Source organism: Ornithodoros turicata, chromosome 6 (assembly GCF_037126465.1).
Source record: "Ornithodoros turicata isolate Travis chromosome 6, ASM3712646v1, whole genome shotgun sequence".
Lineage (NCBI taxonomy): Eukaryota > Metazoa > Arthropoda > Arachnida > Ixodida > Argasidae > Ornithodoros > Ornithodoros turicata.
Genome location: NC_088206.1, coordinates 51,747,188 through 51,819,276, shown reverse-complemented (window position 1 = coordinate 51,819,276; position 72,089 = coordinate 51,747,188). Strand labels below are relative to the sequence as shown.

Below are 72,089 nucleotides of genomic sequence, written 5' to 3'. Positions count from 1 at the left end.
ATTTTTCAAAGGCCTTCGACCGTGTTCCCCACAACCGTCTGTTACTAAAACTCCGCCGTTTTAACATCGATGACCTCACCTTATCGTGGATCCGCCAATTCCTTGCTTCACGTTCTCAGTTTGTCCAGGTCAGTGACTGTTGTTCCGCACTTACCCCCATAGTCTCTGGCATCCCGCAAGGTTCCGTCCTCGGACCTCTCCTATTTATGATATACATCAACGACCTACATGACCGCCTTTCCTCCAACATAAGACTGTTCGCCGACGACTGCGTCTTGTACAGAAAAATCACAACCGCGGCAGACACAGTTATACTCCAAGATGATCTCAACCTGGTAGACCAGTGGTGCAAGGAATGGCTCATGCCTGTTAACATCGACAAGTGTTGTCACATCACGTTTTGTCGTCGCATTCCTAAGTTTTCATGTTCGTACAGCATCAATAATACTAGCATCCCGTCAAGCTCTTCATACAAATATCTTGGTGTCGTACTTCAATCTAATCTTTCTTGGAACACGCACGTCTCCACCATTGCCGCAAAGGCGAACCGTACGCTTGGCTATCTACGACGGAATCTTCGCCTTGCCTCCCCCCAAGTAAAACGCCTTTCCTATCTTACCCTCGTTCGACCACAGTTGGAATATGCTGCTGCTATCTGGGACCCCTCTGTCGCGTACTTATCTAATGAATTGGAAAAGGTCCAAAACCGTGCCGCGCGGTTTATCCCTAACAATTACTCCACTACCGCTAGCATTTCCCAGCTAAAGCTTCGCCTTGACCTACCACCTTTATCAACCCGTCGATACATTTCGAGGCTTTGCCTTTTCCACAAGCTCTATCATTCTGACATTCCTTCGTTTCCCTACATCACACCAGCTGACTCCATCTCTCCACGCATTGACCAACATTTCAAGGTATCATGTTTCCGCTGCAGAACGACGGCGTTTTCTAACTCATTCTTTCCCAAGACATGCGTTGATTGGAATAACCTCCCCACCCATGTCATCTCTCATCTTCCCCCCGATCGCTTCCGCAGTTCATTGTCCACATTTGTTTCGTTATAATGTTCATTCTTTACGTCACATATCGATTACTGCATTAATTCGCACATTTTTCGTTCGTTTATTCTGTTATGTTTGTTCGCTTGTTCAGTTATGTTCTGATATGTTGCAGTCTATGTACTTTTTATTACCTATTTTCTATTGTATTAATATGCTTTTTCCGTTGCCACCTCTGCCACTCTCCCATGTAATGCCCTCTGGGCCCTTGGGATTAATAAATGAAATGAAATGAAATGAAAAATAATAAGTGAGACCACTCAACATCATCAGGCTTATGTAATACATGACCCTTTCTATGCTCGCATACTCGTTGTCTGAGGCTACACCTGCGAGCACAAAGGCGCGAAAGCCTGGGGGCAAAGTTCCATTCGCGCACGACAAAGCACAAGACAGAACGCCTTTGCGGAAACAGATATATGATGTGATTGCATTCCCACTATATTAATGAATAAGACAGTAATTAATAATAAGAAAAAGACACTCATGTGTGGTATCAGATAATTCTTTCATAATGCTACATACACAGCCGCATTATCCCTTCGTAAAGAAAGCACAGGACGAGGGCACACAAATTCCTTTAAGCGAGAAGGGAAAAGGCTTTAGACGGAGCGCTCAGGAATAATAGCAGAATCACCTGACATCGCTACGAAACACAACGGCTAACACAAGATACCAACAAGATAATAGCGGCGTGCAAAATTGCAACACTGCTAAACAAGTTCAGACATGCCATGATGACGTCACAAATCAAGAAAAAAAGCACGCACGCACACACAGCAGCTAGGAGAGGTGCTTTATTGGAATTTCTGCACAAATACTTATAACTGCATACAGCTTACTCCATCAATATATCGAGCAAAGTGAATACTGACACTCAACAACATATAACAAAAAGCAAACAAATTAAATTCTCATGAACTCTCTCCTGCCGAGCGGCTTTCTTCTGCTGTACCTGGATGCTGATTTTTTCCCCTCACCTACATTCTGAGTAAAAGCAGTGAAAGAAGAAAAGAACTGCGAAAAATTACACGCATTTGTGCCCCAATAGCTGTAACGGCAAGAAACCATAGCGCACGCTAATAAACTGAGAAAAAGACACCCATTTCTGCCACCAGATAATTCTTGCATAATGCCACGTACACAGACGCATTGCCCTTGCGTAAAGAAAGCACAGGACAGGGATACACAAATTTCCTTAAGTGAGCAGGGAAAAGGCTTAAGTCGAACCGCTCAGGAATAATCGGAGAATCACCGCTTATCGCTACGAAACTCAACGGCTAGCACAACATGACAGCAACAAGATATTGGCGAATGATAAAAATTGCAGCAAGAAAGACACTACTGAACAAGTCCAGACATGCGACATCGCATACAAAATACTGCTCATCGGGGAAAAGGCCTAAGCCTGCGACAGAAAATCATAGAGCATACACAACTTCATTTTTCTATTTAGCGTAAACTAAACGCAGTCTTCTTGGAAAGCGACGGACAAATTTTCTTAGGGAGCAGAGAAATATAGGAATTTCTACTCCGTGCTCAGATACCAGCATTTCTGCTCAAAACCCCATGACTGCAAAATTAAGCACTGCTTACTTCATCAAGATATCGAACACCCAACAAAATCAAACAAACAACCCCACTTCCACTGATAGAACACTATTCAGCTTTTACCAGGGGGCTTTCTTCTGCGTAAAAGTAGAGAAAATAAGAAAAAAGCAGCGAAAAATTACGCGCACTTTTGTTCGCATAGCTTAAGAGAAATAAAATAAAATAACGAGACACACGCTAATAAACTGAGACAAAGATACCCATTTCTGCTATCAGATAATTATTGCATAATGCTACATGCTCAGTCGCGTTATCCGTGCGTAAAGAAAGCACAGAACCAGGGTACACATCCCGTAAGCGAGAAGGGAAAGTCACTTCTTCTCGGACAGCTTAATACGGTAAAGTCGGAATTCTTACCAAGAAAACTTGGCTTGAACACAGCTACAAGCGTGACAGACACATACTAACGAACAAACAAAACAGTCCTATTCACTTCTACTGATAGAATTGGAGTGAACCACACGGTAAGAACAAAGCACACCGCTTCAGGAAGGCACCGCAACAGGATCCGCGTGCACGACTCCTAAAATATCCCGCAAAAAACAAGGACTTCACCAGGGTCGCGTGGTAATTCCATTAAAAACGTTCGTCCAATCCAACAGATTACAATGCAAACGCGATAACAATTATTTTTTAAACTAATATTTCACGCAATAGTACATAAATATATAACTTGTGTCACACGAAAATGCAAACACAGAGCACCTACTTGTCAAGTGGGGTCCCTGGTTCAGAAAAGCGCGCGCGCACACACACACACTCACATTTTCACACTCACAAACACAAAGTCTATTTTCACAACCACATAAATCCATATTATTCCTCAGGTCAATAATTATCCTACCATCGTCAAAAGAAGGCACACACATGTATGCGAACGCAAAACAATAGGTCTTCCTTCCGGATGTAATGGGATATCATCACTCGGCCGGCGCGAACCAAAAAAAAAAAAAGAAAGGAGTGCATGTTCGCTATACATCCACGAAGAAAACGGAGCCGTGCCTCTGCGCGGCGATCCTTATACAGGAGTGAATTCACTTCGTTTTCCTTTTATTTCCTTGCACCCATATATTTTGCAAGAGTACTATAGAGCAGAACGGGTAAATGTGAACATCATTCGCTACACACTGTAGCTCTCATCATTTTTAAACCAAACCACTTAAGATGCGTTCATAGGTCTTCATTAAATAAGTGAGCCGATAATGACTCAAAATAAAATAATGATTCCAGCATCGCTGGCTGCAAGCTTGCGTACCCAACAGAGCAGTGCGCTCCCATCAACACGCCTTGGGCTTACCTTACACACCCGAAGCCTTTTCTGTATACATTCTGCTGTTGCCGGAATAAAATATTTATCGCGAGGGTACTACAATGTCAGCTCTGTTGCTGTTGCTTTGTTGCTGTTTTGTTGCTTTGTTGTATTTGATATGCCTTCCTGAAGCGGTGTGCTTTGTTCTTACCGTGTGGTTCACTCCAATTCTATCAGTAGAAATGAATAGGAGCGTTTTGTTTGTTCGTTAGTATGTGTCTGTCACGCTCGTAGCTGTGTTGAAGCCTAATTTTCTTGGTAAGAATTCTGACTTTACCGTATTAAGCTGTCCGAGAAGTAGTGACTTTCCCTTCTCGCTTACGGGATGTGTACCCTGGTTCTGTGCTTTCTTTACGCACGGATAACGCAACTGAGCATGTAACATTATGCAATAATTATCTGATAGCAGAAATGGGTATCTTTGTCTCAGTTTATTAGCGTGTGTCTCGTTATTTTATTTTATTTCTCTTATAGCTATGCGAACAAAAGTGCGTGTAATTTTTCGCTGCTCTTTTCTTATTTTCTCTACTTTTACGCAGAAGAAAGCCTCCTGGTAAAAGCTGAATAGTGTTCTATCAGTGGAAGTAGGGTTGTCTGTTTGATTTTGTTGGATGTTCGATATCTTGATGAAGTAAGCAGTGCTTAATTTTGCAGTCATGGGTTTTCGAGCAGAAATGCTGGTATCTGAGCACGTAGTAGAAATTCCTATATTTCTCTGCTCCCTTAGAAAATTTGTGCGTCGTTTTCCAAGCAGACTGCGTTTAGTTTACGCGAAATAGAAAAATGAAGTTGTGTATGCTCTATGATTTTCTGTCGCAGGCTTAGGTCTTTTCCCCGATGAGCAGTATTTTGTATGCGATGTCGCATGTCTGGACTTGTTCAGTAGTGTCTTTCTTGCTGCAATTTTTACCCTTCGCTAATATCTTTGTTGTGCTAGTTGTTGAGTTTCGTAGCAGTTCGACTTAAGCCTTTTCCCTGCTCCCTTAAGGAAATTTGTGTATCCCTGTCCTGTGCTTTCTTTACGCAAGGGCAATGCGACTGTGTATGTGGCATTATGCAAGAATTATCTGGTGGCAGAAATGGGTGACTTTTTCTCAGTGTATTAGCGTGCGCTATGGTTTCTTGCAGTTACAGCTATTGGGGCACAAATGCATGTAATTTTTCGCGGTTCTGCTTTGACTGCTTTTATACTCAGAATGTAGGTGAGGGGAAAAAGTCAGCATCCATAGAGCAGCAGAAAGCCGCTCGGCAGAGGAGAGTTCATGAGAATTGAATTTGTTTGTTTTTTGTTATTGAGTGTCAGTATTCACTTTGCTTGATATGTTGGTGGAGTAAGCTGTATGCAGTTATAAGTATCTGTGCAGAAATGCTGGTATGTGAGCGTGGGGGAGAAATTCAAATAAAGCACCTCTCCTTGTGCATTCCTTAGCTGCTGTGTGCGCGCTCGCACGTGTGCTTTTTTCCTGGTTTGCGACGTCATCATTGCATGTTGGGGCTTGTTTAGCAGTTTTGCAATTTTATTCGCCGCTATTATCTTGTTGTTATCTTGTGTTAGCCGTTGTGTTTCGTAGCGATGTCCGGTGATTGTGCTATTATTCCTGAGCGCTCCGTCTTAAGCCTTTTCCCTTCTCGCTTAAAGGAATTTGTGTGTCCTCGTCCTGTGCTTTCTTTACGAAGGGATAATGCGGCTGTGTATGTAGCATTATGCAAGAATTATCTGATACCACACATGAGTGTCTTTTTCTTAGTTTATTAGCATATGCTTCAGTTTTTGAAGCCATAGCAATTCCAGCAGAAGTGTGCGCAATTGTTTCTGCTCTTTCCTCAAATCACTGCTTTTGCGCAGAAGAAAGTCGCATGGTAAAGCTGAATTCATGAGAAGTGGGTTTCTCTGCTTGTTTGTTAGATGTTGTTAGGAGCTCGGTATGTCGAAGAAGTTAGCTGTTATAGGTATTGGTGCAGAAACGCGTGCATCTGAGCGCAGGATAGGAATTCCTGAAGCACGGCACCCTCAGTGTAAATTAATTATTTTGGATGTGAGTCTGCTTCACTGCATGACAAGACCCGGTAGGCTGAAATGGGAAGAGAGAAACAAATTGGAGCGCTTGATTAATAGCGATCCAAGTTACAAGGCAATTATAGTTTCCATAGAAAGTAGAATTTTAATAGGCTCCTAAAATTATAGTTTTGTAATAGTTTTTCTAAACTGCAATGCAAGATAGAAAATCATTAATATAGTGGGAATGCAATCACATCATATATCTGTTTCCGTAAAGGCGTTCTGTCGTGTGCTTTGTCGTGCGCGAATGGAACTTTGACCCCAGGGTTTCGCGCCTTTTTGCTCGCAGGTGTAGCCTCAGACAACGAGTATACGAGCATAGAAAGGGTCATGTATTACATAAGCCTGGTGATGATGTTGAGTGGTCTCACTTATTATTTTAAAAGAGCACTGGTAGTTTACTGGTGTTGTGATTCTAATGACCATGATGAGTCTTTGGGGTGAAAATCGCTAAGATCAAGATTCATGCACGGTGCTTTTTTTGTTGAATGTTATTGTAAAAGTGAACGTCATTAAGAGTCGGACAAAGGAAATAACCTTGCGATTCAACAAATAATAGGAGTGTTTGTCTTTGCCGCTGTGTTCTTCAGACAGGATGTGATGACGTCACGCAGTGTTTCAGGTGTCTGTAGCAATGCATTGACCGTTACTAAAAAAAGTGTAGCAATAGAAAAACGGTGTGTATTGTCCTTGACGGATTTATGATGAGCACTGTTTTTGAATAAGAGGAGTGCGTGTGCTTAGAAATAGTTTAGTGCTGGTTTTCTGCTTTGTTCTAGTGTTTCTTTTCGCTTTTTTCCCCCTTGTTGCCTGACAAACATGCGCTGACATGCCCAGACCTGTTCTGACATGCTTCCCTTCTACATGTAGTTTTTCTTTTGAAAAGAAACATTCTTAACGATGTCGATAGTGCTGCCTTGAATGGGAGTAGAGCTAGAACGATTCTTAATAATTTTGCGATTCATTTAGTTCAGAGAGGAACCGCAAGGGGAACAAGTGTATGACTTTATTCAGGAGGAACAAAGCATCATTATTCAGTTAGCTGCCTGGCTCTCGGATGGGATGGACATGTCCTGCTGAACCGTTATTTTGTTTTTCCTGTACTCATAAGTCTCATTTAGTAAGACTTTGGGAATGAAATGCTTAATTCCTACAATCACCTCTCATGTATGGTATTTTTCTGTAATATTTCCCTATGCAATCATTATAGTAGAATAAAGGAAATAATCTTGGGATAGTGATTCAATAAATAACAGGTCCCCTGTCTAGAGCGCACGCGTCCTTGAGCCACGTAGCTGCATGATGACGTCATACCGCGACTCTATTGTTTCAGGTGGACCTTGTCCAGAGGCGATGGGTTGGACACTAGTGGAAGAAAACAGTGTAGCCCTGAGGCAATAGGATGATGTCACGACCAAGCAAAGCCTGCAGGGGGCGCAAGGATTCACTTCTATCTTTGACACTGGCGGGTGTGGACGCGTTAATTCTGTTCCTAGCAATTCCGTTGGTCGTTAGTGGAAGAGCGTAGCTTCGGAGGGGTTCCGTCTGCCTCTGATGGAGTGCGGGTGTGTGGTTCATCACTGGTGAATGGTGTTCGACGATGCAGGTGGATTTTGTGATGAGCGGATTTACAATGAGGGAATGTAGTGTACGTGTCCGATGATGGTGAGTGTCTTTTCACTCTGTTCAAGTGTCTCTGTGTTTGCTTTCCTCTGTTGCCCAGTAGTCGTGCGATTTCTCCTCGTGTAATAGCGCACCTGACATGCCCCGACATGCATGCTTTCCTCTGGTGACGCATCTAGCTTTGTATTCTTTATTTTTTTTGACAAGGAACATTCTTGTCTTGACGATGACGCTAGTGCTGCCCTGAATGGGAATAGTGCTAGAACAATTCTTAATAATTTTGCGATAAAATTAGTTCACAAATCAACCGCAAGAGGGACAGATGCATGACTTTATAGAGGAGTAAAAAGCATTACGATTCAGTTCTGTGCCTGGCTGTCGGACGGAATGGACGTATCGTTCTGCGCTCCTCATGACTGATGTGTTTTGTAACTAATTCTTTCGCCAACTTTATCCCCGCTTTGTTTGTGATTTTCATGCCAGTGCATGTCGGGCGCTGGTTGCTGTTGTCCAGGCATCCCTGCCATTTTCTATCTTCTTCTGCCTTGGGAACGAGAGTAGCGCTGGCGTGATTCTTAATAATTTTGTCATGAAATTAGTTGAGAAAGTAATCGCTAGGGCGGTGCAGATGCGTGACTTTATAGAAGAAAAAAAGCATGAGTCAGTTCTGTGCCTGGTTGTCTGATGGAGCAGTCGCATCGTTCTGCGCTCCTGTGACTGCTGTTGTGGTGGGCTGATTTGTTGTGTAACTAATGCTTTCGCTCGTGATAACTTTGCCCACGCTTTTTTATGATTTTCATGTCGGGGGCTGGTTGCTGTTGTCCAGGCATCCCCGCCATTTTCTATCTTCTTCTGCCTTGGAAACGAGAGTAACGCTGGCGTGATTCTTAATGATTTTGTCATGAGATTAGTTGAGAAAGTAACCGCTAGGGGGTGCAGCTGTGGGAATTTATACCGTAGAAAAAACAATTATGAGTCAGTTCTCTGCCTGAGTGTCGGATGGAGCAGTTGCATCGTTCTGTGCTCCCCGTGACTGCTGTTGTGGTGGGCTCATTTGTTGTGTATCTAATTCTTTTTGTTGATAGCTATTGATGTTTAGCATATTTACTCTTGCTTTCCCAGCCTCTGTATTATGAGTGTTTTTCTCCTTGCATGTCCAGAGCTGTCCTAACTTGCCCAGACATGCCATGATGACGTCACAACTGACGTCACAGGATGTCCGGAACTGGTGGTCATAGCTGCGATGCTTTGCAACCTGCCTCTGTGCTCCGTCGTCCAGCGATGGTCAGCAGCCGTTCCGGACCGCTTTCTTCAAGGTGGTGTCGTTGATCTTCAACTAAACTCCTTCTCTCTACTCTGTCTCTATCTATTTTTTGTTCTTTTTGATGACCACGATTGTCCGGAAACGCACAACTGGTCTGGACACGAGTTAGACGCTCCCGAATCAGTGTGGTGACTCCCTGGAGGGTGCTGATTACTGTGGGGGGTCCCAATTAGCTCTAATTGATTAATTAATCGTGTTTAGACGAAGATGTGCGTTTCCGGATAAACGGGGTCAGTACTTACTACTTGTGCATGGCCAAGGAAACGAGCAGAGATGACTTACAATTTGTTTTGTTCCATGTTATCTGCCCAGTGCAGCTGTCACTCGTATTTAATATATGCAGGTTGTGTTGCTCTACCACATCCCTAAAATTGTCTGCTCGCTGATCTTCTGCGTCCAGCTCCATCAGGTGGCAGTTAAAGTCTCCCACTATGACCACTGTGCCCTGTTTTTCCCTGACCAAGATGTCTCTGTGGAGACATCCGTAGATCTCCTCGTCCCACTCTTTGATTTCATTGCCTGTGGCCATGTGTACTAATGCTATATAGATTCGTTGTCCACCTACGTCGGTGATGGTGAGCCATAGGTGTTCTGCGCTGGCTGACGGACAATGTTCTGTGTGTACGCGTTCGCACATGTCCCTGTTTACACGGAAGCTAACTCCCCCGCCTCTCTTGTTGCCTGTTTGCCTGTTGGCTCCAAACCATGCCCACTCGCGTTCCAGCAGCGGTGACTCCACATTTCGCAGGTGAGTCTCGGTGACTGCGTACACTTTAATGCCCTCTCTAGCCACATTTTCCTGGAGCTCCTTCCACTTCAGCTTGCTTCCCCCTTGTCGGATGCATGTTTAGGAGGCCTAGGTTCAATTCCGATCATTTTATGGGCTTTCTCCGCCTTCTTTTTCTAGTCCGCTTGCTTCTATTCCAGTCGTGGCTTTTTTCTTCCAAAGGCTCATTTGGGTCCTCCTGGGGTGACTGGACATCGTCATCGTGATTGCCTCCATCTCGTCTTAGTGTCGCCCTATCCTGGGCATTCTCTTTGTGCTGTCCAACCTGTTGTGTACTAGCACTTCTAGGATGTTCCAGAGCTGGTCTTCTGCTGCAGGGCCTCTGTCCCCCCCACTGTCGTCTTGCCCTTCCGGAGCGCTTTCGGAGTTCGTTGCTTTGATAATCCCCAGGGTTTTCGGTGGTCCACCTGATGTCTCGACCACTCCTCGCTAGGTTTTTGGCTAAAAAACGGCATAGTGCGCGGGCAAGGCGATACGCTGTTCGCGCAGCTGAAGCCCCTTCATAGCCCAGTAAACCAGAAATATGCTAGGTACGTCCCACAAAGGTCGCACACGTCGCACATATCCACCACGTCTATGCGATGTTACCTGTACGTCCACAATGTGACTTCGAAAAGTGTCTTACTTTGTATATCCCTGGGACATCTGGTAGATGTAAAAAGAAGAGAGCAATCGCGCGTTATTTTTCGGAGACATCTACGACACGTGACCGTTAGTGGCATGACGTAAGCAAACGGGGAAAATTTTGGGGTTTACTACGTTATTTACCAAGTAATCACACTATAGGCGGTAGCTTGAATTAAAAACACGATAGCTGCCAGGATGGGGTGTCAGGAACGTTCGCAGGTATAAGCTGACATGGTATGCAGACCCACAAATTAACTGTAAAGACGTTGTCACCGTTGCAAATGTGATACGCCACGCTACACTTGCCGAACGTACTCAACAATTTGTATTTCAGTATATGCTCGCACTGGTATCTCTTGAAATCCGCGTACGCAGTGCAGTGGTCAAAAAGGGAGCCTGCGTCTGATATGGTGAAAGGCGGGAGCACATTTATTAACCTTTGGTCTGCATTGGTCTTGGATTATGGCCGAAAGGTCGCTGTGCACCCCTCCACAAGTGGGGTGTGCTCCCAAAAGTAGAAGCCTTTTTGTATAATTACTGTGTGCAGCATTTATTTGCTACAGCAATCAATCAATCAACTATCAATTTCAAATTGATTCAATGCGAAAATAGCATGAATTTTAAAATATCCCCTATCCAAATATCCAAAGTAGATGTCTATGCGACGGTTCTGGGATGTGAAAACAGTAGGAATCTGGCAGTCGCATGGATGTACTTTCTACGTAAACGGGCTCTCTGTGAAGCTCCCATGGATATCCTAACATCCAATCTGCGATATCGCCAGGATGTACCTGGGATATATATGGTTTACTGGGCTAGTGTATGCCGTCCCGCGTCCACCCTGGCTCTCTCGTAATGTAACTCAGATGTATAAATTCCAATTTCATTTCCCTGCACAGTGAGCGCAGTCGTTCACTAACTACTTTGGTTTCGGCCGCCTTAAGTCTTCCTTTAGTCGTTACCCCAGGTATAGAACATATGGCCACCGGGTCTTCAAAGTCTTGCAGTTTTCGTCTTAACGAGGTCCACCACGTCGTCTCTGCTGTTCCTTAATATGTCATTGAGGCCAGCGTGGATTACGAATTTTCTGCGTCTAGGCTGTTGGTTCTTCACTTACTGTTCTATACTCTCCAGGGCGTCCAGCATGATGCCGCCAGGTTTATATAGGAACTCAAGTTGTTGTTCCGCACCCACAAAGTTGTGCAGTTCGTGGGCTATTCTGCCAACGTTGATGTTGCAAACTATCAGTACTTCGACCTCTATTGCTCTGGGCGATGGCACTGGGAGCGTTGCGCTGACTACTTTCGAGTCGCAAGGGCTCCCATCGCGCATCGTCTCTTCCGTCCGTACCGCTGATGCTAGGGTGTCTGCTTCTGGGTTTGGCGGGGCTTCAGCCAGCCTGCGCTGCGAGTCTGAGGCTGTGGTCACAGCGTGTGTTTCGGCTGGAAAGTCGTCCTGGATTTCATTGCCCGAGATGATATTCGTGGCACACGGGACTTGGTTCCCCGGTGTCTTGTTGGGCTCCCCTGGGTTTCCAACAGTCGCGCTAGTTCCCCCTTCAGTTCTTCCCCTTCGCGCTGTGCCGTCTCCAGACAACCCGATAGCACCTCGTCTTCAACAATTCGTGCCCCGTCTCTCTTCCTTCAGCTTCAGCCTATTGGCCAGTTGCATCTACGCCGTGATGATCCGAGTCGCTCAGGAAAGGCTGTGGCAGTCTCTACGGGACCCTCGTGGCAGCCGGCACGAGCACTGACTTTCTAGTTAGCCAGCCGCCTGCGCTGTCTTTCAAAATTCCCGCTGAAAAGATACCGCCCGCAAATGGCCGTTGCACACTTCAAACACTCCAAAAAACCTCCTTCTATTCTTAGCGAGAGATGGTGCCACACGTATCGCGGCGGCGGTTGTATCCCTTCGGTTCCCGAAAACTCTGTTTGGCGAGACTCCAGTCGGTTCCTTGCAACTGGACCACTCACCGACCCACCGATCGACCGTATGCACCGCGCCGGTTCCCAAAAACTACCTTATATCGCACGATCCTCCGTGTGTCCGGGTGATCTACACTTATACATGAGCTGCTTTGCAATGCGTGATAAACACATAAAATGGATTCGTATGGGTCGTTAGCCCAAGTCGTAGTTAGACACTCTTCACCAAGTTCAGCGTCTACATGGCGAAGGTTATCATGTATCCTTGCAGTGGATTCTGGGTCACTGCTGTTTAAAAGGCAATCATGAGGCCGACAGAGTGGCAACTGCTGCCTACAAGTCCCAGGCAACCGGGCCCATTGTGCTGTCGAGAGGTGACAGCAAAATGCTATTATCTGCGCTGTTTCAGCCGTTGGCTCTGCAGCAGAGGCGCCCAAGACATCAAGAACCATTCTTTCCTGGTTCAGTAGACCCACGTTTGGCATTTTGCCTCCCTCCTGTGTCGATCGTCCGTCGACCGTCAGTCGGGAAATGATCAGGCCAGCGTCGGGAGATGATCTTATGGTAGATCCTTGGTTTCCTAATTATTGTATTTTTAATTTTGCGGAAAAGCGAGCTGACATACCGGTTGACTGACCTTTCCTCCTTTTTTTCCTCCGTTCTAACCCCCCCCCCCCCCAGTCGACCCAACGCTGCCAACCCGAACAGGGTCGTGTCTACTTTTCGCCCCTCGGGATACATATGAAAAAGTTGCGTCCTCTGTGTTCATTGTTGCGATTTATCGATATTAGCCGCGTAATAACACTAATAGGTTTTTATGTTCGAAGCGAATACGAATCTTCCAGTGAAGTACCGGAGAAAAATATAGCTGCACGAAAAAGCTGCCGACCATATAATAATTAGCTGAGATAACTGAGAGGATGGCTGCTAGCTGAAGATTCATAGTGCCAGAAAATCTTGAGCTTGAGGAACGTAAAAGATGACACAACAGGAAGGCTCAAAACCAGCAATTTAGTTCAGTACTCGGTTTCCTCATTGGGATTCTCTCAACTTCAATTGTGCACAACTGAGAAAGTAAATGAACCGCAAGCAACTGATGGGAAAATAATAAACAAGCTAGTTGTTAAGGGGTTATCATTGATGCAAGTATTGGAAGAAGCACACAACATCCCCCTACGTCGTGTTCCTGAATTTGACTCCTGCGATACGCGTTGCGTGAACATGAAGAAAGAAGCCCCGCTTCCAGGGATGAGAAAATAAATTTTAGGCACGAAGAAACCTCGTTTTAGGCGCCTATAAAAAAGGCCATAAAAATCTCAATTGAGGCACTAAAAATGCCATTATAGACACTATATATTTTTTGTTTTTTTTTCATTCGTAGCTCAGAAAGTCAAACACAAAATGAATAAATCAGTTTCATCTGCAAACACAATACCGTAAATGGGAGTTGTGACAGTTTTCCAACCTAATCTCTTTGCTGCACAAAATGCAAACCTTATCCATCGAACTACGGTCACAAGGATACTATGCCATTGCCACCGGTTCCACGACACTTCTCAGAAGGATTTGTGGCAGGAAGCATACCGGCGTTTTTCGAGATAGACTTTGAGCATCGCAGGCTTTAGTTTCACGCTCAAATATCTTAGTCCTCAAATCTTTTAAGCTTCCTCTTCTAGGTTTTGTTTTCGGCATTACCGCAATTAAGGCTCGCAATAGCAGGCAAATATGGGGGATCACGTATCCTCACGCTGGACGCGGCGTCACTTTCGCTCGTGTACAGTCTCAGAAAAAATGTTGGCGTAGTTTTACTTTTTAGGAGGTAATAGTTGTCGCATATGTTGTGCCCAAAAGGTTGCAAAGTTCTACATGCCACCTCACTCTCTGCCACGAATGATAGGGTTACCGCTTCTGATTCGGTGAGCAAAGGAGGGGGAGGGGGCGTACGGCTTTTTGTAGCAATTTGGATATGTGATAATTGCTTTTACCACTCTTTTACACCCTTTATCAGACGTTATGTTGACCTAGGTGGTAACTATAGAAGTTACCACCTTTTCACACCCTTTTTTCTTAGAGTGTACCTTGCTGGCACTGACTGCTTGTGAGGAGGGCAGCTTCCTCAGATTGCCAAACTAGGGATTGTACCGGACATGATCCCACCTTCGTACGTCGCACCCCCTCCGCAGCATCTTACCGTATGTCAAATTGGTTGTACGAAAAACAAGAACATTAAAAAACAGAAACGAAAAGCTTCGGGGACTCTTACATGTAAACCGCAATAGCGCTGTGAGTTCTAGATTGCGACAAAACCGTTACGATTTTTTATAATAACGACCAACGAAACAACGACACAATGCTGGAAGGGAGAGAAAGAACGAGAAACTTCTCAGCTTACATTCCAGCACCTTTGAGATGCTGGCTTCCTTCAAGCGATCGATGATTTCAAAAGGGCGTGCTACGTGATCGATGTTAATTTCGCCTGGACAACGGAGCTTCGTCACCGCTTAAGAGCCATTACAGGCATTTTTTCATGTTTAATCGGAGATCTAGGATTCAATATGCGCCAGAATAGGCAACAACGCCGCCATAAGCATATAGGCACTATCAAGTCGATTCAGGATCCAGGACTCAATTCGCGCTCCTGTATTGAAAAGGCGCTATTAGAACCACACTTGAAAAGGAAAAGAAAAGGAAGCCTTGCCTAGGAATCCGGGGTCTACGAGTCCTCTCTTTATTTCTGAAATTCTTTTATTTTCGGAGGTTGCAGAACGCCACTGCACCAAAGCCCATCAGCACCAGCCACCCAACACACCCGGGTCCCTCAAGGCAGATTACACGCACTTACGCCGGTCTAACAGACCCATCAGTCATGAGACGACAGTTAGCACCACCAACCACCGAAGCTGTCCCCCCTCTGACTCTCTTCTCAGCTGTACTCACGGCAGTCAACGCAATTGTCTCTGCCTTTCCTGGTGCGTCGCAACTGCCCGAGGTTCAAGCGCCTTTCTCATTGGAGGCATTATCGTTCTCTCCGCATGAGGAACTGTATAGAAAGGCCCTCGCGATGCAATGGAATCCTCGCAGCCTACTTCCCTAGTAAAAAAAAAGAAAAAAAAGAAAAAGAAACAGCCTGGACTCACTGTGGAACCAGCCTGAAAAAGCCATCCCAGGCTGGAGCTGGGCTGGCCAAGGCTGTTTCCATGCTGGGAATAGTGCTGTTTGAATTTCCATTCTGACACCATCTAACTTCCATTCGGAAACAAGGATGGTTCCCTGCTGGAGCCGAGCTGGAAATGGATGTTCCAGCGAGTATGCTGAATTGTGCGAGATTCTTCGCTGTGAACGCTGTGAAGATAATGTTGGCTTCTATACGGCAAAAAAAAAAAAAAAAAGCCGAAATTAATTTCACAAATGTGTGCAATTTATGCCCAAATGTAATAAAACAATAAAATAAAATAATGAAACTGTTAGGCAGAAATAAATAAAAGAAACAAATAAATAAGTAAATACCCAAAAGTATGCAGGTTATGCACAGAACTCCACGTACATGAGTAGATTGCAAAAAATTATTGTTGATTGGCTTTACGCTGCGAGACGTGAGCGTTCCCAGTCTGTCAAACCGAAACTATAGCCATAATGCTCTCATCGTAAAATGTGACCAACCGCCACCGGCATCAACTCAGAATCTGCTTTGAACTGGGAAACGTCAGTTGTTGTGTTGGCGTCTAAGGTGCAGCCTGGTAATTTAGGTGTTTCCTCCTGCATTTCACCGACCGTATAAAAGTGTGAACGTCTTTGCATTTGTGTAGTCGTGTGCTCTGTTATGCATTTTGTTTCTGAATCCGTGCACGAGCTCCTATTACGACAAAGGGTAAGCGGCGTGTGTAGTACGGTTGATCCTCAAGTCCTAAATCTGAACCAAGAAAGGTGCAGTAGTGACCCGCTACTTATCTGTAGTTATTTGAACTGCCCTCATGATGTGTTATTGTTCCGCTTGTACGGGACGTACTTACTTTGTCGGACAGTTAAATGAGAACGAGCGACTGAGAAGTGACCTTTGTGATATCGCACATGCATGTATCAAACTTTGCATCAAATTGTGTGGTATCACATTATTGTCTCATAGTGTTGCCACTGGTGCTACACTATTTGTAGTATATCTATTATCATACCTGTTATGGGGTGTTAGTTATTCTTGTTAAAATAAATTTGTCACTTTATTCATTTGTGAGCGTGTTTCCAATTTCTGCTTTGTGCAGCAATTTATCTTGTATAAGTTGCTTCTACTTGAGCGGAACCTCCTGCCTTGGAACATGGGTTCCAGCAGAAGGTAGGCTGAAGTGGAAGCACTCCTACATCCAGCCTGCGTCCACTACGGAACCAGTACTAGACCAGTCTTTCTTCGGCTGGATGCAGACTGTTTCTAGCCTGGTACAAGCCCGTTTACAGGCTAGATTCAGTCAAATTCCAGGCCGGAACCAGCCTGTTTCTAGGTTAGATCCAATCATATTCCAGGCTGGAACCAGTCCAATAATCCAGCTGGAATTGCCACTGCATTTCCAGCTGGAATTTTTACTAGGGGTAACAAGCTCCCAGATTTTAAATCTCATCTTTACCAGTACAAGTTTCCTTTCATAGCTGTATGCGAACATGGTATTGATGCAGCACATCGCGTTACTGGTTATACAATCTATCAATCTCATCAATCCTCTGAGAGCAGAACAGCGTTATACATTCGTAATGACCTCGTTGCTGCTCCCATAGGGTCAGTTTGTCATCGATCTTATGAATATGTATCCTGTAAGATCCGCCTTGGGCACATGCTGTTAACCGTTGTCAGTATCTATCTACGTCCCGCGGTACAGGTTTCGTGGACTGACCTCCACCGCTTATTCAGTTCACTGGAATCCCCAGCTCTTGTACTGGGTGACTTCAATGCTCACATACGGCCTGGGGAAGCCGTAGAACGGACGGACGGGGGAGGAGATTGTTAGAAGCAATGGAGACTGCTCACATCTGCCTCCTAAACAACCGTCAGCCAACTTATATGCGATCACCAACGTCACTCGATGTCCTGGATCTTTCCTGGTGCTCAGCAGACATAATTCGCTACCGATGTCGACACCCGAGGTAATGACCACTTTCCCATCTATATTTCGCACGAAAGACTGCTTGTGTCACCCACTACTGAACTGATCCCTTTCGCGAACTGGGCACTCTTTCGTGCTGGCCTCCGAACATCCGTGCACACCGGCGTGTCCTTAGAGGCCCTGCAAGACATTCGTTCCGCCATGCAGGACGCGGTAGTCATGTCTAAACGGGTCCAGGTCACGTCGGTCGTTCTCCAGCAATTAACCACCTCAGTGTATTACGTCGCCGAGCCGAGAGAACGGCTCGCCGAACTGGGCAACTTCCTGACATTGTGGCGTACCGCCGGATGAAAGCTAAAATAACACGGGAACTTAAGAAAGAGGACCGGAAGCGTTGGCGTACGTTTTGTCAACACCTTTCACTATTTGACCCCGCCACAAAGATCTGGAGGACAATTGGAGCTCTGAAGGATGCGCCCCACAAAAGAATCTGTAGTACCTTCGCCGCCTAAAGACGACGAGCGCCCAGCTCGCTGGAGCGAGCGACGACGAGCGCTCAGCTGACCCGAGCGCGAGCACCTGGAATAGGTGGATGTCGTTTTCGCCGGCAGTGACGTAGCGAGTCAGTTCATCCCACGTGACTCAGTACTTCCGGTTCGAGATTTGGCAATACGCATGTATCGCGCCTGTGTTCATCTCGTACCATTGTCTCACTATGGTCGGATGTTCTGCATAAGGATGCTCTAACTCGTTTGTCAAGGGACATAAAATGTTTCGGGTACCATGGGAGAAAGCAAGACGAATGCTCTGGGCTGTAGCCATAAACCGAAAAAAAGCCGGCGGCCGTCTGTGGATGCCTGGTGTAGGCGCGCGTATCTGTGAGATGCACTTCGTGACAAGTAGGTTTTTCTCAATTTTTGAAGCACTTTAAATCGGAGCGCATTGGGTGTGATGCACGCAAGTAAAGCGTGAAATCTTCCGTTATTATGCAGGGATGCGAAGCGATGATCCGTCGCATGTGGATTACGTGCCATCAGTGTTCCGACACGATAGAGAGTCCGAGACCCGGGCTGAACGAAAAGCTAAGCGGTAAGCTTAATGGTAACTTTTTCACCTGTTCTGTGTAGTCCACTTTATGAAGTGTCATGTCTTGTTGTACAGTTATGAACGCCACATGCGCATAATGCATAAGCGAGAAGCTGCAGCTGCTCAGCAGCATCCCAGGCTCGATGGGGAAGCCGAAGTAGAGATTCTGCGCACTGATTATGGCAATACTGCATGTACCGACGATACCAGTATCGACGATCACATGGGCGACATCGCATTGACTCAGGCTAAAGGTTTGGGCCTTCAACTTGTTTAACGACAGCGAAGTTTCCACCTGTTTGATCGCGACAGTTTTTTTCTCTTTCTTCTTTTGTCATCAGCTGCCCAGACAGACGCACTCGCCTTGTGTGCAAGTTGTTCCTGCATGCAAGAAGAGAACGAGGTACTGCGGGGGACAGTCAGTACTCTACAGGAGAGAGTTGCAACTCTAACTAGGAAATTGAATGTACAGTTTGATGTAGAGCACATGAATAATGATCAAGCATTGTTCTACACAGGTACGTGCCACTTATGCAAGACAGGTGTAGCACAGTAAAAAGAAATCTCTCTGCAACTTTTCAGGTCTATCGAAACCGGTCTTCTTTGCTGTACTTACCAACGTCTCACCTGTAATTCGTGACAGCTCAAAATGCATGACACGCTCTCAGCAGCTTCTTTTGTTTCTTATAAAGCTCCGTATAGGGACGACATTCAAAGACCTCGCGTTCAGGTTTGGAGTATCCGAGCACACTGCTAGCAGTATGTTTAAATGTTGGCTCGGAACAGTGGCTTCCCTCTGTCAACGGCTCATTGTTTTCCCTGAGCCACGTGTTGCACAGAGCTGGTTGACAGAAAAGGAACGTGAACATTTTCCAAACCTAAGAGCCATAATTGACTGCTCAGAGATTCCTGATTCCAGGTGAGTGAACAGGGTATCATTCTTTACCAATTTTTAAAAATTTGTTTACAGAATTTTGGTGTATACTTGTGTTATTGGAGCTGATATTATTGGGCATCATGCAAAGTAATGTTGATAAACTCGGTGTTGATAACTAATGCTGATAAACTTGGTTGGCTTTCTTTGTAGGCCACTAAATATGAAAACTCAACAAGAGGTCTGGAGTAATTATAAACAGACCAGCACACTGAAATTTCTAGTGTGCGTCAACCCTCATGGAGCAGTAACACTCATTTCCAAAGTTTACGGGGGAAGGATATTAGACAGGCAGCTAACTCTAGACAGTGGTAAACAATTTCTCCCTGACATAGCCTTGATGTCACTGTGACGCCCACGGTGGGTTTTACTCTGGTAAACAATTGTTCTACTTTTTACAGGACTACTTGATGTAATCAGAGAGGGCGATCAAGTCCTTGCTGACAGGGGCTTCCAGCTCCACGAGGCATTTTTTTTTAAATAAGAGCTCGCCTAATCACACCTGCATCAACAAGGAACAAAGAGCAGTTTCCACATCACGAGGTCTCAACATCCAGAAGGATAACGAGAGGATAGAGAGGTAGCAAGCGAGCTGGTGGTATAGATCCATAACTTAAAAACCCGAGACTAGGGGACAAAAAAACGACAAACACAGTGTCTGTGTTTGTCGTTTTTTTGTCCCCTAGTCTCGGGTTTTTAAGTTATGGATCCAGAAGGATATCCTCCTGTAGGATTATTGTGGAACGAGCTATTGGAAATTTGAAGAAGTGGCGTATCATGGCAGGCCATGTCCCACACACACTTGTTCCATATTTCGACAGTATCCTTACTGTTGTGGCAGGGTTAAGCAACCTCACACGGCCACTGATAAGAGCAAATTAGGTTGTCGTTACAGACCATCTCTGTGTGGATCAAGAATGCAGGCAAGCAACTAAGCAGGCAAGTTACAGGTAAGATCTTGCAAGTAAATGATTAGCAGTGAAATGATTTGGCTCTACACTGTTTTACTATGACTTAAAACCCACTAACTAGTCGTGGGAGCACAATGTCGGTGAAGAAAGCTCTCACACTGCTTTCATGGCACATCATAAACTCTTCGTCGCGCTCAACCTCCACAAGGAGTCCACCACGTTCCACAAAAAGGAAAAAGTAGCAACGCTTACTGTCCACAAGGTTCAAGTACAGTTTGGCTTGTACCTGGTTTGTAGTATCTGTGACTTTGCTTTAGGGTTCCATCCCTTGTTAGGCAAAAATCCTTTTGGTTCTGACCATTTTCAGCGAGTGTTGTTGGGTCAGCGTCTCTCATTGTGTATAGGCACTTTATTTCAACCAGTGCTGGTTCGTGGCAGTCGCAGTAGTATACTCCGTCTGGGCTGCATCCGAAATAAGGGTACCTCGGGCTGATCATGAGCCCACAATCTTCTATCGTTCCATTGGCATGATGCTGTGACAACAGAGCAAATAGGGAGTCTTTTGCCCTTGCTTCGTTTTCAATACCATAATAAATGGCAGGACCTCAAATGTTTTGTGAACAAAATTTTTTTTGCAGCAGCGATGACACTTTGACCTGTTTGGATGCACATACGTCCTTGAATATTGATGCTGTTATCCTGCCTCCTCTGTGTGCAAACCAGGCTGGACTCTTCCGCTGTAGTCTCGTGAGTTTTTCTATTTTTTCCGCATCTCTTCTTGATATTTTAATATTGTCTAGCTCGACGCATATGTTGAGTGAGCTCAAGGGACTTGTAGGCGTCATGATGAAATTGCCAATGGCCTGAGTCTGCGTGCTTGGTTGTGTAGCGGCTGCTTGGTTGATATCAATGAGTGTGAACAGCCGTGCCTCTGGTGCGACCTAAACGTTGAGGCAGTTATTAGACCAAAAATAGGGTGGGCTCAGAAATTTGGTCACTTATTGTTCGTATTTGTGACACAAAAGCTTCGAACTTATCGTCTGGAAATGCTATGGTGGAATCTTAAGTAGCATTACGATTTCGTTTTGCTGACCACCATCGAGGTCGCCTATAGTCTAGCTGCCGTGCTTGCTGAGGTGGAACCTAGTTGAGTAAAAATCACTGTAGGATGTGCAACCTGTTTAAATAAAAGTTAATGTCAATACCTGTTTCAGGCGTGGTGCCAGCCACTGGCATGGGACATCTGTAGGTGCTGGCAGCTGCGAGTTGTCTCTGTGTGTTGCCTCAACAGTGAAGCATATCGCAGCGCAGTGGCTGCACACTTCACCCAACCTGAAAGTATACAGGATATTCTATGTAACAACATGATTAATAAAGAAACGCTTGCTATACTGTGTTCACCAGCTTACCCAGCCATACAAGAGCAAGGTGCATCCACAGTCTCCCCATCATGTTCTGCAGCAACCCAGCATGTGTACACCATGCCCGATCGTTGTGAGGGGCTGACAACCTCTCTCAACACTACTTTGGTGATGTTGTGTACTTTACCTGTTGTTTAGCAACCTTATTAATATCCACTCTTCCCAGAAACCTGGAAACGCTAAGAAGTAGCACTCGCCGCTTATAACATAGTGGTACGCTTCCATTGACTTATAGGCCTCCATCTTCCTCTTATCGTGGCCAAGCTTATTAATGAAATATTCATTAATGTCGTCGTACGTTATGCGTGGCCACAGGTCTTCACAGTCTGTGTAGAATAACTCCTTGTACTTCTCGTCTTGCAAAAAGCTGCGCAGAAAAGCGGTAAACTTGAGCCAACTATTACACAAAACACCGATGTGCGCATCGGGACGCTTTCAGCCGAGCTCAACCGCATTGAATGTGCAAACATGGCTGAGTGGCTATTATATCACTGCAAACGAACTAGTCATGTCCCTCTTGATCGCTTATACACACATACATCAGTCAAATAACTTCGTTCACGCTACGCCCAAGCACACACAGCCGTTCACGACTGCAGTGCTGTGCCCAAAAAAGCTGCGGTGCTGCCACTTTTACTGGGAGCAGTTATAAATTTCCGCTGTTGACGGTCCCGTGCGCCATTTAAACATCGTTCTTTTCATTATTCTTTTTTAAAGATTACTCACCTTCCTGCAGCCATAACCATGCCGCGGCGGTGAGAATTTCGAACCGGAAGCGGTGGAGCACAGGGTTGCCTACATATTTTGAAACTCTACATTTACCTATTGAACCACTTTTCAGTTCTGACATAGAACTACCTGGTTGTCGGCTCTTCCTTCCGTGACACCTTTGCCACATTTCTGGTGACCCGCGTTTGGACCTACGCGCCTCTGAGCTAATGGATCCACCCACTGGGGCAGTCCCGTCTCCCATGACTGACCCATCGGCTGGGGACCGGGCCTTGCGCGCAGACGTTCCTGCGATCTCGACGGCTGCTACGCCCCTCCGCCTACCTCCCTTTTGGCGAGAAAACCCTCGTTCCTGGTTCCGGCAAGTGGAGGCCCAGTTTCATCTGCGCCACATCCAATCCCAGCAGTCAAAATATTTTCACATCCTCACTGGCCTCCCTCTGGAAATTGCGGCGTAGTTGGATGACGTGCTCGCTACGGTTCCTGTTGAACGCGCCTATGACGATCTGAAGGCCGCCATCTTGAAGCGAATGGAGATGTCTGAACGCGCGCGACTCCAACAGCTGCTTAACGAGGAAGACTTGGGCGACAGGAAGCCTTCGCAAATGTTGCACCGGATGAGACAACTTCTTGGGGACTCTTCAACTGAAGCGCAACAGCCCCTTTTGCGTGAGCTGTTTCTTCAGAGGCTCCCCCAGGCAATGCGAATGGTTTTGGCTGGCTCTGAGGACCTAACGTTGGACAGGCTCGCTTCGTTGGCAGACTGAATTGCCGACTACTCCGTACCTCAGCAACAGCCGCCTACCCTTGCTGCGGCTACGACGTCCCAAGCCTCGCGATTAGATCGGCTCGAACAACTACTGGAGCAACTTACGGACGCCTTGCAGTCCCTCACTACTTCCCAGCGCCCAAGGCTTCGTCGCCGTTCTGCTTCGAGATCCTCATTGCGCCGCACCCCTTCGCCCGCTGCCCCAACACCTCCCCATGCCACCCAGACGGGGGCTCGTCTCTGCTGGTACCACCACCGCTTTCGCCATCGTGCACTGTATCCCGCCCTGTGCGTGGCAGGAAAACCAACGGGCCGACCCCTGATAGCGGCAAGTGGTCCTGGCCCTGTTTCCAGCCGTCTCTTTATCATTCGCGATCGCATTGCGGGATACCGCCTCCTTGTCGACACTGGCGCGGAAATCAGTGTTATCCCGGCTTCTGCTGCTGACCGTCGCCGTGCTCACTCTTGCTGTAACCTCCAAGCCGCCAATGGGACCACGATCAAAACTTACGGACTACGTTCCCTTACGCTTGACCTGGGCTTAAGAACATTTCGTTGGGTTTTCGTCCTCGTTGATGTTTCGCGGCCTATTCTTGGCGCAGATTTCTTGGCGTTCTTTAGTTTGTCTGTGGACGTCCGCCACCGGCGCCTTCTCGACAATACTACGTCTCTACGGGTGAAGGGCACGTCCTCCTCCCACTCCCCGCTTGGCATCCGTAACCTGCGTCCCACTTCACTGTATGACGCCATCCTAGACGAATTTCCTGACATAACCAAGCCCTGCAACCTCAAGGCTCCTGTCAAACACAGCGTTACGCATCACATCGTCACAACTGGTCCCCCTGTGTCTTCCCGTTACCGTCGGCTGCATGGCGACCGCCTCACCATTGCCAAACGGGAATTTGAGCATATGCTCGAACTTGGCATAATCCGTAGCTCCAGTAGCTTGGCGTCGCCATTGCATATGCTTCCCGAGACCGACCCCGGCGACTGGAGGCCGTGCGGCGATTATCGGGCTCTTAACACCAGGACCGTTCCCGACAAGTACCCTCTGCCCCATATACATGACTTCACTGCTGACCTTGCTGGATGCACTGTTTTCACGACTCTCGATCTCGTTAAGGCATACCATCAGATACCGGTGCACCCTCCCGACATGCCGAAGACAGCTGTCATCACGCCCTTTGGGCTCTTCGAGTTCGTCAAGATGCCCTTTGGCTTACGCAATGCCGCGCAGAGCTTGCAGCGCTTCATCAACCACGTCATGCGCGGTTTACCATTCGTTTACGCCTACTTAGACGATCTTCTCATTGCAAGCGCCTCGCAGGAAGAGCACATTGCGCACCTTCGGCAATTTTTCACACGCCTGCAAGATCAGGGCCTTCTCATAAACGTGAAGAAATACTGCTTTGGGCAGCCAGAAGCTAAATTCATCGGCCATCACATCGACCAACATGGTATTCAACCTCTGGAGACCAAAGTACAAGCTATTCGCGACTTCCCTCGGCCGCAAACAATCCGTCAGCTCCGACAATTCTTGGGTTTGCTCAATTTTCACCGTCGGTTTATCCACAACTGCGCCCACATCGTACAGCCTCTCATCGACCTCCTTAGGGCTTGCAAGTCGGCATCGGCTCTGCTGGCGTGGTCGGATGAAGCTGAGAGGGCCTTTTGCGCTGCTAAGGAGTCCTTGGCGAACGCCACCCTTCTTGTGCATCCCTCCCCGTCAGCACCCACTCGCTTGATGGCTGACGCCTCTACCACAGCTATTGGCGCCGTCGTGCAGCAGTTGGTTGACGGCAAGTGGCAACCGCTCGAATTCTTTTCCTGTCGCCTTCAACCTGCGGAAGTTCTTTACAGTACGTTTGGCCGCGAACTCCTCGCAGTGTACGCCGCAGTCAAACACTTCCACTTCTTTCTGGAAGGCCGTGAGTTCCATATTCTGACGGACCACAAGCCTTTGACATTCGCATTCACCGCCAACCGTTCCAGCTACTGCGAACGCGAAACCCGCCAACTTGCCTTCATATCCGAATTCTGCACCGACATCCGCTACATCCCCGGAATAGAGAATTCAGCCGCCGACGCCCTTTCTCGCATCAACGCTATTCCTTCCCTGCCCTCCCCGGTGAACATTGGGGAGCTATGCCATGCAGAAGCTCAAGATCCTGAGCTGAACGACCACCTGTCAGGCACTTCCTCTTTGGTGCTGCGTCCCGTGACCCTCCCAGGCTTTACAAAGCCTCTCTTCTGCGACACATCTACGCCTTGCCCCCGCCCCTTCGTCCCCGAACCCTTGCGCCGCCGCATCTTTACCCAGCACCATAATCTTGCACACTCCGGCGTGTGTGCAACGCACAAGGCCATTGTATCCAGCTATGTCTGGCCTAGCATTAACAAGGACGTTCGGGCCTGGACCCGGTTTTGCATGGCATGTCAGCGGACAAAAGTTCACCGTCATACCCGGACACCGACTGGCGCCTTCCCCACTCCCGCAGCTCGGTTCCACCATGTGCATCTGGATTTGGTTGGGCCGCTTCCCATCTCGCAGGGTAACCGATACCTCTTCACCTGTGTTGATTGGTTTACCCGTTGGGCGGAAGTGCTACCGATCCCCGCCGCCACGGCCAACACTGTTGGTCGTGCATTCCTCTTTGGTTGGGTCGCGCGCTTCGGCTGCCGTGGCATCGTCACCACAGATAGAGGTCGCCAATTTACCTCCCGTAGCTTCGAAACTCTCCTCTCTGCCATCGGCGCGAAACATTCGAAGACCACGGCCTGCCACCCTTCAGCGAACGGCATGGTCGAACGTCTGCACAGGCAGCTGAAAGCCGCCATCTGTGCGAGAAGCGACTCGGCGAATTGGGTCGATCACCTGCCCTGGGTGCTCTTAGGTCTTCGCTCATCCCTCAAGCAGGACCTCCAGTGTAGCCCCTCAGACTTGGTATTTGGTTGCCCGCTGAGGCTTCCCGGCGACTTCCTCAGCTCCCCCTCCCCCGCGTCCCCCATTGCTCATGACTTTGCCGCACAGCTTCGCGACCATTTCCGGGATCTCCAGCCAGTTTCCCCACGCCAGCCCGCTAATAGGACGATCTTTGTCCACCCGGACCTCAAGACCTCTTCTCACGTCTTCGTTCGCGCCCCACCCCAGCGTACACTGGTCCCCACCGCTTATTGGCGCAAGATGAGAAGACGGTGACAGTCGACATCCATGGCCGCCCGGAGGTACTCACGAAGGAGTAAAGCCCGCCTACTTCGACGCACTACTCTCTCCCGTCCATCTTGCGGCGTCGCCTCCACCTTGCCCGGTTCCCCAATCACTACCCTCCTCAAGAAAAGTCTCCTGGCATTCTCCTCTGGTTACCTACCAGTCTAGGGGGGAGCCCTGTAGCATCTTCGCCGCCTAAAGACGAAGAGCGCCCAGCTCGCTGGAGCGAGTGATGACGAGCGCTCAGCTGACCCGAGCGCGAGCACCTGGAATTAAACCACTTTTCAGTTCTGACACAGAACTAGCTGGTTGTCGGCTCTTCCTTCCGTGACACCTTTGCCACAAATCCTCTCGCCGCATTGGCTATCGTTAAGGGTGTAGACGAAACCACGCTAGCGACAGATTTCTCCGTCGTCCTAACGACACCAGCGGCTGCCTCAACGTCTGCAGTACACAACAGTTTCGTCCAGAGCCTGCAGACAGAAATCCACCAAGACTGGCCCCGTCCACCGGAGGTTATATGGACCGCGACTTTACTCTAATATAGCTGAACACTGCGTTGAAACTTGTAAATGTGCGATCGTCCCCAGGACCAGATTAAATCACTTACGCCGCACTGCGAAACCTTGACAAGCCGTCACTGCAAGCTCTCTTTCATGTTTATAATACGTGTTGGCGACAGGAATCCGTACCATCTGTTTGGAAGGAGGCTTTAGTTGTTCCAATCATGAAACCAGGCAAACCCCCAACTGCCCTATCCTCCTTTCGCCCCATGAGCCTGACAAGCTGTATGGGAAAACTGATGGAGAGAATGGTTTTGCATCGCCTCCACTGGTGGCTCGAAAAACAAGGTGTGTTCCCTCAGGAAATGGCTGGATTTCGCTGCCACCGAAGTTCTTGGATCCCGTTCTCGATCTGGTCTCTACAGTCCAACATGCTCGTGCTCATCGGTGGATCATTGTGTCGGTCTTCCTAGACATTAAGCGCACCTATGATACCATCTCGCACATCTGTGTGCTCCACGGGTTGTGGTCTTTTGGAGTTTTTGGTCGACTTTTCAGCTGGTTTCACGATTTCGTTACGGACTAAACTGTCGCTGTCTGCACATTCCACGGCCAAAGCCCCAAGCACCCTGACCATCAAGCCATACTCCAAGGAAGCATTCTCAGTCCTACACTTTTTAATGTGGTAATAGCAGGACTAAAATCGATAGTTCCACGCAAGGTAGGATTCTCCGTGTATGCCGATGACGTTGCCCTTTGGACAGTAGGCAAGTAATGACCAGCCCTTCAGAGCCGTTTACAACAAGCCTTAAACGAAGTTCATCTCTACCTTACGCGACTTGGAATGAGTAGTATGGACTGGACACAGACTGCCGCCAACTCACAACTTTGTTTAAACACGATTTAATTAGAAATTAGAGCTAATTGGGACCCCCCCCCCCATTAATCAGCACCCTCCCGGGAGTCATTACACTAATTGGGGAGCATCTAACTCCCCAGGTAGCACAAATTGTCATGGTAACGTTTCTTAAGGCGAAAAAATGAACTGGGAAGTCAACTGGTACCAGTTTGTTCCCAGTTGCCTCCAACTGGTCATGAACTGGAACCAAGTGGGATCAAACTGGCGGCAACTGGAAACTAAAGTGGTACCAGTTCAAGCTGGGCTGGTGGCAACTGGAAAGTGAAGTGGTACCAGTTCAAGCTGGGCTGGTGGCAACTGGACATGAACTGGTACCAGTTCAAACTGGGCTGGTGGCAACTGGACATGAGCTGGTACCAGTTCAAGCTGGGCAGGTAGCAACTGGAAAGTGAAGTGGTACCAGTTCAAACTGGGCTGGTGGCAACTGGACGTGAACTGGTACCAGTTCAAACTGGGCTGGAGGCAACTGGACATGAGCTGGTACCAGTTCAAGGTGGGGATGGCAACTGGAAAGTGAAGTAGTGCCAGTTCAAACTGGGCTGGTGGCAACTGGACATGAACTGGTACCAGTTCAAACTAGGTTGGAGGCAACTGGACATGACCTGGTACCAGTTCAAGGTGGGGGTGGCAACTGGAAAGTGAAGTGGCGCCAGTTCAAGCTCGACCAGCTGACATGTTTGGGAGAAGTTTCGGTTTGGGTTCCGGGATAGGTTTGTATAATATATATGAAGATTACGAAAGAAAGGTTGGGGGGACGATCGGAAAGCAACTTTATAGTAAAAAAAAATCATATTTCTATTTTTTTGAAGGTGAGCTAATGTTAACAAAAGCTAATTTGGAATTATTATGTTTGCATATTTTGCGCGTTCCTGCTCCCCTGATGAATGACGCGTTTGAACAGGGTGTAACGGTCGCTTGCTGCTTCCAGATGCAGCGTTCGTGCTTGTCTGCCATGTTTTGACTTTTCGCGTTCGTCTCAGCATGCCCCAAGGGCAATATAAATTACAGTGAGCGTCATCGGCTTCAGTACGACCAGACAGGTGTCATGCGATTGCGGCTCTGTTGCAGCTGCGAAGACTGCTTCATCGTGAGCACTATGCTCAAGTGTTTTCTGCTTCCTGCGAACAAAGCAGAGCATAGCTCACCAGAGTACTCGTGGCGTGGATCGGAAAAGCATGTGAGTCTGTTGTGGAGTAGTTGTGCCTTTCAATTCATGTTTTGGTGATAATATTGTGCTTCACAGGACGACTGCGAAGCAATATGTCGGACTCCGCCAGCGCCTCCTGTAACGGGGGATACACAGGAAAGGTGAGTGTCTGCGACATATGTGTGTATAGTGAACTAAATGAATTAGTAATGATAGTCTTCTGCAGCTCTATACGTAGAAAACCAACTGATGACATGACTTCCACGGCTGCCCGGAATGCTTCCTGTTTTCCTCAACCGTTTCTGTAAAGTCAGTGAAAAACTGCATCGTGAAATACAAAATGTCTGTTTCAGAAGTGCACAATAAAATAATTTATGTTTATTTCAGTATCATGCATCTGTGGGTTTCATCATGGAGATCCAAATGAGCTCCCAAGTGGCTCAGTTCCGCTTGGAGGAGAAACGTTGCTACTTCGGCTGCGACCAGTTGCAAGCTGGCATTTTGAACTGGGACCAGTTCAAGCTGGGACCAGCTGCCAACTGGTTTTGAACTGGTCCCAGTTCAAACTGGGACCAGCTCAAGCTGTGTTATTGAACTGGGACCAGTTCAAGCTGGGACCAGCTGCAAACTGGTTTTCAACTGGTCCCAGTTGGAAAATTTTTCATCTGTGTTGTATGTTGCCCTCAAATGTTGCTTAGACATCGCTAATGTCCGCCGCGTCAACGTTATCTGCAACATTTATTTTTAACGTTGCATCAACATCCAACAACGTTAATGCAATGTATGCCTGCACAACATTCCACCAACATCAGTTACCAAAGTTGTGGTAACAAGAATACTGCAAGCTTCACTATATCCAATGTGTACTGTAGTGTACCATGCAACTAGCATGACAATGTGCATACTGAGATGTGTACATAGCACATGGTGGGAGAACAGGCAGCTTGATACATGCGGATGTAACAAGGGAGCTGACTAAGGTGCTTCTGCGAATCGTCGTGTCCAGTCAAAAACAAAAAAAACATTCGAAGTGGCCTCCTACAATCTCCCCCGATCTTGATCTAGATATATATCACGCCATTTAAAGGAAGCCTCTGTACACCTTGCGCACGTTACCTGTCATCCCACCATGTACTACGTACACACTTCAATGCACGATCTGTGGATGTCCTTTCTGTGCATCTTGTATGGTGTGTCAGTGACCGCATCTCTGGTAGTCATGGTGCTGTGAAAAATTCAGCAAAGAGGATGAGATCTGGTAGCATAGAGTAACTCGGTAACGAGCCGACAGTTTATGTCCCCCCATAAACGAGTGGTCTCCAAAGCACCACGTCGTGAATGCTTGCTTTATGCTCAAGATCTAGCAATGACAACATCGACATGTGAGGAATGTTGAGTATGTTTATTGTACATAAATGGCACTCTGATTAACTATGACTAGATTAAAGATGCCAGATCACTATGGATTGACTAGCCACACTTGGGCAGGTAACGGCTGTTCCACCTAGTGAGATCCGCCTATTGTTCTCAAATTGTTCCAGTGCGATTCTCTTCAAGCGACCTGTGAGATGAAAACAATGCTGTCAGTGATGTTACTAGGCCAACCCATTTTAGAGCTCCACTTGGGGCAGCCAAAATGTTGATCTGGACCAGCGATATGACTTTCCTGCACAGTATATAGAGTGCTTTTTGTCGATATCACTCGCACACATTACTGATATTTAGTGAAGCTGTAGCCGTATGTAGCAGTGTCACCCTCGTGGCGCTGTTAGGCGCAGCAATCATATCACTGTGATGTTTAGGTGCTGGCTCTTTGCAATACTGCTAACTAAGAACTAAGAATAACTAAGAATTTTTAAAACCCAGGTAAAAGATGAGAAAGTAAAGCGAACAGCATCATCTCACACACTGACACACACGCACTTGATGGTTAAAGATAATAAATGCACGAAATTAGACAGCTTGAGCTTGACTACCCAGCAAAAGAGTTCATCAAGAAACATGTGTTGCAGTCTTCTTTGTGTACATCGTGAGACGACTATGAAACATGTGTGTGTGTGTGTGTGTGTGTGTGTGTGTGAGCCTCATGAGGAACTTTTTGTTTGTTTTTCCACCTTGTGCTCGTGTTACGAGCTGACATGCTTTTTGCTGTAGCTCTGTTCTCTGCCATGGTTGAAGCTGGTCGCTGAAATTAAATGTATTTCAAGTGGCAGCAGTGGCGTAGCCACGGGGGGGCTAGGGGGGGCCCGAGCCCCCCCTACCTGCCACTGACCGACCCACGCAAATCGTGCCAATCCGAGGAGAAAATAATATATGGGGGGGGACTAGTGTGTCGATCGCGAAAGCTCTTACAGTTCATGGCGTCTATCTAAGCGGCACACTTGAATGGTTTCCTAAGTATGAGCTTTTCAAAATCCTTCCAATCTCGTGACACCACCTCATTGGACATCATAGTATAATCGTATTGTGAATGTCCAAATCAATTATTTTCGTGTGTTTTTTTCAACCGCATGCTGCGGCGTGCACAAGTATTGTGTGTTGTCGCACCCAGGATCAGCGGGGGGGAGGGAGTGGGGCGGGTTTTCGTATAGAGCCCCCCCTACCTTGGAGGTCTGGCTACGCCACTGAGTGGCAGGTACAGTTCCTTTATTCTCGGAGTGGATATTCCACATCAGCATGCATTCAACTTTTAGCCACACTCATACCCAACAACCTAGTTGCATCTACCTCTGGGGCCACTGTGAAAAAAGAACTAGAATCTGCAGTGCTACATTGCCATGAATGCCTTACACAAGCTGAAGAACGAGTTCACATACTTTCTCTTAATACGTGTTGGGGTGTGCCGGAGCCAGTCTCCAACAAGGCACTTCATGGCAACTTCCGTTGCCATTGGGAACATCTTGAGAAGCGCAGCTGAAAATCAATAGGCATACATTATTTCTGCTTCTGGTTTTTTATCGCAATCAGATTAGTGAGGAACAGTTTGCACACACTGCATAATTACGGGGGCACTGAGAAAGAAGAACAGAAACTATAAGCAGTGCAATTGCATCTGCAAAGGAATTTGTTCATAAAGGTTAAGCAAATAGCTTTTACTTGAGCAGATTTCTGGGTTGATATGTGACACATCACCTTGAGCTTGAGGGAATAAAGTAGACAGGATGCTCCCTAAAGCTCAAGGTGATGCTTCCCACTTCAACGTTACACCAGCTCGCCTGTGTTGTTCCTTTCGTCATGTTTCTGGAACCTGCTTCTGCTGTGAGGCATATGAAACTACCATGACAGAAAATATCATTAACAAGAGCTGTGATGTGGAGTGCACATCAATAGAATTGATGGAAAAACTGTAATAGCGTACCAAGAATCATAGACAGCAACTTCAAATTAGAAAATGCCATTTTCCCTTTTCTGCCCGTCATGCAGTAGAGGCTGGCTAGGGCATCATTAACGGTACGTCGCATGACATGACGTACAGCGTCCTTTAAGGAGGACCCGCCGATCAGACACAGGTGTGACACCTGGAACAAACAAAATACAGAAATTTACTGAACCTAGCAAATGCAGAAATGTTATCTGGAAATCCTGAAAACCGTCTGCATAAAAGATGACAACTACACCAATACTCAATCTCTCCTGCTTTAACAGTGAGTTCTGCACATCTTGTGAGAGTGTGTTAAATGCACTGACAAAGCTATGGAGAACTGATAGGTATGACTCATACTCAACTGTTTTGCAAACATACTCATGCAAACTCTTATGCAAACGACAGGAGTAAAACCTGGGACTGGTGTACTCAAAAAGGGGAAAACAGGGGGAACTATAACTTGGCGTTTCGAGCGGACGCTCTTCATCAGGCAGGAAAAAAAAAAACGGGGGTGGGAACAAGAAGCTAGCTTCTGAGGATGTTCAACGTACTGCCCAGCCCGCTAGGGGGCTGCACGTGAACGTGTTAACCAGGGCAGCATGTGTAACACCGGCCGACATTTGATTAGAAGCCTAAAACCAGTCTTTCATTCAGGCCCGTTGGATAGGTAGTGTTCAGATAATGTATCAGGCGACTCTCTTCCCGTTTTCGCGTGTTTGTGGAGAACAATAACGCAAATGTTATCGATAGTGTGGAGTTTAGAAACCAAGGTTATCTGGTGGTTGCTGATACCTCTAGAAGTGTACGAGTCGACGATGTTCCCGGAACCTTTCATAAAGCATTCGATCGGATTCACCTATATAGAGAATGTTGGGACAGATTGAGCAGAAGATAGCGTAGACTATGTGAGTTTTTTGCATGTGAAACGACCAGACGTATTAACGTACCGGCCATTGGAACTATTAAGGCGCCGGTGGTTCAGGCCCACATGAGTGCATGTGAGGCAACGTGGTCCCTGGCAAAGGAAACGTTCCATTTTGTGCATTGACAGTTTTCAGGCAGCTATGGACTAGGATGTACCTGAAGTTGGGGGGACGATTATAGGAAATGATACTATTCGCAGAAAGGTGTCCAGAAGTGAAGAGGTCATCTGCACCAGCTTTGATTTGGTCCATTAAGGGAGAGATGGCGGGGTGAAATCCAACTGCAAGGGGAAGTGTGGACCTTTTTTTGGATGATGGATTAGGTTCGATTAAGCTGCTCGGGCTGATGCTCTATCAAGAAGATGTGAGGGATACCCGTGGGAAAAAGAAATATCGTTTCATTCTGGACAGCTCATCATTAAGTCAGAATCAATACTACAGATACAGCGGAAACAACAGAAATTGGGAAAAGGGGATGGTCGCCTGATACACTATCTGAACACTACCCATCCAACGGGCCTGAACGAAAGACTGGTTTTAGGCTTCTAATCAACTGTCGACCGGTGTTACACATGCTGGCCTAATTATCACGTCCACGTGCATCCCCCTAGCGGGCTGGGCAGTATGTTTAACATCCTCAGGCGCTAGCTTCCTGTTCCTCCATTTTATTCTGATGAAGAGCGTCCGCTCGAAATTTCAAGTATATATTCCCCCCTTTTTTTCCCTTTTTGAGTACACTTGTCCCGCTTTTACTCCTGTGTTTTGTGTACTTGGCAGCCATTTTTATCGTTCCTACGCAAAGAGTACTGACTGTATGAACACTGCAACAAGTAACACTAGCCAATCAACTGGTAATACAGATTACAAGTGAAGGCAAAGAGCGAGAAGGACGCAGAACAGTGTCTCCATGTGGTTGTTCGCCCCCCACTCCTCATGCAACAGGTACCAACTGAATGGCGTTTTCACTTACATAATTATTTCAAACAGCCATTGAAACGAGGTTGCTCCTTGAGAGAAATTGAAGAAATTAAACGGGGGTAGATGTTTATTTCTGATTTCCTGCAATCTCAAAGTAACGTGGCAATAATTACTCAATTTTTGTTGCGCCTCCCTTTTCTTATTGGCCTTCTAACCCGAGTCTGATGACATCCGGCCTGCATATCAAGCCGAGGTACTGTATATATCACTGGTTTGTTATTGTTAAAGGGGTTGCGACAGGTCGTCCAAAGATATCCCAGATAAACCTAAAAAATTGTGCTTTCCATCGATGTCAATCTGCCTTGAAAGTTTCACAGCGAAGCAGGCAATAGACAATGAAAATAGGCATCACACATACAGAAATTCATGGGGCTCTCACATCAGTCCTCACCGCCGCCAGTGAGGCAGCACACGAATAGTAACGTGCTTACGGCTGCCAATAGGGATGGGCGCAATGGCGAGGTCTGTAACGTCTGCGCTTTGCTCGGGGCGTGTATCTCGAAGTACAACATGCATAGGAATACTGCTGTTTTCCTCGGTATTCTGGCATCAATACAATGTGTCCATGATGTAATGAACCACAACTATGAAAGTGTCTCTACCCCTTTAAGGACATCACGCTCTTTGTACTAAATTTGCCGTCATGCCCTGCGAAGGCTTGCGTCGTATGCACTGTCTTTGGCACATATTGGAGCATGTTACACTCACATGAAGTGGAATACAGGGAGTACCTCTACCATTTCACTACTTGATATTCAAGCACTTAGCAGGGGCGCCGGAACAGGGGGAGCAGAAGGAGCGACGGCTCCCCCTCATTTACGAATGGGGGAGCACGGCTCCCCCAGTGTCAGCCCAGCGTCGTAATCTTCTACGGTCTAACGGAATGGCCCGTGCGTGAATGTGTCCTTTCGGCGGCCATAAATTTAGATAACAACAAACAGAGTGTGTGCGGAGACCGTTTGAGAAGAGCTGCATACCAATGGTGTCAGGTTCACAGGGTTCAGGGGTGGGGGGGACAGAGGCGCAAACGGGAATCGCAAAAGGCACGCAAGACACCAGACATCTGGGGGAAATAAGGATACGAAAAAACCGCCCGGTTGAACACAGAGGGTTGTTATAATGGCGGTTTGCGAGGCGCAGCCAGAGATTTCAGTCGGTTGTGGACAGGGTGCCCACTTCGAGCTGGCGTGTAAGACCTGTAATACGACAAGTGCGATGAACTGAGACGAAACGTCGCACCGGTGTTGTGTTCATGTGTCGCCAATGGCAACGTCGAGGGAGCGCCACCAAGTCCTCGACTGCAGCAGCGTTACAGGATTATTAAATGCCATAGACATCGGAGAAGGCAACACCTCTGGAAAGAGATGTATCGGAGCTTGTTTGTTGTATTTTTGTGTATATCTTCACCCGTCATAGTAGAATATTCTAACTGTTAACCTGATTGGTGGCTCCACGCTTTCCATCGTACCGATGTCCAAAATTCATCCGCTGTTTTCATTTATCCGGCTTTTCTTATTGAGTCGCCCGGGAGTTATAACGACAGCGTGACACCCAGTCAAAAGGCTGGGTGTCAAAGGGACACATTCTTGCTGAGCTCCAGACCAGCCCAGGAAAGTCTGGTTTATTCGCAGAAGGCTTGCTGATCAGACGATATTCGTTTCCAGTCCCGGCACACGTACATGCCGCGACGGCGATTCCCGGGGACAAGTCCCCGAAGTTCCCTACGCATTACTTGCCATAGAGGTCTAGGCACTGCGCAGAAGTAAAAAAAGCCGGATGCACTGAACTCATACGGACTAACCCACCACCAAGCGCTATTTAATTACAGTACTTCTGCAATGTTACTTTAGATCTACTGTACAAATATGCACATGTCATTTGCTACACTCTTAGAAATGAACTTCACCACATAGCACGCTCCTAGCCAACCATCACTCCGAATGCCAACGTTCTCGCCTCTGATTTGTTGAAAACGGGAGGAGGAGTCTATTTTGTTCCATTATGCACGGCACAAAATAGGCTCCTCCTCCCGTTTTCAACAAATCTGGGACGAGAACGTTGTCATTCGGGGTGATGGTTGGCTAGGAGAGTGCTATGTGGTGAAGTTCATTTTTAAGAGTGTAGGTGCACGTTTACAGTTCGTGCAGCAATCATGTATAACGCCAACATGAGCCCTCAAGGAAAATAAGTGATGATGATGATGATGATGATGTTTAAGGTAGCACTTTTTTTCGCTCCCCCAGTGGAAAAATAGTTCCGACGCCACTGGCACTTAGTATACATTACCAGGGAATCCCTCGTTTCTGCTGATTCTAAAAGTAGCTCTAAATCTAAATGGTCTGCTTCAGAAACCACAGGAAGGAGTGAAATCACCTCCGGCTCAGTTTGTTGATGCGTGCCAGGTGCTGAATGCGTCTGCAGACTGTTCAGTGTCACCTCTCGTGTGGAATGCTTTACGTGCGGGTGCAGCGGCTCACGATGCAGACTCTGACGTGGTGGTGGTGGGCTGAAAAACGTTGGAGCTTCTGTTGAGGCCTCTATCGCTGTGCTTCTCGGGATTGTCACCGCTTCTGTGTCATCCTCCTCCTCAGAAGTCGAGACAATACGCCGGGGAACTTTCCTTCTTCGTTTTGCACTGGAGTCGTCATCGGTTGTCAGATCCGATGTCTCTTCTACCCGTTTCTCTTTGTGTTTTGCAACTTCGTAACAGTCTGTGTGAAATGGCACAAGTAGCCGAACGCAATCAGGAATACCAAAGTGACTAAGTTACAGCTGGTACCATACCTATACGTGTTGTGAATGGGAAATAAGTGGTAGCATTCAATGATATGTACTGGAGAGGTTCCAGAAGCTTTCAGAAACTAAGACATATGCTGATTGGGCTACATACAGATGGTGTTGCACAAAAGTACTGTGCACCAACAAATGCACCAACTGTGCAACAACAAATAATATCAATAAATGAACAAAGCTCCTCGTTTCCTTCCAACTAGGCCACACAAACAGACTTACCAGACGACGACAGCACCCTGCAATGGAATCTGCCCCAGTCGTGGCCTGGCTTTTCCATCTCTCTAACAGCCCTAGTGATTTTCACAGTGCTTTTGTACGGTGGCCAGGCTGACATCCCATTAGCTATCCATGTAGTGGGAACGACAGCAACATCGTTCTTGTCCGTAAAATGAACTATACTATACATTCACGCGACCTGCAAAATAAAAGAATTTGTTGAATGTCTCTATTAACATTTGACAGTACAGGACAAGAAGACTATGCAGACATGGCATTCATACCTGTCAATGCATCCTCTGCATTGAAAAATATATACAAGATATATACAACGGCAAACAGCAGCATTTGCATTACAAGGACTCGGGGACTTGCAAATGCAGGAGAGGGAACACTGCGTAACTGTCAGTGCTGCATGGGAGGCAAATGCATTTGTATCCAATCTGTCCTATGTCCCATACTGCCAATACTGACGAAAGTCATGCAGCCTTGTATATGCCAAGCATTGATGAGGGCAGCCCGCTCGTGTAGAGGTCACACAGTGAAGCAAAGAAGTTTCCACAGATGCTGGTTATTCCATTTTCATGCAGAATGTTTCTGATCAGCACAACGTTTCCATCCTTCAGCTGTACACAACAGTCTGAAATCTTGAGGGAGAGTCGCATGCCACGCATTACAAGTACCTTGTACTGTGTACCGTTGAAGTCTGGTGGCGTGGGACCCCTCGTGTGTACCTGAAGGAGCTCCGTCTCATTTACCTGCACTGCCTTTCCATCTGTTGAACGCATCTCTGACATCCGTCTTATGATTTGCTGGAGAAGAAGTGCTCGTGATCGAAGCAGTCTTTTCAGTTGACCCAGGAAGTTTTCGAATGGAAATGCAGATATTTTATCGAGCGGTCCAAGCGTACGGACATCATCAGCTAGGTGTACCAACGAATGGATGGTGTATACGAAAATTCCATCCCGGTACTGTCTTCCAGCTGCGCCAACAAAGTCCTTCAGGAGAGTGTCTGCGATACGCCAATGTGTGCAAGAAAGCTGTGGACTGGCAAGAATGGTCACCGCAGCACTCAGCATCAAAAATGGTCATAAAACCGGCGTTCCATTTTTTTTTCAGGGCTACAGGGCCAAAATATAACAGGAAGCTCCGGAATTCAGTAGCCTTCCAGTGGTCCACTTCAGAAATGTGACGAGGCTTTCGGTTAATGTCACAGGGAGTATGAGACTGGAAACATTTCAGCCTCTCAGAAATGTCCATCCGAGACTGCACAGGGAGCTTGGATGAAGAAGGTTTAGTGCACACCCAGTGCTTCACAAGCAGCCTTTTCATTGCTCCCAAGCAAACCAAATGCATATATTCCACAGGGAACTTTGTGACAAGGCCTATGTTCATGTCAAGCAAAGGAGAAAAGCGTTTGTGGTGGTCTACCTGACTTTGGCTTAAAGTAGCACAGAAGTCATTTTTAACACCCAGTTTTCTTCTTATAAAACTGTTAAGTTTGCCAGTAAGATGCACCATGCGAAGTAATTTACACCACAGAGTCATAATTATCGCAGAAATTGAATTTAAAATACGCCGCAAAAAGCGACCGTGCGCAACGGTGGTGAAGAGCAGTACCAGCCTGTGATCTGCCTGGAACCTCGCGCTGACGCTATAAGGAGAACGCTCGCTGATTGGCCTAGAAAAATGTTGTCTGCTACTCCGCTGTCGTCTGCTACTCGGCTGTTCGGGGTTCTGATAAAGCCTTTCTCCTTGCTCGGTAATGTTTCGGCCGCTCCTTCTATCCCCAATACTCCGGGAAAACTGTCAAAACAGGTTTACGGCGGCAAAGGGACAATGCGCTGACCCCCACTGATCGGCAAACCAGAACGAGTCTCCTTATGCCGTCATCGGTGACGTGCCATCATACCTCCTCATCCTCGTTATAGCTGGAGTGGCGAGTTAAGGGTGAAGGCGCGGAGCTATGTTTATGTGAGTTTTTTTCTGGGAAACAAATTGCACACATCAAAACCTTTCGCGCTATTCGGTATAATGACACACACACTTTCATCAGGTGTCTTAATCTGAAATTTTTTTGGATGGCCCTCTGTACTCCTTTAAGAACGTTTCATCTGTACGAAGAGGGCAGTCTACACGAGGAAAGATTACCTTTCTGTGCTCCTTAGAATACACCCCTTTTTGTGTGCACTTTTCGCAGCCGTAAAGAGCGTAATGTCCTCTAATGCACTTAACATAAGCCCTAGCAGATGCATCACAAACAAAGGCGTGAACGAACACTGTGTACTTCACATTGCTGCAAACAATGCCTTTCGTAGTGAGTTCAGTCATCTCGTGCACAAAGTCCTTTAGATATTCCCCAACATTCTCAGGATTGCTGTTCCCAACATATAGTGCTGCAATGAATGGTGTCTGTGAAATCGCCTCGTTTACCAAAACAAGTACGGGCCAGAACTGAGTCCTGGAGCTCTTTGAAATCGGAAGCCCGTCAATGTTAGTTGACAATGTTATCCTGGTACAGCGGTCGGGCAAACCGCCTGTTAAAATCAGACTCGAAAGCTTGCGGTGACAACAAAATAATAGTAGTACCCGTTGCACATTTCAGTGACTTCTGCATTTCGTACAGTCTGTAGCAACGTCCGCGCATCGCAAGGGAGATCTAAAAGCGATAAAACCCCGGTGCAGGGGACACAAAGAGACAACACAGACGAAGCCCGGTTTTTATCGCTTTTTCGCAAGGGAGCTCAGGGTGGTACGGTAGCAAAATTTTCAGCAGCTTCGTCATATGCTACGCGCATGTATTTGTGGTCAGAGCCCAGCTCCTGAGTTTACTTGTCAGACATTGTGAACGCCCCTGCGTCGGTCCTTGGGATGTGGAGACGTTTGATCCATCATGCGGTGCACTGTTTCCACGTTCTTCGTCATCAGCAAGCACAGTTTCCTCTTCATCGGGTCGCAGTTCTATGTCGTCCTCAATAGGGGATACATCCACACTACCAGCTCCCGTGGCATAGTGGTTAGAGTGATCGCCTTCCACGCCGAGACTGGGAGGTGACACGGGTTCGAATCCTGTCACCGGCTGTGCTGTCTGAGGTTTTCCCTGGGTTTTCCGAAGACTTTCCAGACGAATGTCGGCACAGTGCCCCTTGAAGTCGGCCCAGGACGCATACTAACTTCTTGCTGTCCTCTCTTCATCTGTCCACGTCTATACGCCGCTCATAGCCACAGTTGCTTCGCGGCGCTAACACGGAATTAAAAAAAAACATCCACACTGCTACAGCTGCTGGCAGAAGAATACGTATCTTCCACGTCACTTTCACTTTGCTGGTGTTCGTATTCTAGCTGCGACGGCATCGGTCCCCTAAATGACTCGTTCTCTACGACAGTCTCACAATCCACGTCGTCCCATGCACTCCTAGTTTCCGAAGTTATTGTTGTGTCTTCGTCACGTTGGGCTGCCTCAATGTGTAAACGCATACGTTCCGCGATACGGCGACGCTTCTGCCTGCTGCCGACTTCACAAGTCCCACGCCTAGTTCGTTTCATTGCTAGAATTCTGACATGCAAATGTCACCGCGATCGCATTCGTCCTTTAGCACGCACACATGTATACCTTTGTAACAGATCAAATGTCCAAAGGATCTTTCCGGTGCTTTGTTCCTGACGCAAGTTTCAACGTGCTGTTGGTTGTGCGCGCCAGTGAGAGGAAAGGAAGTGGATGTACAATGTCGATGGCGATCGTGATCGCAAAGTAGTCTGTTGATACCCAGGCACATGCATTTTGCCTCACGAACACTTTGTTCTAGGATTTAACTGGTCCAGTACGTGTTCTAAAGTTAATTTTGATGAAGGTGACGCACATATAACGACGACAAACTCTTAATTGTAACTTTATTCATGAGTGGAGGCCGCGAGAGGGATACCTGTCGCCAGCGCTTATATAGGGCGTCTGCTATCAGCTCCACATGCAAGAAAAAATGCATTGTTGAGGTTGCTATTTGCTGGTATTAAGTTGATTAAGTGTCGTTGACTGTTTCTCTTTGGCTCGTCTAATCGGAGTTGCGGATCTACTCTTTTCTGTGCACGGTTGTGGGTTGAGGAGCGCGTGGTGTAGACAAAGGAGACCAGACCCGATACCAGCAGCTGACTTACTAGAAGTGAACTGAACCGTAGCTCAGCCTACAAGCGAATCCCCAAAGCGCGAGACCCCCGCGCCCCCATTCTCCTCTTCGTTCTCAATCTTTAACATCCTCCCCGGGGCCAGGATCCACGCTAGCTTCGAGTAGGTAGAGCCGCTGCGCAGGGCGCACGATATGTCGTTTGTTCGGCAGTCTTAGCGTGAATGCTCTTGCGACGCCGTCTCGACCTGGGTGGCTGGCGGTTACGATTGCCGTTTTCCAGAGGAGCTGTGGTGTTGAGTCATCTCCCACGATGACTACATCACCCGCCTTCAACGCCGTTGGGTCACCGCGGGAACTTTCGTGGGCGGAGCGCAGCTGGAGGAGGTACTCTCTCTTCCACCGCCGCCAAAACATCGCGAGAGCTTGCAGCTGCTCTTCCCTGAGCCTGTGCAGCGTCGTCGTCCCAACCTGCTCCTCTTCTGGGGATGCCGGGAGCTGGATTGATCTGCCGCCGGTTAAGAAGTGCGAGGGCGTAATTGGTGGCGCTTCGTTGGGATCAGAACTCACACGCGGCCTACTATTTATCACCGCATCAATTTCGTGGAGCAACGTGGTGAGCCCTTCAAAGGTCTGACGCGTTCGTCCAAATGAGACCTTCAGTGCGCTTTTCATGGTCCGAATCATCCGCTCCCACCACCCGCCCCACCAAGGTGCGTAGGGAACATTGAACTTCCAGGTGATGCGAAGGTTGGCGGCAAAGTTTTGCACATCCTCGGCGGGCAGGAGAGCGAGGATACCGGCGCATCTTTGGAAGGTCCGGGCGTTGTCCGAATAGACTACGGATGGAACGCCGCGTCGCGCGATGAAGCGCCGAAAGGCGAGCAGGAACGAGGAAGTGGTCATGTCGCTAACAAGTTCCAGGTGGACGGCTCGTGTGACGGCGCACGTAAAAAGTGCGACGTAACTCTTCGTGACAGTCGGACCCTGCTTGACATAAAAGGGGCCACAGAAATCCACGCCGATGACATGGAATGGTCCGGACTCGGCTATACGGTCACGCGGAAGTGGAGCGTGCTCTGGTCGAAGCTTCATGCGGCGGCATACGAGGCACCTAGCGACGACACACTTCACTGCCTGACGCCCCTTCAGGATCTAAAAGCGACTGCGCAGGTCAAGTAGCGTCGTCTGGACCCCTGCGTGGCACAAGCGTACATGTGTGTGCATCACGGTGTGATGCGTGAACAGGTGCGTGTTTGGTAAGATGATGGGATGTTTCAAGCTGTCTGAGTCAAGAAGCTCAGCTAGTCGACCCCCGACACGCAGGATCTGGTCGCTGTCCAGGAAAGGCCGCAGTGCCGCGAGGAGCGGGGCAGTGGATCGGCACGACGAAGAAGTGCGAGGGTTTCGTGAAAGACTTCCTCTTGGACTTGCCGAATCCAGTATAGCTCCGCTTCGGCGATCTCGGATGCAGTTAACGGGCCGCGGTTGTGTGATTTTCTGGGATGGGCGTCCTTGATGAACCTGGCAACCCATGCAGTGACTCGAAGCATTTGGCTGAGAGTGCCGTAACGATCTAAGCTGAACACAGGCGGAGGACGTACTGCTGACGCAGCGTTGCACATTGATGGTAGAGGAGCGTCCTCAGTGCTCGGTGGTGGCGACGGAGGATGATCGGACCACTCGGAATGCCAGTTATCGCGGGGCTGAGACAACCATGGAGCTCCATGCCACCAGAGAGACTCGTTCTGTAGGCGATGAGCAGAAATCCCGCGAGTTAGAAGATCTGCTGGGTTGTCCCGGCTCTTACAATGGTGCCATGCGGAGTCTGTTGTCAACCGGCGAATTTCGTTCACACGGTTTTGTGTCCCGATACCAGACCCGACTTTACTAGAAGTGAACTGAACCGTAGCTCAGCCTACAAGCGAATCCCCAAAGCGCGAGACCCCCGCGCCCCCATTCTCCTCTTCGTTCTCAATCTTTAACACGTGGTGTACGGTGATGAGCTAAACTTCAGGTTCAGGAACGTCCGTCAGATACAAAAGGAAGCGAGTCAGATACCAGAGCACTCGCATGTTGGATTCGAGAAAACAGTTTAGATTAAATGTTTTTGGCTCTTTTGTGTAACGTTTCGCGAACCTCCCGGTGCAACTTCTCCTGCAACGTTCTATGCGTAACAGGGAAGCAACGTTTCCGGACGTTGAATCTGTAACGTTTTCTCTACAATGTTATAGACACGTCATTTTTTTGTTTGAAACGTTTCGACTACATTGTGCACATTTCGACAACGTTTCGGCAACCTTTTGTGCTACCTGGGTCGTTTCCAGACCAAGTTGTGAATTGGCGGCAGCCTGTGTCCATAAAAAAGAAAAAAATAGATAGTAATAGAGTGGAGAGAAACAATTTATTCGAAAATCAACGATGTCGTGCCGAAGAAACCGCTCCGGAACGCCCGAGTGATCAGCGACCGCCATGTTGCTTGTTAGCACCCGTCAGTTGCGGAGATCGACGACAGGTGGCCACCTAGTTGCAAGGCATCACATCAGATGGCGCCACCATCATAGCTCTATGCGAGAAAGACAGAGAACAACAAGATACTAGCGGCAGGTAAAAATGGCAACACTCCTAAACAAGTTAGGCATGCGAGAGAAAAGGTCTAACCGCTACTGCTAAACAGCACGGAGAAAACAGTACACATCGGGGAAAAGGCTTAGGGACGACCGGTTATGCCTAACCACAGCATCACAACACTGCGCAACTAACACAAGGCGGGAACCACTAGGCACACACCGCTAAACATGTGACAACACGCACAAAAGGCTTGCTCACTGCTAAACAAGTCTAAACATGCGCGTACGGGGAATATCCATTACGGCAAACATGCAAGAAAAGGCTTAAAACGAGCGCGGTCAAACAACGCGCAAACATCGGCAAATCGCTCACCTTTTCCCCCCGTGGCGACGGTGCGATCGCTCCCGAAAGGCAGCAAGTCACAAACTGAGCCGGCGCATGGACTGCGGAGCGACCGAGCGCACGACTGCACTCTACGAGATCCAGCGAGCGAGTGACTGGGGCGCCGCGCCGCGGCCGCTACGCATGCGCGCGCGCGCGCTCCTAGCGCCCTCTGCACCTCCTTCACTGCGCATGCTCCTAGCGACAGCGGGTTGCTTCTCCGTTTCAGTTTCGCTCTCGTTTCTTTGCACGTGTTTATTTATATAAAGGCAGCGCGCACTGCGCTCGCGTCATCAATACCTGAAAATGTTCAGCTACCACTCGTTACAAAATTGTTCCCGGACCCACGCTTCTTGGGAAGAAGTGGAGACGAACGAAACAACGAAAGTCCCCGCAACGAGCTCGCCATTACTGGTTTTCGCTACGTGATAGACATGGTCGACGGGTCATAGACGGGGTCGCTGCAGGAGATGGTGTGTCGGATCTACGCCCGTTACAAGAACGTCTGTATAACGGTTCCGGACGGACCCCTGGGAATTATGAGCGAATTTGTGAGCTTGGCCAATGCAGAATTCAACTACGTCGCTGCAGACATCGTGGACCTTCTCGCTCATGCCATCGCTCATATTATGTACGCCCTGCGGAAGCAGCGACATCTGCAAGCAGTCTACATCGTGAACTTTGTCACCGATTTATTGAAATACCGTTTGGTTATTGAAATGCAACACATTAAACAATCCGAATAACTTTGACAAGACTGTGTTTTTTTCACTGAAACATCGTTATTGAATACATACAAAGGAGTTGATGGATAGATGCCTGCACTTTGTTCCACGGTCTCTCGATTCACAAGGACGTTCGTGGGTCTCTCTTGCCCGAAGCTGCGCAAGGAGGGGTCGTACTGCTATACAGGCAGGTAGTTGGGCTATCGGGGAGGTTGCTGTACGGCTGTTCCTGTGTTTTATGATATGCGGTGACAGCTGCTATTGGTTCCTGAAAAACAATGCCATATATAGAATAGACTCTCACAGCAGAGCCGGTCAGCTTACATTTTGCTCCACGAAACGTCTCACGTCGTGGATGGATGGATGCCCCTCGTGGGTTTTCGATCAATCATCGTAGAACCAGACCCAGTAAACCACGAATATCCTGGAGACGTCCAAAATGTGTCGCAGACGTCCAAGACGTCGAGACATCCTATGTACGTCCCAGGGATATTCGTGATTGGATCCAAACTATGTCGCAGATGTCTGTAACAGCTGTAACAACTGTAGCTATGTTTCATGGACGTCACATGGACGTCCAGTTTGTCTCCTCAAAATATTTAGTTCTTGGAGATATCCAATTCCGTACATCCCCTGTACGTCCCAAAGCGAATATCTTGGGTACATCGAGATTTGGATATTCTGAGGTGATCGCATCACGAACCAAAAAGTACGTGCAAACAGGGGCTGAATGACGTTTCTCAGAAAAAAGGGCGGTCCTGTGCAAGATTGCAGGATTTTGCTCCTTCCAAAACTGACTGTCTATGTTACATTGATCACTTATTGCGAAAGAGGCAGAGATGCGGAATTCTGTGGCACTCTCAAAGTTTACTTTCGATGAACCTACTGAGTGTCTCAGACCAAGAGGAGTAAGAAACACAGGCGTTACCTTGTTGCAGAGTTAATACACCACGCAACTCCTCACATGATTGTTGTTTTTGTGCTTATAATCGAATTATACTTAGACAGCTCACCCACCGTTTTGTTTCGGAGGCGAGCAGTACCCTCGAATTCGCGGAAGTTCGCGCGACAAGCAATATATAGTATTTGTTTCTTCTTGGAAAGGAAATGCTAGTACCTTTCGAAGCTTTTTGGACTGCGAGCTTTTCCATTTCTCTGTTTGCTTTATTTAAACCGCCGCGATCTGCGTCCGTTATGGGAAATACCAGAAACGGGCACAGAGGGGAACCAGGGAACGAAATAGTTATGTGGTGGCCACTCTCTATAGTTACGGGTCCGTTAATGGTGCCGACCCCCCCCCCCACACACACACCACCACCACCACCAAAACTCTCGCAAAATGTTTCAAAATATGTGTTCGTGCGCACGGATCGCAATTGGTGGCGCCAATATCCTCTGAATGTCCGAATGTCCATTAGTTGAGTTAGTGGGACGTCTCGTGGATGTGGAAAAAGCGGGACAAATGGCCATCTATTGGACGTACAAAAGACGTCTATAGGCTCTGTGCGAACCTCCCTGGGATATCCGAATGTCACGCTCAGGATGTTACATGGACGTCGCTGGGATGTGTTATGTCTATGAAAGAAGATCGGCTAGATGTTTAACAAACATCAACTTAGCTTTTAATGGAAATGAACACACAATACAACCGTGTCCGTAAAGAATGCGAACAAGAAGTTAATCACGCGAGCCACGCGCGTGCACCGTGGCCGGTCGTTTTCTTTTAAACAACAACGTAACATAACATGCCCCCCCCTTTTTTTTAGTTTGGGTAACGCGGGGGTGGTTTGACGATTCGTCCATAGCGTGTAACAACTGTGGCGGGTGCAGTCTCAGAACTTGGTCGTTCGGTAGCAGGATCCAGCGCTGGCACTGGCGATGCAGAAGCAGGACTAGTAGCTGTACCAGGTGCCGATGCCGCATTATCATCATGCTGTTGCTGATCCTGAGGATAGCCATAGCCATAGTCTACTGCTGACGATTGTTTCGTGCTGTTCTCTAACGGGTATGTCCGGCCATATGCGGGTTTCAGGTGAAATCTGTTGCGCCTATACACAGTTCCACTTTCTGTACGAACTGTGTAAGTCCTCTTCTGAGGTCCCACTTGTGTAACGATAGCGGGTACCCACTTATCCTGGTGCTTGACCCAGACATTCTGGTTGATCCGCAGTGGTTGGAGACTTCTGGTTTTCTTGTCACCATGAACGTGTTGCCTTTCTTGACGAAGCTTAAGCTGCCGGTAGGCATTGGTGCAAGGAAACCGGGGCTTCAGCTGCTGCGGAAGAGTGGGAACTAACGTTCCGATCCTTCTTCCCATTAGTAGCTCCGCAGGGGACTTTAAGCCTTCCGAAGGCGTGTTTCTGTAGTCCATAAGTACGAGAAAGAGGTCGGTACCGTCTTCAGATGCCTTGAGCAGTGAGTGTTTGAGAGTTTGTACCGATCGCTCAGCCATGCCATTCGACCTTGGGTTATATGGCGCTGTAGGGTTGTGAACTATGTCCCAAGTTGACAGAAATCCCTTAAATTCTTGAGAGTCGAAAGGCGGGCCGTTGTCGCAAACGATCTCGTCGGGCAAACCGAACCGTGCGCAGACTGCTTTTGCAGCGTTCATTACAGCTGGCGCTGCTGTTGAATTCATTGATTGCAGCTCGACAAATTTGCTAAAATAGTCAACAATGAGAAGGTAAGCGGCACCCTTCAGGTAGAACAGGTCCAGCCCAATCCTTTGCCTAGGGCGTGTGGGAATGGTGCGATCTTCGAGAGGTTCCCTCTGATTATTCCTCTGGTACCGTTGGCAAGTCTGACACCGACCAATAAGGGTTTCGATGTCTTGATTCATACTGGGCCAGTAAATTGCTTCTCTGGCTTTGGTTTTGCAAGCGACAATGCCGCGATGTGCAACATGTAGCTTTTCAAGGGCGTTGCCTTGTTCTGATTCGGGCAAGACCAATCTTTGACCTCGGCAGACGAAACCATCGACTAAGTGCAGCTCATCACGACAGTGGAAGTATGGTCTTGCTTGGGCATGCACATTATGAGTATGATCTGGCCATCCTTTGCAAATGTAGGATGCGACAATCTGTAGGGTCGGGTCGTTGGATGTAGCAGTTCGAATCGCTTCCAGCCTTGGGGTTGAGGCTGTCACAAGGGTGCATACTTGGATACAGTCTTCGTGATCAGCTATTTCAACTGTTGTTGTCTGTGGTGCGCGAGACAGTGCGTCTGCTACTACAAGCTGCTTGCCCGGCACATAAATGAGTTCGATGTCGTACGCTTGTAGCCGCAATAGAAGACGTTGGAGCCTTGGGGATATCTTGTCGAAAGATTTGCGCTGTAAGCCAACCAAAGGCTTATGATCGCTCTGCAGTGTTACGTGCCTCCCAAATATGTAGTAGTGGAAACGCTCACAAGCAAATACAACCGCCAGGAGCTCTTTCTCAATTTGAGCGTAGCATTGTTGAGGTGCTGTCAGTGTTGCTGATGCATAGGCTACGGGCTGTTGCTCCTGCAGCAAAACACTACCGAGTCCGTAGGAGCTAGCATCGGTTGAGATGACTACAGGCTTTTCGTTGTCGAAGAACTGCAGAACTGACGCCGTTGTGAGCAGTTGTTTGAGACGGTTGAACTGCTTTTGTGCTGCTTCAGTCCACTGCCACGAAACGTCTTTCTTGAGTAGTTCTCTCAAGTAGGCTGTTTCCTCCGAAAAGTGAGGGACGAACTTGCTGAGATAAGTTGCCATCCCAAGGAATCTGTGCAGTTCCTGTTTGTTTGTTGGGGCTGCCATAGCTGTGATAGCCTCAACTTTCTTCGGATCTAAGCAATGCCTTTCGTGGTTAGCATGTGGCCCAAGTAGGGGATACTTGACAGTCCCACTTGTAGTTTGTCGCGGTTCAACTTCAGGTTGTTCTTGCGTGCGATAGTCAGCACCGTACGTAGCATTGCGATGTGCTCCTTTTTCGAGCGAGAAGCTACAAGTATATCGTCGAAATACGGCCAGATTTTGTCGTAGTCCGCAAAGATCATATCCATTGACCTTTGAAAGAGTTCAGGGGCGATACTTAAACCAAAGGGCAACCGTAGAAAACGGTATCGGCCCAATGGAGTCGCGAACGTACATAGAAAAGAGGTGGGCTCATCAAGCTGAAGCTGCCAAAATGCTGACTTTGCGTCGAAGACTGTAAATATCTTGCTTCCGCTCAGACGTGAAAACAGTTCATCCTGTGTTGGAATGTGATAATGTTCCCTGTTTATGGCTTCGTTAAGCCGTCGTGGATCCAGGCAAATGCGCAGTGATCCATTCTTCTTGGTCACAATCACTATGGGATGCACCCAATCTGTAGGTTCAGTGACCTTGGTGATAATACCGTTTGCTTCCATCCGAGCGAGCTCTTCCTTCACTTTTGAATCAATCGCAGCTGGTACCTTGCGAGGAGCGACAATGCTAGGCTTGGCATCTGACCGAAGGGTTATCTTATTGACACCTGGCAATCTGCCAGCTCCTTCAAATACGTCGGGAAAATCCAGCAGGACGTCTTCGTAGGAAGAGTATTCCCTCGATGCTGAGGACAAGGCTCCATCATTGTCCAGCTGCATGACACGGCAAACTAGGTTAAGTTGAGCGCATGCAGTTGCACCCAAGATCGGCTTTGCGCTGATGTCGACGATGAGGAATTTGATGTCTCTGGCGCATCCGTTCACAGAGCAAGTGAGAAAACATTCGTTCTCAACACGGAGATTCTCTCCTGTGTATGTGGAAACTGATAGAGATGTTGGCTTAAGTTGGAGCTGATGAATCCATTGATGAATCAGTGACTTGGGGAGGATGTTGACGTCTGATCCGGTATCGAGCTTGAGGGTCACGGGATGTCCGCAGACCAAAACTGTTTCATGCCAATTGGAACTGATGTCCACACTATCAACAGTTAATGTACTTAAATCCAGCAGACCATCGTAGTTGCTTGTCTCGAGTGTTCGTATTTTGCCATCATTATCCGAGTTGCTCCCCCTCTTTCGCTGGTGGCACACGCTGGCATAATGACCAAACGTCCCGCAGAAGTGACTAGTACTGCCATATGCTGGGCAGTTACGGGTTGCGTGATATGTTCCACACCTGGAACAAGCTTGTCGTCGTGGCTGGGAAGGAACGCTGGTCGGTTGTCTCTTTTGAGGTTTGCTACGACGTCCTCGTGGCCGTTGATGGTGCCGCAATCGAAGTGCATCCACGGTTGTTTCCAAGGAGCGGTCGATGAGTGAAGATACTTGCTGTTTGGAGATTTCTGCTGCTTTGCACGTAGCGATGATTTTGTCTAAGGACGTAGTTGACTCTCGGAACAAACGTTCCTTCAGGGCGGGATCGCGTAGTCCCACGATGATCCTATCTCCTACAAGCCGATCTTTCTTGTCGCCGAAATCACATCGCTCTGCTTGATGAAGGAGCTCAGTCGCGAAGTCGTCTATTGATTGACCTGGCTTTTGCACCATTGTGTTGAAAATTGCAGTAGACTGCGTAACGTTCCGGTAAGGCTTGTACTTCGTGTCAAAGTTGTCAAAGATGTACTTGACGGAGTCCTTTGCTGTTGCTGGCTGGGTCGGAAATGCGTCCACGTAACTTCGACCCGCTGGTCCAAGTACATGTAGAAGTAAGGCTTTACGTACTGAATCAGGCTTCTTGCCAATGGGGTAGAGTATCGCCTGTGGCGATGAAACTCCCCACTCTCCAAGGTCGAAAATAAAGTTGTTGTTGTTGTTCGGTGTACTCCGTAGCTGCTTCATAGTATTGGTAGGACTTCTTCCACTGATCCCATTCGAAAGACGGATTCTTTCCAGGCACAAAGTGCGGCGGTGGCTGGAGAAACGCGAAGGCCATGTTGAAGCTCTGTTGCTGTCGTGATCACTGATCTTCAATGTTGCTTTAGGCTGTTGGGAGCGGGGACGTTGACTTCTGACACCATGTTATGTCTATGAAAGAAGATCGGATAGATGTTTAACAAACATCAACTTAGCTTTTAATGGAGATGAACACACAATACAACCGTGTCCGTAAAGATGGCGAACAAGAAGTTAATCACGCGAGCCACGCGCGTGCACCGTGGCCGGTCGTTTTCTTTTAAACAACAACGTAACATAACAGGATGTAGATGGTTTACTGGGGAGTGCCTCGTCCTCCTCCTCGCATTGCGCCTGTGCCGTCTGTACTTTGGACCCCGTGCCATGACTTACTCGATGCCGTTGCGGTATCGCATATAACGTCGACGCTGACAACCAAATGAAAGAAGGATTCAATTTAACCCCAATTTGAAATAATTCTCCCTCTAGGAACTCCTTAATTTTGCATAATCAACATGGACTCTAATGAAATTCGTGTTATGCACGAATTCTCCCACCCGTTTTGAAATAATCTAACGAAAAATGAAAGAAGGAGTTAAATGTTAATAAAGCCAGATTAAAATGTTCCCCCAAATCTTTCCCATTACACCTAATCAGAATTCATATTGGCCATAAACTCGCTCTCCCATTCCCAATTTGACTGGTGCAGGAGATGCACCACAATTCTCCATTAAGCCTAATCAGAATTCATATTGGCCATAAATTTGCGTCCCTTCCCAATTTTGAATAGAGCAGGATGCTCCGCCGAATTTTGAACTTCGCTAAGCCTAATCGGACCTCATATTAGGCATGAAGTCCCTCCCCCCAATTTGAAATCTCCTGAGTGAACCTACGAATAGAGAAAAAGTGGCATTACTCAAACAACGATCTACACAAAAATGCACTTACCTCCTGTGCAAGCAGAGGCAACATTTCGGTGCCATCGTTGACGGCATTTTTAACTGCGGATTATCCCATGCTCGCTTTTATACGCAGGATCTCTGGTTTCCTATTCTTCTATTGTCTTGGGGCAGAGAAAGAAAGAAAGAGAGAGAGTCTCGTTATGCGAAAGACGATACGCATTTATTGCCTTTCGCGTTTACATGGAATGTTCGTGGTCGTGCTCTTCCATAAGAACCCAGGGATCCAGTCTAGTAATAAAGTACCAGAATAAAGATTCTACGAGCAAAAACCGCTATCGAAAAACACTCACAGCATTTGACTAGCCATCCAGCGTTCAGCGAGTTCTCTCCAACCCGCTGCACTCGCTCTGTTCCACTGGTGCACAAGGGAGTAGAGGAGGTGCTCCGCTGCGCCGAGGCTTAAAGCGCCACTGCCTTCTAGCGGTAAAGTCTGCTCCTGTAAGCTTCGGGGCATTCTGAAAAAGAGCTCTCCCTCTAGTCCCCGCTGCACGGCGATTTCTCGCCACTCCGTGGCGTAGCACGCCATGAGCACTTCTGTCGTAGCTGTCTCTATGTCCTCTTCGCCTAAGATGGCGAACGTTCGCAAAAACGACTCCATATCCAAGCGGGGTACATCGCCCCCCGAACCGGGTATCAGCTGGAAGAACAGCTGCACAATGTGTGTTACAGTGAAACCTGCAGAGAAACGTTAGGTATTAGAAAGGAACTATTTCTAAACAAGAAGAGATAGAGAAACTCTTACCAAAAGGTGGGCGAATGTGGACAAGAAGGTCCAAAATTGTCTGGAATGTATGCAGCATTGTCTTGACGGTCTTGATACGGGGATAGTGGACGAGGGGGTACAGGGGGATGACCATCTTATAGTACAGGGTTCTCACGCTCGCACTAACCCCATTTACGTCATATCCATCGATTACGTAAATCCATCACTTTGCTTCTGTGACAAGACGCTGCCTTTTGTTCCTCCAATGCCGTGCGACGAGGAGGGGGAGACACAGGGGGGTTCGAGACCAGAGACGTTCAAGGACTACAAAGAGAGAGAGAGAGAGGAACTGCTGGCACATCCTGTGTAGCCGTCCCAGAAAAGAAGACCCAGAGTGGGATTGGAACCTCCCGCATTTGCTGTGATACACTGACCACTAGACTAATTCGTGCTGTGTGACGTTTTTCTTATCGCGGGGTTCATGTCTAAACACGTCACAACATGTCCAAACACGGTAGTGAGTGAGAGAGAGAGAGAGAGAGGAACTAGTATGTCCAGGGACGGCTTCGACGGTTCGCGCGTGTCTAAGCACGTCAAAACATGTTCAAACACGTCTTAACAAGTCCAAACACGTTCAAGTACGTAATAGAGAGTGAGACGAAAAGCTTTACTATAAATGTCGAAGTGATCGTTTGGTCGTCCTTCTCGTGCCATCATGCTCAGCTTGGTAGATCCTCGTAAGTAATACCCATGTCGTCATTATCGTCGTCGAAATGTTTGAAGAGTTTCGTTTACAGTTTACAACACTTTTGCGGCGCGTGAAGTCGTTTTTTTTTCAGCCTCACGTATTTCGGGCGATTGGCAGGGCCGCTTCTTTTGCACCAACTGCGGTGGATTGTGGTCTAAAGGTACGCTTCATCATTATTTTTAATACGTTCTATAATCAGTCACATATTTTCAGAGCAAAAGCATTGGACGGACCGATTGATACGCCCGTTTCTCAGCTGTCGGACGGTGCCGTTCAACGTACGTTGCGAAGGGCTTCGACTATTGAAGGAAGATTGAGAAGATGGACCATCAGTGCCACTCTGTGACTGAAGAAGATTGTACGTTTGTGTGTTTAAGATAAAAACACGTGTTTCGCACGCTCTTTTCGTGCAGATTACGAATGGCTACTGACGGGGGATCTACCCCTGGTCCTAACCTTCAAGCCTCCTCCGAAGACCTTCTTTTTGTAAATCGGCGATCACCTGACCACCTGTCGTTGTGGTGGACTCTGGTCGAGAAACCCCAGCCATTGGTTATACTCGAGCCTTCGTCCGTACTTGGGCTGTCTTCCCGGCTACGAAACCAAAGCTGGAGGCTAACTCATGTAACTGGAGGTATGGTGGGCTAGAAGGACTGGTTAGCCGTTCGGCGGTTGTCGTATGTACCCGCCGATGTTCCTGCCGAGAGATGGCGCCAAGCGTATCTCGGCGCTATGCGATCTAACAGTGCTACTCGTCACGTGATTACACACCTGCCGTTAATCCATGAGCGTGCCTTTTCTTTGCTCTGCATGCAAAATGCCCCTTGAGTGTCACCTGCAGGAGCAAACGAATGGCACACCCAGATATCAGTGCTGACATTCGTCGGCGCGTCCCTATCAGCCCTCGGGTCTGGGACACGTGTACTTTGATAACGATAAAGACGTGTTCGAGCAGCCGGTTCTGCCTTTGGGTAGTGATATTCGTGATATGTGCTCATCGTTCCCTTCATTTGAGCGACCTTTACCTTCCAGGTTGCGAGGTCCGGTGACGCCCAAGCAGCACAATGTACTGAAAGTCGAGTGCAATAGGGGTGGACGGGTAGGTGGAAGGCCTTGAACATACTCCTGACACTAAAGAACACTGATAAGACACATACCGTCCACCCCTATTGCGCTCCACTTTCAGTACATTGTGCTGCTTGGGCGGGGGATTGTGATAGAAATGTTTAAGTCGGTGGTGGGCTATATAAGCGTAAGATATACGTTAACTGCAGCTAACCAACGGAAGCGATATAATTGCTGATTACAGTCTGCATATGAGACAAAGGGGACGACACGAAAATATAACGATTTATACATTTATTTCAGAATACTGGTCTCAGAAGGGACCTGGGAAGGAGTAAGGAACGTACATTAATTATATAATATATACACATAATACACTCGTATAGTGGCGACAATTCGAAAGAAACCCGCAAAAAAGACGCAGCAAAGGGGTGCCAAGTTACCTTCGCGAACGTGACGATCGGTAACACGAGTGTTCTATATACCGGTAGTCTGACCTAAGCAGTAGCATAATGAAGTGTTCTTCTGAGATAGAAGAGACTTTCTCTTGACTGTGATGCCAATTAAGCGCATGTGAAAATTCCATCTAAAATCGGACGGGACGGCGACCCCAAGATATTTGTACTAAGCTCCCTTGCAAGTATACTATGATGTTGGCAAAGCCTTTGTTCTACATATAACAGCATATACACAGTTTTGTCGGTGCAATTTGTAACACAACTCGTTGATGTGTTCTAAACTGCTTTGCAAAGGTTCGTAATATGAGGCGAGCAAGGTGAGCCATAAGCGAAAAAAAGAAAAGAGAGAGAGAGAACGATCGGCATATTGAGGACGCACGTTCTGACATCCCTACGTTTTTCGGAATATATCGCGCGATATGTACCGCAGTCATCAGCGAATAAACATGCTTTACAATTAATGTTATTTAACATATCGTGCATATAGACAAGAAACAGCAAAAGTCTCAAGACTGACTCCTGTCGTATACCCCAGGTGTATGGGGTTCGATCAGACAGGGAATCAGTCCCGAAGCCAATCCATGATCTTGGTATTAGGTGTCAGCTTTCTATAGGGTACGTACACGGTCAAATGCCTTGGAGAGATGCAAAACCAATATTTCAATTTGTAGGTTATTACATAAAGCAAATGCGAAGTCGTGGATGAAATCAAACAGGGCCATGCTGCCAGGGCCAGGGCCACGGATATGCTGCAAGGAAAGCTGTTACTTGATCATAATGTTACTTGTTTGGAAAAGATGTGCTTTAGCAATTCACAAAAGCTGGAAAGAAGAGAAAATTCGAAACCAAAGTCGGGACTCCTGCCTTACGTATCCGTTACGTATCTAAGAAAATCATTCGGAATATTGTCTTGCCCAGAAGACCACAATATCGCGTCCTGGAGTAATCAGTCCCGAGACTTTTTGGACTAGCATATCCACTTTTTTCCTTTGCCAATCTACCCGCAGAAGACTGCTTCATATTTACCTCCCACAGTGGCATAATAAGAAATAGAGATACAAGTTAAAGTAATGCTGCTTTAAAGTAATGTCATACTAATAATAATTCGGGAGTTTAAGTTGTGCGACAACGGTGATAGATCTATTAGAGTTTGCCACATCTTCTATATAGTCTGTTCTCTGCTGTGCGTCATTTTGTTCCTATTTTGCTCCATACTTTGAGTAGTCATATGCCAAATTTGCTGGGAGTACACAACAAAGACGTAGCTATAATATTTCTTTTTAGTCTCACTTAATTTCCTCATTTCCTCCTTCAGTGCCTTCGTCAAACCTGGAACCAGGGTTAGTTTCCAGGCCGTCTAATTTTGTTTATGCGACGTTTAAGATGCTAAGCTTCGCGTGTCAGCCATGGTCTTTGAGTGTAAACCTTGTCTTTTTCGTTTTCCCCGTTTTTTCCTTTATCTTTCCTTCCTTCTCTGTTTCGTTTTCCCCATTTTTTTGGAATAGCAAGCCGGCTCTTTGCCTGGCTAACCTTTCCTTCTTTTTTTCTTAATAAACATATTAGCCCCCCCCCCCCCACCTGTAAGGCTTCTTGGACACGAACTTTGTTGTGGACATGTGTACAGTGGCCTTGAAAAATTTTCAGGCCATATTAACATTTCTCGAGATGCTACAGATCCAGTTAAAATTGTACAAGGATCTCCCCAAGGAATATCGTGGAATATCTGGATTTAAGGTCTGTCATGCTTAAAGGTCAGCTCCGGAGGAAACTCACTGCCACAGATTACAACAAAAACTCGCAGGCACAAAGGTTGATGCCTACTGAATGTACTTCCAAAATAGTTTGGGAGAATACCCTGTATTTACTGCGAAATCTGTTTTTTGGTTTGCCGTCCGATCGTCCGCTTGAACAGCTGACGTCACGCTCAGCTTTCGCTTTGGCTCCTCTTGGCTTGTTTGCTGGCTCGCAGTTTCGCAATCGCCAGCAATCACAACTCGTCACTCAGGCTGAAAGCGAAATCGAGAGTCGTGTATGTACGGGCACCTTTCTCCGCGTCTTAATTTGATCATCTTTTTACTCCGGCTAGTCAGTACACACAACCTCATCTAAGTTGTCACTTTGTGAGAGATGCAGCGTGAGTGAATTGTGAGAATGCCGTGCTTCTCGCAGTACGAGCAGGCACGCTACTAAGAAAGATGTTTCGTGCCAGGTTCCCAGTTGATATTGTGCGTGATTGAGTGGTACGAAACCAGTGGTTGAGTGCTCTGAACTTATCAAGGCAACTGTCGTGTGTGCTCGAAGCATTTTGCATCAGAATGTTACGAGGTCGTTCACCTGACGGCCGATTTGGACTGTAAAAGTCGCTGGAAAGGGATGCGGCACCTGCCTCGTTCGACGACAACAAAGAGGAGAGGATAGCAACAAAGGACCAAAGTTGCGGGTAAGTGTCCGCACGAACTTGCACTATGGCTTGCACACAATGTAAACATGTGAACGACAAATATGGGACTGCTAAACCCTATAATCCGCGGTTGTGTGTAAAACTACGCAGTTTCTCAGAGAAGCTGGTTGAGAAATTACATGAGTTTGGAGAAGTCTGAGCTTGGGCACAGGGGAGACAAAACAGTCACAGCAGCTGAAATCAGCAACAACTTAGGAGTTCCTGTTTTGAGACACTCTGTGTATGTCTTGACTTCTGTGTGATCATATTCGGCCTTTTCCCAACCATGGAACCACACCATATCCTGCATACATAGCAGCATATTGTTGTTCCTCTTTAAAAACCGGGCTGTGTCTGTGAGTGCTGTGTATTCAAGTTGTAATGTAAAGTTATTACGTGCCAGAAATTCCATTCTATCCTTCTATACTAATGAAGTTGACTCCAGCAACTGAGTACCTTGACCAGCAAGGGATGACGATCAGCATGCTCGTCACAGATTAGCAGAAATAGGTGAAGTCATGAGAAAGACTCATCTACCTGTGAATCATCGTTTTGACACATAGCACATTGCAAGAGGGCCACATTTGCTTTGTAGCACACCGTCATAACACATATGTATGCTGTCCATTGGTTGACAACATATTTCCTATTAGAAGGGGTATAGCTGGGGGCAAGCTATGCTGCCAACATTGTTGATCACATTTTGTAGCTCTTAAATACGTAGATGCTTTTTCGCACTTTTCCTAACAATATTAGCCTTAACGGGTATAATTATAATTTCTGCTTCTCCTTTCTCAGGCCCCAGGAAAGAGGTACATACAGCAGCACTGGTGAAGCAACGTCTGGTGCTACAATAATGATGCCACAGTATCGTGAACATGTACATGTGTGCGCACATGGACAAGCAATGATAATGGCAACCTGTTTCCAGTAAAATGGCTCATTATACTCTGGCATGTCATGGATATTTGGATCATAACGTTGCTTCACATATTCATGAGCATCAAAGTCACCATGCAAGATGTGCACATCAAGACATTGGGAAGCTGCTTTGGCCCCACGAAGGCGATTTACAGTATTTCAAGCTAGCAGCGATTACTAAGCAACTGTCCTGCATTCCTCACTTACAGGAACTGGAACATTCGAAGTGTTGTAGGGGATAGTGGGTGTACTTCCCCTTCTGAAGGACATCCCGCCATTGTGTGCACTAAAAGTTTCCTTGTCTCAGTGCTGTTAGTCGGTCATGTATCTAAGTATGTCATGATAAGTAGGTCATGTATCACTTCCACCTTATCTGTGTGCCACATATTGTATCTACACATAAGGAATGTGTGTGAGAAAACTACTGAAACAGAGAATTGCATTGCTTCTTTACTGCACAAGCCTGTTCTGTCTGTTTTAGGGATCTAATAATGCTAATTTTCATATCAGGGTATGTCCAGGGGCTTTCTGGTGCTCTGCTTGATCTCTGTGGACGATAGCCGTTCATGAGCCCTCGAACAGAAGGAAGAGACTACACAAGGGGGGCTCACCGCAAGAGTTACAGTGTATGAGTAAACGCTAACAACTGTGCAAGGCATTAAATGCAAGTCGACAGCAGAAGGGCTTCAGCGAACATGTACAAACAGTCGCATACCGAGGATTTTTAGTTTTTGGCATTTCATTCGCCATTAATCGGTGGCTTCTGTAGAAGCGTAGGGGATGGGGAAACAAACACAAGATTTTGGAGCACACAGTAAATGGTACTCCATGTTCTTTAGGCATTTTTGCTACATGAAGTGCCAGGGAAAAATCAAAGGGGTTGGGACGCTTTCATAGACGTGGTTTGTTACATCATGGGTGCATCATGCATTGCGCTCCATAACGCTGATCAATCTTTTTTTTTTTTTTTCATGTGTCCTACTTCGCGAGATAAAAGCTCTCGAACAGATGCCTGACTAACGCACGAATGTCAAGGACCTCAGAGATACAGCCAATTCCACTGATAGCCCTGAGGTCTGTGACGTCAGAGCTGCTTGAGTTTTGCTATTCAAGGTGCCCATTTTCTACGTTCTATTCCAACCTTGGTTTGTAAAACGGTACGGTAAAATTGGTACGAAGAAGCTTTTATGTTCATGTGGGATGGTGGTGTTGCAACCCCTTTCACTGGTTTGTGGAGAATGACCTCATTCTGCACCTAAGACCTATCACAGAACACCTCAACTGACACCTGTATTATGTCCATCTTGCAGTGTGCTTGTTTACCTGTTGCGAGGGATTATGGGGGGAGCCAGATAGTTTTATGATCTCTGTGTATTCAATAAAATTATGGTCTATTCAGTGTTATGTGTAAAATTTCAGTATCTGTGGAATGTGTGGAGATGTGCATTGATTAAAGAAGTAAATCGGCTCCTGAAACCAGCATGCAGATCCAGATGTAATACTGGTGTCTTTCACATATGGAAGCAACTCATCTTCATTTCTTTTCTCTTTTTTTTTTTTTTTTTTGTGGTTGATTAATGTGTTGGCTCATGGCTGCACTGCACTAGTAAACCAGCCGAAATAAGGTGCAAGATATCCCTGATAATTACACTTGCATGGTGTCCTTGTACTGTGCAGTGTATTTTTGTATTCGTTTATTTTTTTCCTTCCTTTCTTTTTCTGTTCAGCTCTCATAAGTCCCGTATGCCCTCATGTAAGTATCTTGTTCTTGTATCTGGTGCTTGCTCTCTCGACAGTGTAAAATTTCGGCAAATACGTTCATCGCGAATCTACACTAAGGTTGTCATTCAAGCCCAATTCTTATGTACGTAGTACCTGCAGTGTGTATACGATAACATGGCGTTGCCAAACACAACTCGTTCACCCGGTATAATGCCAAGAAATATGATTACTGCTCCTGTAACGTCAAACGCCAGGTATTCGAGAGTGAGAAAGATATGCGCAAGTGATGCAGCAGTGGTGAGCTGTAACTATAAGAAAGCGAAGTCTTCAATTAAGCGATGAATTGACTTACTTTATCAAAGACACCTACAATGCGAATAAAAATATGTTTCGTATGTTCGCAGTTGTAGGCGTAGCACAGTTCCGTTGACGATATACGTGACGTTCATTGCGTTCTTAGCCAGTCTGCCGCTGGCCGGAACGCGACAGCATAATTGCACGAATCCTAACTGCACAAGTGGTATCAACAGCGTGTTTTAGCATTGGCAGATCATCCCAAATATTAAAAAAACGATGCGATCAAGAAGCCTACGTCGATCGAGCAGACGCTCCCTGCCACCATCGCCTGTTTACATTCCCGTATGCTCCGTAGAGAGGGAGGGAAGTCTTGAAGAACACTGATATCACTTACGTCGGCGATATAGACCGCGTGAACAGCTGCCGTCATAAAAATGGCGGCCCCCATGTCTGTTTCGAAATGGTTAATTTACGATTATTTAAAATATGCGGCTGTTTTGTGGAAATGAAGGGTGCTTTCAGACACAGTTCGATATGGGCTTCCAGAATATTGTTACAGTTTCAAGAAGTCAAGGTATCTCCGGAGCTGACCTTTAAATTTTATATGGTGCATCTCAAGAAGCATCTTGTGATCTGAATGTCAACCAAGTACTTGGCAGTGAAGGGTGTTAGGCACCAGGAACAGATCAAGTATTGAAGCACAAGACTCTTGACTTCTAGTGTACCTCATCGCAAAAGGCAACATCAAGTAGTGCATTTTCATTTATGAAGTCTCAAACTCCGGTTAGGGTTTGATCAGGTCCCCCTTCAAGTCCTCCAGCCCATTTTCATGCTCTGGTAGATAAGAAGTTTTCTACGTTTATGGCAGCATATACCGATGGCGCATCCCGAAACAACAAGTCCGCCTCAGCATTCGTCATACCATCCGAAGGCGTAGTGCACGGAAGACGCCTTTCACATCCAACCTCCTCCACAGCTGCGGAACTCTATGCCATCCTTTTCTTTCTACAACACATTGCTGATTTTACACCCCCGGGAATGGGCAGTCTTTACAGACCCCAAATCTGCACTTCAAGCAATTGAAAATTCCGGCATACGAGGCCCATCCGCACCCCTAGTCACAGATGTGTTAATGGCTTACCACACTATCTACGCAGCAGGCCACAGGCTAGTTCTCCAGTGGGTTCCAGCCCATTGTGGTGTCGTGGGGAACGAGCAGGCCGACAGCGCCGCAGAAGCAGCACTCTCGTATCGGAAACGGACCAGTATTGTTCTGCTGAGAGGAGACCGCCGTTCAATTCTGCGACGCCTAGTGACACCCCTGGCTTCCCGCCAACGGACAACCGACATTCTTCCCCCCTCTATGTTGAGCAGAGTTGATCCAACGCTCGCTTTCCGCATGCCACGAAACACGTTTCGTCAAGATGCTGCATTAATCCACCGAATGCGCCTCGATGTGGCCTTTACAGCTCAGTGGCATTACCGCTTGAGACAAGTTGACTCTCCCACCTACTGCCACTGTGGTGCTCTTGAGGATCTGGAGCATATTCTTCTTCATTGCCCGCACTACCAACCTTCCCGAACCACACTCTTCGAGTCTCTTCGTCAGCTGGACTCTCGCCCTTTCTCCCTATCGAAATTTCTTGGTCCCTGGCCCAATCCAGCCCAGCAACGCTCTGCGCTCAAAGCTCTTCTGACATTTCTGGACACCATCGGACTTCGATTGTTATTGTGAAGGGGCTCGTTATTTTATTCCTCCCATTCCCACCACCAATAGGGTAGAGTATCGCCTGAAACTCCCCACTCTCCAATGTCAAAAATAAAGTTGTTGTTGTTATAATGACGGCATTAAGGCTGTCGGTTGTGGGCCACAACCACAGGTGGCGAATTTCCCCATTTATCATCATCAGTGTATTCGTTGTTATTGTATAATGTCACGCTAACAGCGCTATTAGGCCGCTCAATCAGTGGACAAAATGAGTTTAACATGATGTTCTAGGAACTCTTTGTATAACATCAATTCCATTCAAGCATTTTCGGTTAATAATACATTTTTTTGATAAGGCATTTTTTCTTCTCTCTCTCTCTCTCTCTCTATATATATATATATATATATCTGCAACAAAATAAGGAGCAAGGAAGAAGGAGCAAGGAAATAAGGAATATATCTTCCGCGCTATATGTATGACTCGGTCGTTCTACTGGTCAACAGTAAAACCGTGCATGCAGAGAGAATACTACTGCGGTGCCACTATTTCGTTTTTTTATGGCCGATACCATGTTCCTTTATAGTTACATAGGGAGCAAAAGAATTACATAACAACTAAGAGCGAGGTGCAGGCGAGGTACACTCGTGCGGCGAGGTGTATAGAAAGCGCCATAGTTTAGCTAAATGACAATTTAGTTGAACAATTTACCATCGGCCTATGTTCCGTGACAAAGTGTTCCCAGCTTCCTGTACACAGCAACTCGATAATCTAGGCTAAAAAGAAACAGTGATGAGAAAGAAACCATCAAGGAGGCGAGCTCTCGGACGCAGTAGCCACTCTTTATTTTGTTTTTCGACCCGTCTGTCATCATCCAACGAAGATAAGACATGCGGTCACGTGCTTCGCAACATTCCAATATCTTTCGCTTGCAGGGATCTTCGGCTAGACAGACGTGACGGTAGCAAATGTCACGTGGTTTAGTTACAAAGAACTGCGGATGCTAGTAAACAGTCAGTGCGGCAAATCAACGTAGTGCTGGTCCAAATATATTCACTATAAAAATAGTCAAGCACACATACACCGTTACACACGGCACGTGTTGGACTAGTTCTTCGAGAACCCGCTTGGTTCGCAGCGAGCGCATAGCGCCAGAGCTCAGGAGCTTGGCTTCAAAACAGGGGCATCGCGCATTCCATGTATTGAATATGGCGGTAAGCACACTTGTCCTTCTAGCCCACCATACTGGAGGTAACTAAAAAAAAGGCTGTGTATATACTCTCATTCTGTCTCAGTCATGACGCCCGAGCAGAGGTTTGCAACCTTTGTGCAAACGCGAATGTATCGGGACTTGCTGCGATTACGCGATTATATTCACGGCGATAGCTGCGAGGGTGTCTTTCGCTCTCAAGACGATACCCTTACGTCTGTTCACCGTCACTGGGAAGATTGCAAAGAAAATGAAGTGTTTTGTAGATTACAAGCTCGAGCTGTTGGAGAAGTATAGACGAGGAGAGGCAGTCGACCCGTGTCTCATCAACGCGGGTTTCAACCGACCCATCGTCCGTCGCTACTGGCTTCTCCACACATCCCTCGACGTCACGGCGACTGGCGACGAGCGTCGGATCAGCACGTTGGAAGCATCGCAAGCACGTCGCAAGCATCTTGTGTATGTCATGAAAAAAATAGAGTATTTTGCGAAACGAATTCGCTCACGAGGAGCAGGGGCGCCGGAACGGGGGGAGCAGGGGGAGCGACAGCTCCCCCTCATTTACGAATGGGGGAGCACGGCTTCCCTAGTGTCGGCCCAGCGTCGTAATCTTCTACGGTCTAACGGAACGGCCCGTGCGTGCATGTGTTCTTTCGGCGGCCATAAATTTAGAGAACAATAAACAGAAATCCTACCACTGTCACTGTGTGCGGAGACCGTTTGAGAAGAGCTACACACCAATGGTGTCAGGTTCACAGGGTTCTGAGTTGACCATGGCAAGGTTTGTGGTACGAAATGCAATAAATCAGTCAGAAAGTGTGTAACGGGGGGCGTGAGCATTCCCAAACTCAATCCGCGGGGTGGGGTGGGGGGACAGAGGCTCAAACGGGAATCGCAACAGGCACGCAAGACACCAGACATCTGGGGGAAATAAGGATACGAAGAAACCGCCCGGTTGAAGACAGGGGGTTGTTATAATGGCGGTTTGCGAGGCGCAGCCACAGATTTCAGTCGGTGGTGGACAGGGTGCCCACTTCGAGCTGGCGTGTAAGACCTGTAGTACGACAAGTGCGATGAACTGAGACGAAATGTCGCACCGGTGTTGTGTTCATGTGTCGGCAGTGGCAACGTCGAGGGAGGCCACCAAGTCCTCGACTGCAGCAGCGTTACAGGATTATTAAATACCATAGACATCGGAGAAGGCAACACCTCTGGAAAGAGATATGTATCGCAGCTTGTTTCTTGTCTTATATATATTGCATATATCTTCACCCGTCATAATAGAATATTCTAACTGTTAACCTGATTGGTGGTTCCTCGCTTTCCATCGTACCGATGTCCAAAATTTACCCGCTGTTTTCACTTATCCGGCTTCTCTTATTGAGTCGCCCTGGAGTTATAACGACAGCGTGACACCCAGTCAAAAGGCTGAGTGTCAAAGGTACACATTCTTGCTGAGCTCCAGACTGGCCCCATGAAAGTCTGGTTTATTCGCAGAAGGCTTGCGGATCAGACGATATTCGCTTCCAGTAACGGCACACGTACATGCGGCGACGGCGATTCCCGGGGACAAGTCCCCGAAGTTCCCTACACATTACTTGCCATAGATGTCTAGGCACTGCGCAAAAGTAAAAAAAGCCGGACGCACTGAACTCATACCAACTAACCCACCACCAAGCGCTATTTAATTACAGTACTTCTGCAATGTTAGTTTAGATCTACTATACAAACATGCACAAGTCATTTGCTAGGTGCACGTTTACAGTTCGTGCAGCAACCATGTATAACGCCACCATCAGCCCTCAAGGAAAATAAGTGATGATGATGATGTTTAAGGTAGCACTTTTTTCCGCTCCCCCAGTGGAAAAATAGTTCAGACGCCACTGACGAGGAGACATTTTATTGTTTCGTCATTCGTTATACTCGTCCACTGGTAAAGTCCTTCGAAGGTTTGTTTCGATGGGGGGAAGTCCGTAACTGTCGAAAAACACGGCAGTCCCGTTGTAGTTTTTCAGGTACGTAGAGCACCCAGTGCTGCCCACGCTTTCTTCGCTCTTCCGTATTGATGACTAAATAGCCGGGCTTGCGTAAAACTTAGGCTTCGTCGGAAGCGCAAATGCCTCTCAGCATGGAGGAAGCGGCGGGGTTCAGGGACACGAGTTCCAACATGTCGCTCTCGTACATCTTTTCTATGGGAAGGTGACCGTACGGTCCTTGTCGACGCACATGAGCTTGGGACACTCTGAAATCAAGAGGACGGTGACCGCGTGTGGAAGGGCTTTAGCGAAGTGTAATTGCAGGCGAACGTTTCCTTTTCGCCACTCGTTCAAATGCGAAGGACAAGAACATTTGTCCACATCCAAGTTGAAGTAGAGAAGGAACCCGTTCGTTTTAAATCGGTTGTAGCTGTACTTGAAATGTTTTTCACCGAGTTCTTGCAAGAGGTTAAAGTAGGGAATTTTGACAAGGTCGTTCTTAAAGTTGTAGTCGGCTCGCACTTGCTGGCCATCCACGGAGAGCATCGAATGCGACAGGTCGTAATGACGGAATTTGTAGGGGTTCGATTGTATGTCGCCGAGAAAGTCTGACGTGGCGAGCAGGGCGACGCATAATTTGGAAGGCACCCTTTCAGGGTAAACGCTTTCAAAGTGAGCGTCCAAGCTCCCGGCACTCAAACTCCGCACTTTGGTTTCCAATCCGCGTAACGCGTAGATGGCCGGTGTGGTCTGAAGCCGCCGCTCGTATTCCAAAAACAGGGAAGGTGCCAGCGTCACCTTTTTCAAGTGTAACATCATTTCTTTAATGTCCGCCTCGTAATTGTACGTTTTCTTGTCACTGGGGGCCGATATGAGTTTAAATTCGTCGTTGTTTAACAGGAAAACGACGCGAATTTCGACAGCAGGTACCATCAGGCGCGACTGTTGAAACATGTCGGTATTGATCTGTCCGACCAGGTTAAAGTATTTTCCACCATTCGTCGCTTCGTAACGTTGTTTCGGACCATGAGACGAGATGTCGTAATCGTTTTTTTTAATGTTCGTCGTCTTCGACAAAGAGTCCAGCCGCGTGCACGGTTTCTTGAGCCAGGGGCGTGGAATGAAGCACGACGTCCAAAATACTCCTGTAGGCGTACAACTCGTTGGAACTGACGAGCTTGTTGTTTGCATAAACGGTGACCGTCTTAAACATGCCGTTCAACAGGTGGTTTATTGGGAAAACGACATCTTTCTCGTCCATTTCTTCCCCGTCGTCGCGAACAATGCGCGCGGTCAAAGACACGAAGCTGCCGTACAGATCCAAGTGTGCCCTTTGCAAATTTTGAATAGAAATTTCAATCACTGCATTATTTACCCCGTTGACCGGAAAAAAGAGTTGGTACGAAGTATCTTCCATGCCGTATTGAATGGAAGGGGGGTCGAATATCATCACGTCACTCGTCAGACAGAGCGGCGACCGTTGCGACTGTTTTTTGTCTTTCGTTGACGTCATGAGGGACGGAGCGCACAGCGGATGTGTGACCCTCACGGCGAACCAAAGATATCGTGTCTTGTGTCGGCACCTTTTGTTGTCTTTTGTGACGTTTCTTTCCATTGTTGTTCTTTCCAGAGCCCTCCATGGAATCCAGCACGTCTCTCCCCGTTGCTATGGCCGTCTTTTTTACTGCGCGAGATATTCCTTCGCCGTCGGCCAAATTCCGCACCAAGCGCTTCAACGTTCTCTTGGCGATCGGTTTTATTTGTTGCCAGATGGGAACGATAACCTTGGATATGTTGCTCAACACACCGCCCCCTAGTTGGAAAAGGGGTCCCGTGTACACTGGAATTTTTTGGGGAATTACGGTACATATTTGAAATGCAACGTTAAATTGGTTCTACCTTTGGACCGCAACAGTAAACGACTTCCCGTTTTGTCCGCGAGAACGATTGTCACTGAGGGAATTTCAAATTGAGACAGGTTAAAATACTGGATGTTATCTAACGTGTAGGTGACGACGTGCTTGTCTTTCTCGCAATAAAAGGGCAGTATTTTTAATATCGTTTTTTTCCCGCTCCCCACATACGTGGGTTCCATGATATCTGTGTAGACGATTACGTTATGAAACTTATTTGCTGGTTCCAGGAGTACCCGCTATTATGCTGGTTCCAGGAGTACCTCGACGGAGATCGTGGCATCCTCCTCCTCCCCCGTGAATACGGTGCGCGATTCGAAGCCCAAAAGCACGGCCAGGTACTCGGAAAGTCTTAAGGTGGCGGTGCACTCGGAAAGCTGAATTTTACATTTCTGTTCGGTTCCGTCGAAGCTGAAGCGCGCGCATTCGCCTACGCGCTGGTTAATGGCATCCAGGAGTGCTTGCGGCACTGCATAATAGCCGGGAGGCAGATGTACTTGCAAAGATCGAGGGATTTTCGTCTTGATCGTGAAAGAAAATTGACACGCTACGGGGAGAGGCGTGTAGCGTTTCTCCGTGTCCCTCGACGGGTGTGAACTGCAGCAGCTTGACAAAGGGTTCCGGTACGTGCAACCCTTTCGGAGTTTTCAGAGAGTAGATGTTATCTGCGAATTCTAGCGAGGCGTACAGCTTGTGCGTCTGGAAATACTTGTTGAGTGTGTTACGTAGGGACGTGGTTTCAGAATTCAAAGTGACGTCGCCGAAAGCGACGGGTGCGGCGTGCTCCAATAAGATGGAGGTGGAGGCTTTCTTCTCACCAGATGGTGTAGCGTGTAGGCGTCCAGCTTTCTGAGAATGGCGAGAGCCTTGTTTTTGCTCATGTGACGTGCTTTTCTATAGCGGTCCACTCCCCCAAACCACCCTCTGGTTTCTCATATCCCTCCATAAGTCGTCCACGCAATGGAGGCTTGGTGCCGTTGAGGCTCGCAAGATTTGGGTAGAGAAATCAGGCGCAATAGTTTGGAGATTTGGGGAACCAGGAAGATTTCTTTCCCGTCTTACGTTGCAAGAAATAATTGCCGAGTTCGTAAACGGAGGAGTGCCTGATGGGCTTGCCCGACACGGAGACGCAACCCTCGCGATGCCAGGAAATAACCTTCTTTAATTCCGAGACGACCCTTTCCACTTCCTCTTCGTACATCTCTGGAGAGAGGAGCGAATAGTCAAAGTCATTTGTAGCGTCGGACGCCTTGTTTTTATTGTCGTAGGGGTCGAATCCATACTGCTTGAGTATGCGATACGGTGCTTGCAGTATGAGTTTCACTTTGACGTCGTTGCTCTCCTTCGAGGAAAGAATGTTTCCGATGGAGGTTGTCACCTCAATTCTCTTGGCCATTGACAAAGAGGTTCAAGACGGTGGAAAGCAGAAGAAAAACCACCGAAGAAAGAACGCCCTGCCCTCGCTGCTGAGACAGATAGCGCTTCAAACATTGCGAATTCTTGTGAATCTTTTTGTAGGCGAGCCGTCGTAAGAAGCGTTTGTGCTTCTTCAAATGTGCGAACGTGTCCGGAGCTGAGCCACCTTTCCGTTCAATACACTGAGGCAAATTTCGGAGAGGTGTTTCCTGTTGGACGAAGAAGAATGTCTCAAGACGTCGCGACGGTGCGAAGTGGAGAGTACTTTGAGTAAAGTGAGGTGAGGGCAGAGATTCATTTCGGAGCGTAGATATATTGACGTTCTCTCGGAAAGATATTGCTATGCAACCTGTGATCCTCGTGCATATAGTTGTGAAGATCCACGAGTAAATAAGCGTGGCGCGATGACATCGCTTGTTTATATGCGTCCAGAAAATACTCCAATCTTTTTCTGCCAAATAGCTGTTGCCCGAAATAATCCATTTGGTGGATGCTGCACACGGTGCGCCACAGGATGATGTAAGTGACATGTTGTAGGATATAGTTCTAAAATGGCTACTGACGAAAAAGATGTTTTGAACCAGTAAGAAGATCGGCCCGTTGCCGTGGTGAGAACCCCGAATGAAAAGATCGGTCACCTCCTTCAAGGAACCAGCGTCGGTCATGTGATCGTCGACGACGATCAGCGTAGCGCACAACGTGTCCCACCCTCGCGGTAGCTCCTTGGTAAATTTTACAGAGTCCCCAAGCTCGTCCTGCATATTCGGCAAAGCATATTTCTGTACGTAGAATATTTGTGACGGAGGCTTGTCCACCACGTCGTTCATGTTCCTCAGAACGTTCACAACGAACGTAGATTTGCCACACATGGAGGGGCCGCTTAAGATCAGCGAAAAGGATGACGGAAACGAAAAGGTTTTGGGGAAGACATGTTGCGTGCACGTTGCACGAAGAAAAAGAATAGACTGAGACTCGTAGAGAAATGCATCGCTTTTATTCACACGTCGTCGTCCTCCAGTTCGGAACTGCGTTCCCAATACAGATTATCCAGGCTAACGTTGGACTTCTTTTTCGTCAGTCTGTCCTCCGCTAAGATGCGGTCGAGCGTCTTCATCTTGTCCTGACACATTTCTTGACGTGCTTCCATTCCAGGCGGTGGACTTGAAAGGCTTCCTTGGCGCGAATAAATTCGCAAACTTCTTCGTTTTTTTGTCTTTCCTCGTCGACGAGAAACGCAGGAGAATGAACCACACATGGCATTTTCCATGTATCGGTCAGAATGATGACGCGAGCGCAGTGCGTGCTGCCTTTATACAAATAAACACGCGCAAAGAAACAACAGCGAAACCGAAACGGAGAAGCAACCCGCTGCCGCTAGGAGTGCGCGCAGTGGAAGAAACAGAGAGCGAAACCGAAACCGCCCGCGGCCGGGCGGCGCAGAGGGCACTAGGATCGCACACATGAGAAGCGGCCGCGGTGCGGCGACCCAGTCACTGGCTCGCTGGATCTTGTGGAGTGCAGACGTGCGCTCGGTCGCTCCGCAGTCCCCGCGCCGGCTCAGTTTGTGCCTGGCTGCCGTTGGGAGCGGTCGCACTGTCGCCGCGGGGCAAAAAGGTGAGTGATTTGCCGATGTTTGTGCGTTGTTTGACCGCGCTCGTGTTAAGCCTTTTCTTGCATGCTTGCCCTAACGGATACTCCCCGTACACGCATGTTTAGACTTGTTTAGCAGTGAGAAAGCCTTTTGTGCGTGTTGTCAAATGTGTAGCATTGTGCGCCTAGTGGTTCCCGCCTTGTGTTAGCTGCATAGTGTTGTGACGCTGTGGTTAAGCCTAACCGGTTGCCCCTAAGCCTTTTCCCAGATGTGTACTATTTTCTCCGTGCTGCTTAGCAGTACCAGTTATACCTTTTCTCTCGCATGCCTAGACTTGCTTAGCAGTGTTGCCATTTTTACCTGCCGCTAATATCTTGTTCTCTGTCTTTCTCGCATAGAGCTATGATGGTGGCGCCATCTGGTGTGATGCCTTGCAACTAGGTGGACGCCTGTCGTCGATCTCTGCAACTGACAGATGCCAACAAGCAACATGGCGGTCGCTGGTCACTCGGGTGTTTTGGAGTGGTTTCTTCGCCCCGGCATCGTTGATTTTCGAATAAATTGTTTCTCTCCACTCTATTTCTATCTCTTTTTTCTTTTTTGTGGGCACAGGTTGCCGCCAACTCACAGCCTGGTCCGGACACGAGTTAGATGCTCCCCAATTAGTGTAATGACTCCCTTGAGGGTGCTGATTAATGTGGGGGGTCCAAATTAGCTCTAATTGCTAATTAAAACGTGTTTAGACAAAGTTGTGAGTTAGCGGAAACGTGTGTCCAGTCCATACTACTGGAATGGACCTTTCGCCCGAAAAGTGCGTCGAGCTCCCTTTCACCCACAAGGCTATGAGTACCCTCTTTGGGTTGGTGCACGGAAGCTCGAGCCCTGGCTTCCTTGGTGTGGTCCTGGACTCCCACTTGCGCTGGGCTCGCCACATCAAGCACCTTGAAACCAAAGTACAGCGATGGCTTCCTGCCATTCAACATATTTCTGGCTTCGGCTGGGGCTGTGATCAACGCTCCCTTTTAGCTGTTCACGCGGCTTTGGTGAGGGCGACTGTGCTTTACAGCCTTCCAGTCTTGCATAGGGTTTCCACAACAACGTTAAGTACCCTTCGGACCCTGTTCGCCCGAAGCCTTCATCGCTGCCTTGGCGTTCCAAGAATGGCTGAAGCACGGAAAGTCCTAGCTGAAGCGGGAGAACTCCCAGTAGAGGTCCTCCGTGAGCGAGAAACGGCTCGACACTTCCTACATTTGCGTGCGCACGTTCCCCGTCACCCACTCCTCAGGAAAATGCGATACACTGAAAGTGATTTCTATCGCGTGGCGCAGAGGACACGCCACTCTCTCACCGGCTTCACACCTAGGACTGTCACACCGCCGACCGCCCCCTGGTCTATGCCTGTGGCACCTACCTTCGCACGTCTTACTAACCTTCAGGTCCGCAGAGCTCAGGTTCCCCTTCAAATCCTTCAAGGCCATTTTTATGCTCTCGTAGACGCGAAGTTTTCCACCTCTACCGCCGCTTGCACCGATGGCGCATCTCGAAATGGCAAGTCCGCGTCAGCATTTGTCATCCCCGACGAAGACGTACTTCAAGGACGTCGCCTTTGGCATTGTACATCATCCACAGCTGCAGAACTCTACGCCATACTTTTCTTTTTGCTGCACATCGTTCCTTCCCCCCCTGGAGTTGGGTGGTCTTTACTGACTCAGCATCTGCGCTGCAAGCAATTGAAAATTCTGGCATATGAGGCTTCTCCGCACCGTTAGTTATAGATGTGTTTACCGCTGACAAACTTGTCAACGAAGCAGGACATAGGCTCGCTCTCCAATGGGTTCCCGCCCATTGCGGTGTCGAAGGCAATGAACTGGCGGACAGCGCCGCTGAAGCCGCTCTCTCGTCTCGGACACGGACGCGTATTGCACAGCTGAGAGGCGATCGGTGGTCCATACTTCGAAGCCTTGTGACTCCTCTGGCTACCAGCCAACGGACCGCTGACATCATACCCCCCGCCATGCTGAGCAGAGTT

The 72,089-nt window shown here is 47.6% G+C and overlaps 2 protein-coding genes and 1 long non-coding RNA gene across 3 annotated transcripts; 1 reads left to right on the top strand and 2 right to left on the bottom strand.

The window, feature by feature from the left end:
• The first annotated feature begins 18,292 nt into the window (after positions 1-18,292).
• LOC135398030 (uncharacterized) lies at positions 18,293-18,641 on the top strand. Its single transcript, XR_010423961.1, has 3 exons — positions 18,293-18,309; positions 18,403-18,499; positions 18,572-18,641. It is a non-coding gene; the product is annotated as an uncharacterized LOC135398030 (long non-coding RNA).
• Positions 18,642-41,546: 22,905 nt separating this feature from the next.
• Positions 41,547-42,524, bottom strand: LOC135398619 (uncharacterized). Its single transcript, XM_064630005.1, has one exon. The coding sequence runs from the start codon at positions 42,522-42,524 to the stop codon at positions 41,547-41,549; it is 978 nt and encodes a 325-aa protein (XP_064486075.1).
• A 6,395-nt stretch (positions 42,525-48,919) lies between these two features.
• On the bottom strand, positions 48,920-50,878 carry LOC135398618 (uncharacterized protein K02A2.6-like). The gene has a single exon (XM_064630004.1). The coding sequence runs from the start codon at positions 50,876-50,878 to the stop codon at positions 48,920-48,922; it is 1,959 nt and encodes a 652-aa protein (XP_064486074.1).
• Between the last annotated feature and the right edge of the window lie 21,211 nt (positions 50,879-72,089).

What these genes read in the sequence shown, in the direction of transcription:
- LOC135398618 (XM_064630004.1), bottom strand. Translation starts at nt 50,878, where the DNA reads ATGAAGCAGCTACGGAGTACACCGAACAACAACAACAACTTTATTTTC.
- LOC135398619 (XM_064630005.1), bottom strand. Translation starts at nt 42,524, where the DNA reads ATGAAGCTTCGACCAGAGCACGCTCCACTTCCGCGTGACCGTATAGCC.